The sequence below is a fragment of the Sinohyriopsis cumingii genome, chromosome 15 (genome assembly GCF_028554795.1).
Source record: "Sinohyriopsis cumingii isolate HCF-2022 chromosome 15, ASM2855479v2, whole genome shotgun sequence".
NCBI classification, from domain to species: Eukaryota; Metazoa; Mollusca; class Bivalvia; order Unionida; family Unionidae; genus Sinohyriopsis; species Sinohyriopsis cumingii.
Window position 1 is genome coordinate 93277935 of NC_142975.1, and position 72089 is coordinate 93350023.

The 72089-nt window shown below is 35.5% G+C and overlaps 2 protein-coding genes across 2 annotated transcripts in view; one reads left to right on the plus strand and one right to left on the minus strand.

The window, feature by feature from the left end:
• Window positions 1-18778: 18778 nt before the first annotated feature.
• LOC149782325 (cytochrome P450 2C23-like) lies at window positions 18779-42391 on the minus strand. Its single transcript, XM_089935113.1, has 4 exons — window positions 41877-42391; window positions 25272-25790; window positions 19382-19822; window positions 18779-18983 (listed from the first exon to the last, which is right to left on the minus strand). The coding sequence occupies exons 1-4, from the start codon at window positions 42232-42234 to the stop codon at window positions 18787-18789; spliced, it is 1515 nt and encodes a 504-aa protein (XP_089791239.1). The 5' UTR covers window positions 42235-42391; the 3' UTR covers window positions 18779-18786.
• Window positions 42392-71064: 28673 nt separating this feature from the next.
• Window positions 71065-72089, plus strand: part of LOC149782326 (cytochrome P450 2U1-like) — a 16490-nt gene continuing 15465 nt past the window's right edge. Inside the window, exon 1 of the mRNA XM_089933710.1 lies at window positions 71065-71600. The gene's annotated coding sequence lies outside the window, so the exon portion shown is untranslated. The remainder of the gene's footprint in view (window positions 71601-72089) is intronic.

Consider the following 72089-nt stretch of genomic DNA (forward strand, 5'->3'; position numbering starts at 1 on the left):
TTAAATTGTAAGCAACGATACAAACCCGTGTGATTTTTCAATGAATCAGTATTCATATGCAAATTTAACCACAATATGTGCAATACTTCTGTCGTGTACTTGTCGTTTCTAAATGTCAAAATGGCAAAGAATATAGTCATCGTGTTGGATGAGTTTTACCTCCATGCAGTTGTCCCGGAAATTTTTACTAGACATATTAAAAGTGGCAAAGACTTAAAACCATTACGTGATTCGTAATTCAGTATTGTCAAAATAATAAAAATCAGTGTTAGTTGGATTCTTTTAAAACAAATGAAAATAATAATTAAAAAAAAAACTCCAAATTTTTAATGCTGTTCAATTTACATTCCCTTAAATTGTGTTTTCTACAATAAATTTATGTGTGCATTGTATTAAAAGCCATTACAAACTAAGTACTACTTCAAAACATCTTGTTTTGAGTAAATTTAAAGAGAATATTCATAATACTACATTTTCCGTAAAAATGTCAACCAAAAGCAAATGAATTTCCAGTAAATGCGATTGATTAAGCGTGCCATAATCATGATGTCGCGTATAAAAATAAAGATATGTATCAACGTCCTATCAAGCTGATTCACATGGTGAACTCTATATAAAAAATAAACATATTCGAGAATCACTCGCAAACTTGTTGCTAAGATCAGCTATGAGTGGTAAGTTAGCCGTGGTCGCAGGTACATAATTATCCAATAGTTAATAATATTATTATAGTCCAATCTGAAATTGGAAGGGCACAACAAACATTAGCAAACTCTCCGGTGCAGCAGTTGTCACACGTTCAGTTGCCGCAGATTGGCTGCCTTGATAGGCAATATGGCAAATGTATTTGCAACGTACCAAAACTATCGAGTACGAAAGGTTTGATGTCAGCACGTCGAACGAAGATCTTGACGCACATATCTTGATTTTGCCAAAATGCCGTCATTGGCACATCACGTAAACTGCACACATACAAGTACGCCTTAACATTCTTTGATATTGCAAGTAGATACACATATGAGGATGCGGTATGGACTAAATAGCAACGTAAGTCTCAGCTGCGTTAGAACGATCTTATTTTCGTGGGGGGCTGCAATTACCACAGCTGTTACTGGTTAACCCTGGCAAAGAATTTATCTGTGTAGTAAGATTGCTGAGGCAACACCATAACGTTAAGATCAGACGTGGACACATCGTGGTACATCGTGATAAGGTAATCGTTGAATGATTTAATTTAACACTTTCTGAGCCATTGTCAGGACATCAGTACACACAAGAATTTCTGACCATGGACAGATCTAATGAATGGGCTATCATATTACATCACGTGATAAGCGCGCTCAACAGTGAAGTCACTCGTGAAATTGCTATGAAACCCATCGGATGTGATCGTGAAAAAACACATCCTGATTATAAGAATCTGTTGAACTTGAGGGTGATGCGAGCTACTGATCTCGTATGGACTAACCAGACATGAAATTTCCAAGATGGCAAAATCAACTGGCAGGCCTTCAATTTACAGACTAGATTCAACAGCTCCTCAATGTGGATTTGTCGGTGGACGATTACAGGTAATTCCTGAATATATACAATTACCACCAGTTTGGATTCGCTCTAGGAAAGAAAGCTTGTTACTCGAGGAAGCTCGCTCCCCTAAGTCTGTTACATTCAAGACATTTCATTGCGAACTTTTCGCGTATGGCCGAGACAATTATCAATTACACGTTAGGTACACAATCATACTTCATTAGAAAATGTTTCCACAACATTATTCTGTTACAGCAGGCACAGTGATCATTTTGTCGTTGTTTCCGAGTCATGATAAATTAAACATTAAAATGAAACTGACTCTTTTTGTATTCTCGGGCATAACCAGTTAGTTGTTTGTTTAACGTGGATAGACGCACCAGTCGTTGGCGGAGCGAATAGCGTCTCTACAATCACTCGACGATTGCTGTGACAGATCCCGCTCAATAAACTCTGCGGAAACTTGAACACTTTCAATGAGAGCTAGCTTTCCTTGTGTATCCGTTCCTGGAATCGTGACTAAACTATTTTGTCTACGTGTATCCGCTGAACCTTAACACAGTAGAACCGGCACAGTTGGAAATCGTTCCCGTTAAAGCTCAAATAGTCTACGTTGAGAGGAATAGTTCAGGTGAATAGTCTATTGGCGACTCAACAACGTCAATTTGAAATCCGTTAAACATCGATAACATGTTTATTGACAAATATGCAATTATTGAAGACCTCAAGTAAATGAACTGCAGATTATCACAATCGTAGTAATTAACGACCGTGCCAGTATTTGTACCGTCGTGTAAAAACGCATTTATTGACATCAATACACCACGCGACGTATCTACAGTTCTGCTTGGTCCATAATTAGTCCTGCACAAAGGCGTTTATTATCAGATATATATATGGCCGGTGTTCGATGAGGCAGAGCTGGGTAAAAACCTTGCGTGAACTGTGGCGTGTGCATTAAGGGAAAACATTATTATGTGTATCTTGTGGAGGCAGAAAATATCGAATGCTGAAAAGTTATATTGAAATAGCAAACGCCTCATATGAAAATAAAAGAAACAACGCCAAAGAATATCCCGACAGATACATTAAAAAATGCTATTAAAGAAAATTTCATTAGATAATGGGACAAGGTGAAAACAATTATTGATCTAGATGGATTTAAGAAGCATATTTACTCTAGATTGAGCGAATAGAGCTGGTGTTATCAGGAATTATCGACTAAAGAACCTGTTGGGTATGTAATTGATGGTGGTTACATGCGAGTTTGTGTCGAAAAAATATCTCCCACATATTTGTTTCTGACTGCTTCCACGTTGTGATAGGTGACCGTCTTGTTACTGACCATTTTAGTTCCCATAAGCAGGATAATATTTTTTTTTTAAGCTTGAGAGCCAAAACCCTTAGGGAGAACAGCGAACGAGGAAAAGCAAGGACACGCCAAACAAAAAAGAACAACAACACAACCGGTTAAAGTTATTATTATTGATACAGGAAAAGGAAAAGAAATAAATCAATCACAGCTGCTGGAAAGTATCTTGATAGTAAGTCGGATTCTGTATAGAACATAGAGCATTGTGCATATAACTCGGCTGTTTAATAAATAAAAATAAATAATTCAGTATACAGTAATTTTATTACACTACAAATACATATCCGATAAAGCTCTACGTTCTGCTTGCAATTCAGGAATTCACATGACGTATTATTGAGCTTAAAGGAGCGCGTTTTATTTTATACATGTACACGCCTAAATATATACTGGTGAATGACGCGATGGGAGATGTGACACTATGCAGCTGATAGCTGAACCATTGAAACAATCCTGTCAACGAGTAATGTGTTTAAAATCATTTATACAATCAGCCATTAACATCACCTATTTACATTCTTATAAGCTGTACAGGCGAATGGATAAGATTATAATTGCCACTGTAGTACGCGCAACAGACGACAAGGTCTACACATACTAACTGTTAAGCGGATGACATGTGAACATGTATGTTTCAAATGCACGGATATTGATAGACCATTGTTTGAGAATAGCGCAATGCATACAATGCACAATCGCCCAGCAAGTTTCTATTCAAGCCATAAAAACGGAACAGAGTGTATGATAAGCAAGCAATGTACACGTGACAGTAATTTCCAAATTAGGTCAGACTGAACAGTAACCAGTGCCAGTAATTTTCCATTGAAGCCAAAATAGACCAGAGTGAGCGAACATCACGCAATCTACACTTGACAGTATTTTTGCTATTGAGTTCAAAATGAACAGTAACTAGTACCAGTAGTTTTCTATTCAGCTTATAATGGTGGTAATGCATACAGTAATATTGATCGGTACGTATCCTTTTGCTATTATTTTAGGCTTGGATTTCAAAATTGTACCTTGATAGGTGGTCCCCTCAAGATCGACGCCACCTTTTTGGGGGTCGTTTGCTTCTTCTCTGCTAATATTTAGAATACGCGAACTTCACAGATTAGTTCGTTTTAATGTGACTACCACGAGTATTTAATAGAACTGTCTTTCGCACAATTTTCTGAATGTGACTACTATGGGAGTACTTGATAGAAAACTCTTTAACGGCAGTGTTTCATTAATGTGATTACTAGATGAGTATTTCAAAGTATAGTCGTTACTGGCAGTTCTTTTATAGTGACTAAAATATGTGTATTTTGTAGAATAGTCTTTGCTGGCAGTGTTTCTTTTTATTAACGTGAGTAGGAGTACATCATAGCATGAGCACGTTCGGCTCTGGATTGAGTCAGTCTTTTTCAAAAGCAATACAAAACATAGACAAGACAATCTAATAAAACAGACAACGGTTATGTTTGCAAAACATTAGATGACTCTTCCTACAGGAATTAAACCTTTAACTCTTTTATGTTTCAACTAGTTTGTTTTTATTGTTGCCTTGCTGCCAAAAATAAATCAGAGGAAAATATAAGCTGCGACCAATCCTTATTCATAAAGAAAATTAAATGGATCCCGCAAAAAAGTTCAATTGCAAATCTAGAAGCCTTTCTCAACTCAGTTGATAACGACACTTCTAGACACACAATGCATACTTAGATATACTCTAATTTGAAAAAGAAGAGACAGATGCCCTAAACTCGCATGAAACAAAGAACATACATCATAGTTAATCCTGCAGATAAGGGTTCCGCTGTGGTCGTTATGAATAGGGAAGATTACATCAGTGAAGCAATTAGCAAACTAAGTTACAGTAAGTTCTTCCAAACACTAGACCATGATCCATCACTGGAATATGCAAAAAGTCACTACAATTGTTTTTATGAGTCGTACCAAATCGGGCACATAGACCAGCAAACGAGAAACTGCTTAAGCCCAGAAAACCCAAGGAAAGGTAGATCTTATCTTCTTCCTAAAATCAGTAAACAAGCAAACCCGGGCATACCAATAATCTCTGGTAACGGCATCCCACAGAAAGGATATCAGAATATATTCGATCATTTATTAGACCACATGTCCACAAATTATCGTCATATCTTCAGGTAGATTTCGTCATAAAAAGCAAAGCAAGCGAACCATTACTGCCAGATACTTTGTTAGAACTGTGGACAATCCACCCAAACACGTCCAAGTCCAACTCCGGGAGCTTGTCCTAAAACTCAATAACTTTGATTTTAATGAAGAAAACTACCACCAAAATCAATGGGATCAAAATGAATTCAAAAATGTCCTCTTCGAATAGCTAATACTTTTTATGGGAAAACTGGAGGGTAAACTTTTACCATAGATTGAACTTTCACCATACCAGTTAATATGCTATATCGATGATATTGGAACGAAGTGGAGACATAGAAGAGAAAGTCTGGATGATTAAATATCAAAGACAAACAACTTCCATCCCTCAATACAATTTACGGCGGAAACCTCCAACTCAAGCCACGTTTTCCTGGACACAAAACAACCAGATTGGTAGACAACAAACTCCATATGGACATATACTTGAAACCAACCGGCAAAGAACATTATCTCTTCCCATGCACCTGTCATCCGAGACACTGCATTAGGAACATCCCATATACCCAGACACTAGGGATACGCAGCATTCGCTCCGATGATGAAACATTCCTAAAAAGGACTGAATTGCTATCTACACATTTAATTTAATGAGGCTACGAAAAAGACTCGATTACGGGGCAACCCAAAGGGCTAAGCAAACAAACCTAGATGACCTTCTAAAATATGGAAACAAGGAAAAGGCTGATAGTACACCATTTATTCTATCTAACATCCAGACAACTCCAAAGTAGATACAACCATCGGGAAACACTGGCCCACCGTAGAATCGTCGGATGTACTAAAGTTAATGTTAGGACTGGCAGGCCTGGTGTTAGGATAATGTGACTGGGCGGGATATTATGCTTCATCCCACTTAATGGTCGAAAGGCATGCGCTATTTTTCGAGTCATTATTACAAGCTGACCTATTTACGAGAGAGTGTTGTTAGGTTATGTAGCAGACAGTATTGTCCTCAGAGTCAGTTAATTTGTTCCTTCCATCTTATGTTGAATATTAATGAAACTAGATCTTGTGAATTGAACACTGCTGCGATATTTGTAACTTAAAATAATTATTAAAAAACTCGCCAAACTAAATCACTGAGTATCTCTGACCTAATTGAGTGATCTTTCTTAGTTATAAATTAACGGTTGAGTAGCAGAGTGGATATATACAGCTCCTTTTGGATGCACACTTTCCATGTTTCTTGGATTACTGATTGTAAGATTTTTCTCTATCCTATTCTTGAGACAGTCTAATCGTGACAAAGTACACTCTGCACCACTCCTACTTTGTCTGCCCGTATCCGTCAGGTGAGTAATATAACAGAGCCGAAGAGTGACCCACATTTACGATTATCCTTTAGAACGCTACGTACGATATGTGGCGACATCTACAACTTGTACATATGACACTGACACACCATTATCTTCTGTGGTTAACAGGCTGTAGGTGAGATCTTCATCAAACGTGGGTTAGAATGCTCAGACAGACCACCTATACTTATTTGGGCAATTACTGTTAATGGCTTAAAAGGTCACCCTTCCTTTTGTGTCCATGTCTCTCTCTTGGTTGTCTTCTTCTATTGAATGTGATAGTCAGTGTTCAATAATGGTGCATTTTACTTTCGTGTGGTGTTGAACCTGCGGCAGTTGTATCTAAGAGCTAACCACGTTAGACATGTGTTTCATATCTATCGTCTTTGTGTGCTTACATTATTAAAATAAACAAGTTCGTATTCATGTTCTGCACACGTTATATTCATTGTGTACTTGCTATTACCGCTAAAATTATAATCTTAAATATTTATCAAACTGTAGTCTTAAGAATATTTGGTTCATGGTAAATAATTAACATCAACATCTATTAGGTGCATATAAAATAACTCATTTGCACGATAGAGTAAGTGTGGCGACAGACAGTCCAGGAATTTCCTCAACCTGTCTACGCAACAACACTCACCTTGTGAATCCTCTCCGCCAATACACCTGTGTAGTTTATCGTATTCACTGTCCTGTACAGAGTAACCTGATCCAGAGTTTCAAATGTTTTCCATTGTTTTTCTGAACAAGGCATTGCTGTTGCGTTTTAAAAATGTTCCTTTGAAATTCTTCAGTTACCTCCGTAAGTGGATAAAAGAGAAGTATCCTCTTATTGAAGTAATGATGTGGTGGTGTATGTAAAAATATCACTCAATGGCCAGAATTTTAACCGCCAAATTATACTGAAGGAATTCATGGAATCTTCAGACTGTGAAATAAACGTGCCGAATGAACTTGCTTGTTTTACGCTTTTATAACAAATTTTCATACCGACATAAAAAGTTTCCTGATGATGATGCATTTGGCGGCTATTCATAACTAAATCACGTAAATCAGACATGAATACATTTTTCGTGAAAAGAACGAAATTGTATTTAAATTTTCCAATTTCGATGGGTATCTTGTGTACTAGCCTTGTACAACCAGCACATAAGAATGATATAAACTTGGAAATGTATGTTAAATAGTGGATACATTTAAAGTACACTGGCTTAACGCGTAAGAAAAAGAACTGATGCGCTTGCACGCAACTACAGAGTGATTCTCAGAGAAAATGTAGTCACTTTGCACATCATATTGTGTTAATGTGATTATAATAACAATACATAGTCAATATTAATGGAAGGAAGCAGTAAAGACAGATAAAGACACAGGTGAAAGTATGAACTAGACGAAAATACCGATGGAGAGAGATAGATGATGATGATGATGATGATGATGAAATTTGGTTCATAACATACATCGATCTATCATAATAATACGACTAAACACTCAGATAACGATTACAATGGTTCTTTTCATACCATAGGAGGGTAAGGTGAAACGGGTTTATATTATTTAAAGTTGAGCATGAAATATGACGCCAAATTTATATTTTTTATATTGTGTAGGAACGAAATCCATCATTTTTATAGCGACGGATATTGAAAGTGGATTCATGAAAAGATGCCGGAACAAATTAAAAATAACAGACTAAGTAAGTTTCGGATGAGCATTAACATTGCATACGACAAAATGTTTGATATGAGATTAAACGTTCACTTTATTTCAAGAGAAATGTGACATAATACGTCAACGGAGGTAAAATATGATGATTTAAGCGATACAAGTGTGATCTGGGATCAACGTTAGCAATACCTCCGGGATTAAATGTGACATTTGAAAAATGTACAAATTCTTTCGATTGGATAAAAGGACGTTTACTTGTTTTGAAAGACAAATTTTAAAAAAATCAGAATTCGTGAGAATATGAACAGGGAGGAATAAGGTAACTAGAAACTGAATTAAGAGAATTGTTGGAAGAGATGCATATCTAAAATATGTCCCTAATACTAATGAAAACACCCTTTAAGTAAGGTCACCTAGCCCAAACGTCTGGAGAAAAACATTTCAGAAACATAAACGACAGACATAGAAGAGGACATGACGAAGCTACTGCTTAAATATAGAAACTTTAACATTATAAATAAAGCAAAATGATGAACAGATAAACAGGACTTAAAGAATAAGTTCGACAAGATGCGAATATTAACGAGGTGGTAAAATAGAATTCATCTCCAGAGGAGAGATTGCAAGTATTCAAGGAAAAGGGTGTAACAATAGCAGCAATTACTACAACGATACTTATGCTTGCATGAACTTTTCGCTGTTTAACTCTAATGTTTATGGAGGTCGTTTTCTCTTCCCTTCGCTCTCGTGATCAAGAAATTTTGACATACGAGTTCAACCTCCGTCAGTTTCTGATACAGTTTTCTTATATCATATATAGGAGTTGGTAATCATTGATAAATGAAAATTTGTTGAAATATTGTATATAGCCATCTATCTATTGTGATATCGCCATTTATTGTAAGTGAATTGTACATTCTGCTTATTTTCTATATTAGTTATCTCCTTTCCATCTGACAATTACACAGCATTTTCCTTTTCATAATCGTCAAAATAGTTTAAACTGTATAAACATCATGATGTTTGTTGTGCAGAGATAGCACCTGATCGGTAGAGATTCCCACAACATTTCTCCCTTTTCGTCTCCCAGATTGAAGAAACACGATCTCACAGGATTTAAAGTCTGAAGTAGGTTTAAACCTCGGTAAATTTAAGTGGATATCTCTTTGCACATAGCGTAATTTTAAATGCAAACTCTTCACACGTTTTGAATTTAGGAGTCCTTCAAGTAACATTTGTCAAACAACCGAATAGATTGATGAGTGTTATTGTATAGATGAATGAGGTTTAAGTAAGCACCCGCCCATTTTCTGTTCTCCTTTTGAGTCAAGCGGTTCCACGATCTAGCATTTACGTGCTGCTAAACTTTTACATAATAGACGATTATTTTGTCCGAGTACCTGAAAGAGTACACATAATTCTCTATTTCCAGCCAATGTTGAACCTTCCTGTGGTAGGACTACTTTGCATGAAACTGTTTTTAAATCTTTCTTTCTTTGAAGACTTTTAAAAAGGTTTCGTGCATGTTATATCCTGTTTTTCTCTTTGCGACCGCCATCTTTTGAAAACAAAACATAGTTCACTGTCAATATGTGTTTTGTAATTATTGTTATATTCTTCACATGTTTGCGTGTCTACAATGTCCTTTTGCCACTGGTTATCCATGTCAGTATTTTATGCCCTTCTGAACTGACATCTATTGTGTCGAGTGCTTGTGTAACATGTAGACAGATTGTGCAGATATAAATTATATTTTGGTGTCATAAACATGCCATCAAGCCATCAGACAGTGGCAGTAACATCCTTACGAAATTGGAAGTTATTCATTTTGGGGTTTACAGTTTTACCAATGTTCTTACTGTTTTTGTCTTAAAATTGAATTCCGTTTTAACTAATTTGGTTTTGGTGATATGTAACGTTTCCTGCATAAGCCATTGCACTGTCAACTTTCCCCACCCCAAAAATTAGTATCGTTTACTGCATCTTGTTATAATTTCGTTTTAGAGCAGTCCAAAACAGTTTTCCAAACATTAAGAGTAATTAACTACCAGAAGCGTATTTCTCTCGCAGGCAGACCGTGAGTCTGGATGGTGAGAAAGGTATTTATAAAGTCACATGTGAATAGTTATGGTAAGTGCTATTAAATAAAAGTGCATATTTCCAACTCAGGTCCAATTTTAGAGTAGAGTGGTTTCAATATGATCGTTTTAATATCAATGGGTAAAAGAAACGCTGATGACTTTGTTGAGAATATTGTAATGTAAACACAGCTATTTTTGTTGATATCTGCAGATATGAGGACATAAAAGAAATTCGTCCAGGAAGCACTGAAGATTTTGTAATGATTCCAGCAAAATACAGACAAATGTTCTCTAATGTTTAGCGCATTAGTATAAGAGATGAAGAGTTGCTTCTATGAGAGAGAGAGAGAGACAGAGACAAAGAGACAGAGTTGACATAAATCATCGGCATTCATTGGCCCTCTCCCACATTGCTTTCTTTCTTTATTTGTATGGCGGATTCTGTCGTGAAACGTCTTACAGTTTGAATGGCGAATGCAACGTCACACTTCACACCTCCTCTCTCTCCTCTAAACGATGTAACAAAAGCTAAATAGTGTAGCTTTTACCACATGGTTATATATATGAAACAAATGATTAGATTAGCGGAACAATTGTTCAGCTCTATGTAGTCGCAGTTGTAGAAACATCCGCCATGGGACCATACCAGAATGACTCTTCGTTATCACATGTGTTGATACATGGCCGTATTGAACGGGTAGGAAACTCTTTTCCACAATTCTATCTGGGCAGTCGATTTAAAAATATGGCAGATAAAACGTTAGGTGCAATAGAAAAATGAAACAGTCCCAGTAAGCGCGGTAACAAAATTTTCTCAAGATCGCAGACAATCGTTGAAGAGAATAATGAGCAAGTATTTGACAGCTTTTTTGGTCCAGCCAGAATCGCATACTGTGATATTGAACGTATTGACATGTACAAAAAATGAAACTGCATATACTATATGTAAAGTGGACCGCCTTTTTGATAAATAGAATATGAAATATATAATTAGTGTATTAGTTCTAACGTATATTTATAGCCAGTTTTTAACAAACAAACAAAACACGAGAAAAAAGCTGCACAGTAATCCAAAGTCTTTATCATAACAAATCAGTAAGACTCATTTCTTTGATTCATTTTACATAGACATCAATAATATTGTTAGAGAAAAAGAAATATTAAATTTGTGTGCAGTCGATGGCTCAGTAAATAATATGTTTATTTACTGACTGAATTTGACGCAAACTTTACCTAATAAACCTAATGTGTTTCTTCTCAACATGTCTTATTGATGAATTTCCAAAAGCTGTATACCTGTAAAATGTATATTTTTCAAAGGTTGTAAACAAAGAACAACTTTGCCGCGAATAGAGGATTATTGGGGTAAGCGTAAGACCGTACCTATGTGGAATTTGAAATGTGTTGATCAAAGTCCTCATAAATTTCAGGAAGGACAGTTGTCATGTCAGATTGTTTTCAAAATGGTTCATTCTCGAAGTATTGAGTATGGTATCAGATTCTACGCTATTCTAAGACTGCTGGTCCTCTCAATGAACATTTAATGAACATTTAGTGTGTATCACATACACTTGGAATGCTTACAATGAAAAATAATAAAGGAAACTTGGTCTACATAAAACGATAATACATGTTATTCGTACGTGAATTTAAAGATAACATACAATCCCAATATTACTATTGGTACGTATCTGTGGTGTTGAGATAAGTAATCGAAAAGAGCGAAAACGAGCACGTTTGGTGCAATTCAACAAATACTTTATTTCCCTATAACACAAAATGAAAATGTAAAATTAACTTACGGTATCGCAATTTAAATCCTAAATAATTTAAGAATTACTAATACATATCATAATGAATAAAGTTCTGAATAACCTTTACAGGCGTTCAAAATATCTCCAACGCTGAAGATATTCATGTGACAGTAATGGCCGGTAGTATCGTATGTACTTATGTACCGATGCTCTGTATTGTTATGATGTTCCAACAACTTTTCAAAATCTCAGTAATATGTTCAATTGTTTCCTTGTTTCAATTCACTATTACAACCAGTTAATGTCTTTTTTCAAGCATATAATAAGGCACTTTGTATTTCCAGAGTAGACTGCCCAACATCGAATATTTTTCAATGGACATCAGTCAGTGCATCTACCAATTCCTGTACTAAACGTTTGTCTAAACGATATAATTTTAAATAATTTGCATTGATGAAATCTGCCAAAAATTATGACATTTGACCACAAATTCTATCTTGATTAAAAGATGTAATAAAATATTTTGTTTTCTATTTTTATGACCTTTAGAGAGTAATATTTTGTTATGCTCTTTAAAGGTGTTAAATATTTTGTTTTTGGATGCTTTGACTTACAAATAAGCCATTAATATTATAAAGTACATCCTTATATTGGGATTATACTGAACTCATTCAAAGACATTCTGGATTATACCGTGATACATCACGGATGTCGGCATATCAGCCCATTCAAGGGTATTGGTACATCAAAAATATTCTAATTCATTTGGAATGTTCTATAATTTTGGGCTTGTTTTAGAAATATTGGATTATTTACGATTTAATTCACGATCATGTGAGTTCCTTTTAAATTTCCACTTTGTAATTTAGAGAATTTTTACATTTCGCTTAGAAGAAAATTGGTGGTTTGGCTTCTTTCTTTTACTTAGTTTAAGGCTATATAGTCGTAACATATACAACTTCATTGCATTAAACAGATGTGATGTCTGATAAAGTACATTACATTTAGGTCGTTATTTTTGAATGTAGGCGGTGTAATATTGATCTTTTCTACAACACTTCCTAAGAGATAAATACTGTGTTGCAACACCATATAAAATCAAGCATGATGCACCTGCCAGCAATGCACCAATTATTACCAGTTCCAATAATGAAAGTTGTAGATTAAACGTTGATTTCATGTATTAGGTGTCTCATTTTGAAACTTCATACATGTATGTTTTAGCATATTTTGTATCACACAACTTATCGGAGCAGGGAGACAGAGAGTGACATAAGTTCAAGGTGTTCTAGATATTCTATAATTGAAATGAAAATACATTGTTCGTTCTGTATCCTATGTACGGTATATATCAGTTGTAAATTAAGACTGTAATCATTAAGAATCTTTGTTTAAGTCTTATATTATGATCTGTATAGATAATGATTTTTTCGAACAACATTTATATTATTTTAAACATGCATCTGAACAGGATTCCATCAATTAAGGTAAAGTCAAAATGAACATTATAGGATAAAATACTCACCCCCACTTTCCCATATTATTGAATATTGCTATCAGTTTATACATGCATTTATATATCAGTTATATATTTATTACTTTACATCCACCTTCATTTTGATCTATCTATCTATCTATCTATCTATCTATTAACGTCGGTTTAACGGTTTACTTATCCTGAGAACTTGATATTTTAAAGTGTACGTGCAATACGTGTAAGAAAACAATGCTTTGGTGGGCAATTATGTGCAGTCTGATACATTACTTAGATTTTGAGTAGATATATGTACCGATTGTGGATATAGGGGAAATTACGTTGCACATAGGTTTATATAGTAGTGCTTCTCGAGAGACAAACTGGAATTATGATGATAGATGGGTCCATATGTTCAAACTGGAGCGACGCTATAGGAAGAAGGGAAGCTCAAAGCTAAATTGTGGCATAGATTTAACATTTGGGTAAAAGGGAACATTGTTTAACGTGGTTGATCTCATTTCATCAGGATGTTCGGTGGTATCCTATGTTAAAATTGGTTGTTTGTTTAATATAACGGGTACATATTAACATTATTATATGCGGTTAACCTCAAGCTGAGAACGAGATATCCTGTATTTAATTTGCCCCACAGGCTTAATATGTTAATGGCATTATATCGACAGAGGTGTCTTAAATGACAACGTGGCATTGTTTGAGGTGTGTTAAAATTGTATTAAAATGGCGAAGTAAGTAAGGCTCGAGAGGTTATTTGAACACACGGGAATAGTCAAAGTTTAAACAACCATATCAACACACAACACGTCTACAATTGAACACATGCTCTATGACTGCAATCTATCTGTCTATGTATCTATCTATCTATTAACGTCTGCTCAACCGTTTACTTATCTGAGAACTTGATATTTTAAAGTGTACGTACAATACCTGTAAGAAAACTTTGTTTTCGCGGGCAATGATGTGCAATCTGACAGATCACATAGGTTTTTGAGTAGTTACATGTGCCGATTGTGAATATAGGGGAACTTACATTGCCCATAGGTTTATATGAGAGTAATTCGTGTGAGACAAGCTGGAATTCAGCTGCTAGATGGCTCTATATGTTCAAATTGGAGTAGCGCTATAGGAACAAGAGAAACCCTAAGCTAAATGTTGACATAGATTTAACATTTGGGTAAATGGGAACGTTTTCTTAAGTGGCTGATCTCATTTCATGAGGATGTTCGCGGGTATCTTATGTTAAAATTGTTAATTTGTTTAGTATTGCGGGTATATATTAACATTATTAGATGTGGTTAACCTCAACTTGAAAACAGGATATCTTGTATTAAATTTTCACCATAGGCTTAGTATGTGAATGGCATTATATCGACAAACGTGTTTTAAAGGACAACGTGGCATTGTTTCCGGTATGTTAAGTTTGTGTTAAAGTGGCGAAGAAAGTAAGGCTCGACAGCTTATTTGAACAAACGGGAATGGTCAAACTTTAAACAACCATTTCAACACACAACACGTCTACAATTGAACACCTGCTTTATGACTGTAATCCAGACGTGAACATCTACCATCCAAGAAAATGATATAACAGAAGGGGGTGAAATAGACACATTATTACAACCATAGAAATATGCTAATCCCTAACAGAAAAACACACGATCAAACGCGAGGATATAAAATATTTAAATACACATTACTATACTTTCCACAAAACACACTATAACACAAAAAAAGAGGTGTTAAAGGAAGTATTTGTTTGTCACAAACATAGACATAAATAAACAAATACAGCCATAAAACATACACAAAACATATAGTTGTTTTGGCAACTAAGATTAATATCGCTCTTTTCTAGATATTTTGGTTACATCAGAAACGGCTGTTGGGTCTTTGTTAACCAGTGAAGTTAACATAAGTAGTATCGCATGACTGGTTTTCTTTTTCTCAAACTTGGCTCCACCGTGCTTCCGTCGAATAAGACCCCGATACATGTATTATTGAATCCACGCATATTCTTTTGTTCTATAATACTGTCTATGTGATCCTGATAATTGTCCACTATGCATTCGCATACACAGGGTAGTTTGGATTAAACAACATACCAGAAACGATGCCTTACTGGTACAAAAGACCATGGATCGTTTGAGTTGTCTTGAGGCATTGCGGAAACATGGAGAATGCGCGTTTACTAATATCCAAATACTAAAATGAATGGTATTCAAATCGCAAGAGAGCGTACGCGTGACATTTTGGCTGAGTAAAAGTTCACGAGACAAGTGCATTTGACGTCTTTAACTGAACACAAGAGAATGAGACCTTCACATGCAACAATTTATAAACTTTCCATCACTCTCGCAGCCACTGAGATGCAAGCAGCAGGTACGTCTACTACCATCACTACCAGGGCAGGCACAGCATATGCGTATGAGTTAAACATTATCCTTAAAAGGACTCGGACATCTAAAGCTGGTGATAACTAGTCGATTTTGTTTCAAAACAAACAACTGTCCTTTCTAGGGCCACTCATAAACTACTCAGTGACTGCCTAATCAAGTAAAACATCAACCCATTGCCTCAAGATTTAATGGTGTGCGTGTATGTGTGTGTGTTGAAGAATCGTAATAATAGTTAAAAGGGTTAATAAAAAGATACGGAGACATTCTTTTGAAGCTCAATTAATCTCAATGAAAGTTTTAAAAGACATCACAGAAGTTCAGTTGTCTTGACGTCATGCCTATTTTGACAGGTATGGCTTTTTAATCTTTGTCCGGAGACCTCTCACCCTATCGCTACTCTTCGATGTTATCTTTTTATACGGACATTCGGAGGACTAATGCTTTTTCTACTGACATTGATAACAGGTTTCTTTCCCTTTACATCTATCTTCTTATCTCGTTACTTTGCAGGACTCTGAACAGAAGGTTGATTTGTGACTCTTCGTTCTCCTTCTTCAGAGTCTGAAACCTGAGTGAATTGTATAATCTTCAGGTGAGAAGATCTCTCTATATATACAATGAGCAAGAGTGTGTACAACTTAGTCAAATTAAATACTGGAATTAAACTGAAACTAATATACAATACCAGCGTGAAATCAGAAGAAGAGGTCAAGAGACTAACATAATGACCCTTCTTATGCTAACAAAAATGTTAGTCCAAGTACATTCCAGTGATTTGGAAGATGATACGAGTGAGCAGGAACCAACACCATCACCTTCTGTCACAAGAACAAGATAATTCATAACCGGAAACAAAGAAACTCATTCAGTGGATCTAATGATTATGTTCACACTCATTAAACGCAAAATGTGAGTTCCAAACGTTTAGCTCATTTGAACCAACAAGTGTGTACTTGGCAATTTAATAGAGTATTCGTTATGTTCATGTGTATATAGTGTTTGATGCATTTCATGAAGCAATTCATTTAATTCGTTTGTTAGTTGTTTGTTCCGCTGATAATTTTCAATCTTAACGCTTTTATTAAATATAATTCCCCGATTTATCTCTCTTTTGAATTATTTGAGTTCTCTACTAGCATACGGAGTATCCTTAGATTGGCTGTATCAGTGTATCTGCTTCTTGGTTTGTTCCAATCTTCACCATTGTTCTCTCTCTCTACGCAATGTCTTGAGTTTTGTCATACATTGTTCGTGCTTAAAAGATAGCAAGAATTGTTGAAGAGTTTCTTAAATTTAATTTCAATTTTTTTAAATATCTCAAACATTAAGGTTGTTTTTGTCAAGATCATGAGCAAGATTTACAATCTGATATATTTTTTTAATGGATTTCTTTATACACAACATCGTGACCTTCAAATGCAGAAACCATCACTGCTCTCAGACAATTGTCTTTTATTAAAGAGCAAAGAAATCACAGCAATATAAAGAAGGTTGATTAAACGGAACAAGGATTTTTTCGTAGGGACAATGACACTGCTTGATTTTGCACGACAACAAAAGTCACACGTATCTAGCAAATGAAGAATACTAATTAAAATTCAACATTTTAATTGCGAATGGAAAGTACAAAGAGATAAACGTCAGAAATATGACTCAGTAGAAGTCATAATAGACCGAAGAAAAAAAAATTGGAAAAAATATTAAATTTCTCAAAATGCTAGCACTGCTAAAATTTGTTAAGTCATTGTCGGATGTTTTACTGAGCAGTGTAACATTTGTGATTAGCATATTGCTTCAGATCCACAACTTATACAGTTTAGAAACTTAACTTAAAGAATACTAAATCGAAGTGACCTTCATACTACAATGAAATACATTATTTTAAACTAGGCACATCACAATCTGCAATGAGTGCTAGGTTGATGACATTTAAAAAAATGTCATTAGAAGAGAACCGAACAAAGTGATAGGCAAAGACATGTCGAAGATTCCGCACAAACGGTTTGAAAAATATTTGACAAAATATACTGGTAACTTTCTTCTTTGTGCGTTTGTGTCTTTAGTAAAAATCTAGTTGCAATAATTCACTATAGAGCAGTAGCCGCTTACAATGTCATAAATATGTTCATAGAACCTAGATTAGACACAAGTAAAGATCTCATCACCGATGAAATAACAGTCTTTAATGATGAACATGTTTCCCTCCTACGTCGACATTTTGGATACTTTAGAGTTGGAAAACGTCAAGAAACATGGGTTTACCCTGGTCCAATGGGCGGAAAAACTGAAAACGTAGTAACAATGACAACTGGTATTGCCCGAGGTTAATTTTGCAGCATGAATGCTGTGAGTTTAAACGATGATTTGAGCAATGAATTTCTTCATAAAACTGACAAATAATTGAATGCAAGACAGGTTCACACATGGTTTTCTTTCTCGAGAATTGAATATTATCATTTTTAACCATTACCCATTTATTTGTCTAAATCAATTTCATTGTATGCATGTTATTAGCTTCAGAGAACAATAACAAAGTTTTCAGAGCATTGATCATATGGCCAATGCGGAATATGTTTTACATTTTCAAACTGTATGTGTTACTGGTGGAAATTCGATCAATGTCAAAATCGGACCTGATGTTTGGCATATACATTTTCATGCTTCTAATCCCACTGCTATACAATCTTGGCATCTAAAAGCGTCAGCTACATTTATCTGCCATGTTTATAGTTTGTCATGTTGTAGCCGTCTCAAGGCCCAAAACTATCTCAACTTCAGAATACGCAAACAACATTTAACATCTATCTGATGGACACATAGTCTGCAAAACTCGTCAACAGTTGTTCATGCTGTGACAATAGGTTCCCCATGTCAAATAAATTATGTCACAATAATGGAGGTACATAGAAAACGAGGAAATAATAAACTTAATAACTCTGTATAATGTTACAACGTGATATAGGAAATCCAGACCAAGTCGTTCATACTGAACCTATACAAGAAACTGTTCGTGATCATGCTTTGTCATGTCTCCGAATAGCGCGAATGTAGAAAGGTTTAGGTGCATGAGTGCCTCTAAAAGTCCCGTCCACATCTTTAATATCAAGTATCTGTCCTTCTGGTGGCATCAGCTCAAAACGCTGGACAATAGCACTGACGAAAAGAAGTAGTTCCATTCTTGCCAACGACTCTCCCATACAGTTTCTTCTCCCTAGAAATTGAGAAAGTTTTAAAAGGCTTATTGTTAAACCTGCATGCTGTTCAACGCTAATGTTAATATAACAGTGTAGAACCTGATCTGCTTGCCCAGCAAAGCGACTAAAGCATTTTGCAGCAAAATGTCCAACACATGCACGTAAAGAAACACAACAAACCAACGATTCCTGCAATACAATTGTGTCTTTTGAAAACAATTTTCTCAGACAATTTATTAAGTTCTTTATTTTATCTTGAATATTATTTAAGATATATAAAGGTTTATACCCAAGATTGATAAAGGTCGTTATTTTGACCATTTCAAAAGATCGATTTGTTATCGTTCTTCATGGTTCAATGATATGACACAAAATAGGATGATTCAGATCTTTAAAAATACCAATCAAGCCTTACCAGTGAAGAACGGAATAAATTCATCTGGTTTTAACAGAGTTCCCTTGTCACTGACGAACCTCTCAGGTCTGAAGTTCTCAGGGTCACCCCAAATATTAGGGTCCGACAAAACCAAGTGTATGTCTGGAAAAAGTTGCATTCCTTTGGGAATGTGGTAACCCCGATAGGAAACACCCGTCACAGGAGCATGCGAAGCGCTTACAATAAGAATGCTGCTCATTCGCAACACTTCCATTATGAAAGCCTCGGTGTAAACCAGTTTCTGCTTATCCTGCATTGATGGAAGCCTTTCAGTTCCAACGCTTGCTTTGATTTCCTCAAAGATCCGACTTTGGATATCGGGTCTTGTTGCCAGGTAGAATGAAGCCCATGTGACTGCGGTAGATGTCGTCTCCGTTCCCGCAATAAATAGATCCATTACTATAGCCGCTAAATATTCTTCTGAAAGACAAACATAAAAAGAAATTATGTTCCCTTTTACAGGTATGTTTATATGTCAGAAATTACTCATCTTTCGCCAAAGACACGTAGTCCTGAAAACATTGGAAAGGTCTGTTCGTTTGTAATATGTATCGACGATAAGTTGTTCATTTTGTATTTTCATCAATATACAGCTTATAAAAATCTGATAGTGTATGGATGAATTTTCACACATAAATCCTTGTCTATATCAATACGTTCAGAGATCGGCCTATTTATAAAGGAATCATTTCGCTGTTTCGAGATTAATCTGCACTGACAGGTGAGATATCCTGTAAGAGATGTTTATTGGTGTGGACCCCTCTGCGCCCTCCACCTATGGATAAGATGACAAGCTATGATGGATCGTTAGTCCGAAAGATTTAAAGAATTGTATGTCTGCATGTTTACCCAACAGAGTATGTCCTTGTGTGTCTTACTGAAATAACCAAAATAAATTTAGAACATTTTGAAATTATTTTTGTGATTAATGATCTAACTACTGTTCAGGACCATATGTTGTTTCGTAAGGTTTGTACTTCCATGGTGCTTTTCGATGCCTTGCTGCTTTACTTAGTGATCCTTACCAGGGGTTAATGTAATTCCTCTGTATGCTATATGCGTGATGCTATAATGTAGTGTAATTATATTCCTGTGAACATGTAAGGATTAACTTAAAAGAAAGGATCAAATTAGTATAATAGTGTTTTTTATTTGTTTATTAGGAGACCTATCTACAAAAATGTAATATTAAATCTTGCTAGAAGGGCCCAGGATCCAAATGTGGATTTGACATTTTGCAAGCTCAATAATGGCCTCGGCCATATCTGTTTCCAAAATAGAGGTCGATCCCTTCATCCCTATGCCTCTTATCCCTATCTAAATATTATATGTTGCTATAATAGACAACAAAAAAAAAAATGAAAAAAAAAAAAAAGAAAAGGAAAGGAAAATTAAAAACAAAAATGGAAATAACAACAAAACAAGAAACCAGAATAAAAGGGTGCTATGTTAGATTAGGGGTTTACCAGAGAAGCATGGCTTGTTTTCAATACACTGAGTTAATATAGGCTTAGGTTCCATACTCTTCAACGACGGGTCAGCGCCTGTTATAATAGGTAACTGAAGATCTCGACCCATAACGGTTCGAAACAAAGTCGGCCAAGTACAGAATCACCTAATGCAAATTAAATAATGAAATCTGCACATTAAATACTTGCTCCATTACCGAGTTGGCTCACAACAAACTCGGTCTTACCATTGATCTTGTATATCATTGTAACACTTATTGGTACTGAAAAATAAATAGCAAACAATGTTCATTTCGGACCAAAGTTTCAAGTCGCGATCGTTGAATTTACTCTTGTATGCCTTCGACACATGTGATTATGCAAATTTGATGGGTTTCATTAAGCGTGAGAACAATCGCCTTCTTTTGTAAATGTGCATTTTGAGTACAAACAAAACAAAATGAATCAGCATTTCATCTTCGCAAAAATCGATATACATCCTGTCCTCCTCCTCTCCCTTTCGCAAAAAATGAAATGACCATATCAATGCAGCCATGAGTACTGACTATTGTGTGGAGGGTTCAAGAGTAGTAAGTGCAAAGCAGTATACATATGCTTGTGGTTCCTATAACTCATTCCAACACAGCTTGTAATACAGATTATATCATTTTGGTACCAAAATTTCGGTCTCCATGACAGTTATACTAACTTTGTTTACTCAGTGATGTATTTTGGTCAGAACTGGAAATGTAAACACAGTTTTTTTTTACAGCTTACTTGATATTCAGCCTTTGATTGAGAATAATTCAAACCTTTAGTCTTTATTTTAACAATTAAAAGATAACTGGTATCAATTGGCCTAGGAAATATGTACGTTTAAACACTACATCATTATAACTTCTGTAAATCGTTCATTCAAAATGTTTGATTATATTCATGACGATTAGTACACTCTTTTCCTGCAATGCAAGTTTTGATAGGATTATCACCTGATTAAAGATCAATAAAGCGGAAAAAATAAATGTGGTAATATTCATAATTTCCATTTTAATGTTAAAAATAAAACGTTGTTAAACATTCTCACGGTTATATCAGTGCCTAATTCTTTGATATTGATCATTGAAATAAAAAGTAAAAATATCGCATGCTTCGATTGTTTTGTCAACTGTGTACTCTTGGAGTGAATTAATTTGAATATTAACTTTGTCATGTAGGCGCATGCACTTAGATTAAATTAAATAATACTTGTTGTTCAAGAATGAAACATATTTACATCTTTACCAAATCCAATCCAGATTGTTAAATACTTAACACCTTAAATATCATCAGAAAAACGTGGACACGAAAAATGTTCACCCTATTTATAGGTTACTGCATTTGAATGGGAATATATGAACGAGTTTTTGGAATGGAAATACTGCACGACCTTGTAAATACATTATATCCATCCAACTAAACGAGTTCAAATTTTCCCATACAAATGATTGATTGGATTTACTTCGCGTCCGCCCAGCATGGCATGTGCGACGGTAATGCAGTAACCTTTTTATTATAAGCTTAAGAAAAATTATTCTACCTAATGCCTAATTATATTAAGAAAATTCACTATACGAAACAATGTAACTGAATGTATGCCGCATTCCAAACTAAATACACAAGCGCATATTCATCATTGCACAACACCCACATTATTACTGCGCACATAACTCCGTCCAGATAAATTTGGACTTAGTCGCGCGCTCGACACAACTTTCGGAAGAAAATGGCGTGTCTAGTTAAAATTGAAATTTGGAGTCATATTGTGAATGAATGCGCAATGCAACAACTTTTCCATTTGAATGAAGAGATTTTGGTGGGTTTTTTTTTTTTTTTTTTTGATTCTACGAAATTTCCTGATTATGGACTGGTATTATATGTAAAATTCCACATTAAACACATGGGATTGAAGAAGCGAGTGAGAAGCGTGTTGACATCTGCGAATATGATTCTGTTTCGGTCAGTGAATGTTTGAAATCATAACGTGGAAAAAATATGAAGTCTTTCAACTGCAATTATCAAAACAACGCTGTGGAATCTAATGTTTACTTCATTTTGAGGGCAGTAAGGAGGATGTAAATGTACTTACATTCGAAATTACAGTATAATGTCAAAATTTGTAATCAAGATTGAGAACCTATGACATGGCTCGTGTAATTCAGATATACAGAACTATGAAAGTACATTTCGAGGAAATTCAGGATGTAAAACTGTAAGTATATTTTTTTTTGCCATTCTTATCACCAGCTAAGAAAGACAGAATATGACTTGTCACTTGTATGTTAATTGTAAAGACCCTTTCTTCCGTGTGTTGTATAATGTAGCTAGCCTAAATCCAAAACATTGTATCAACAAATTTATCGCGGAATGTGCCAAAGCAGCTGGTATGTGGCAGTGCACGAAACATCTGTTTTAGTTCATTCAGAAACAAATTTAAACCAACGTAAAGCGCCTCTTTCGCGAGTGTACATGATTTGTTTACAAATCAAAAGTGCATGCCTCTGCGTCCATTGTTTGTTTACAACAGAAAGTAGTTCCTTTAAGCATGTAAATGCTATATGTGTATTGGCGCGCGAGTTCAGTATCGGGTAATACTGAACGATTCTGACAATGTAAAGTTAACGGAGAAAATATGAGCATATAATAATGGCTTTTAGAACACCTCATTTTGGTTCAAAGAAAGAGAACGTCGACAACTTACGGCTGATATTTAATTTACAGAATACGGATTGTAAGTGCGACAATAATCAAATTCACGCATGTGAACACGTGTTTACAATCACAAGAAGATGAGGAGACACGTGTTACATTCTACTCAGTTAACAACAAGCATAGCGACAGGAAAAAGTCAGTTTCAAAATTTTCATTATACAGAATATAAATTAATTAATTCTGGGTCGATTTGGGTAGGCCGAGTTCGTTATTGGCCTAGAACGTGAATGCATCGAGCAGTCCCGAATTGTTATTATACAATGCCTCAGAATACGTATGAATATTCATTAAGGTATAATTTCTCATTGTTCGTTTGCTGGCTCTGGCTTAATGAATATTCATATGTATTCTGAAGCATTGTATTATAACAATTCGGGACTGCTATGTGCATTGAATAGTCGGCCCATTCACGTTCTAGTTCAATAACGAACACGGTAACCCGAATCGACCCAGTTTAATTAATTTATATTCTGTGTAATGAAAATTTTGAAACTGCCTTTGTCCTGTCGCTATGCTTGTTGTTAACTGAGTAGAATGTAACACGTGTCTCCTCATCTTCTTGTGATTGTAAACACGTGTTCACATGCGTGAATCTGATTACTGACGCACTTACCATCCGATTTATGTAAATTAAATATCAGCTGTAGGTAATCGACATCCTGTTTTCATTGACCCAAAATAAGGTGATATAAGAGTCCACAGGATGAACAGTTTTCGTCTTGGCATTTTTCTGACTTTATTTAAGGTGTCAAGAATTCAACAATCAGGATGGAATTAGTTTGGTAAAGTTGTAAATATTTTTCATTGTAGAACAGCAAGTATTATTTAATTTAATCTAAGTACATGCGACAAATTTAACACACATTAATTCACTCCAAGAGTACACAGTTGACAAAACAATCGAAACATTCGATATTTTTACTTCTTATTTCAGTGATCAATCGTAAATGAATTAGTCACTGACACAACCGTGAGAATGTTTAGCGACCTTAAATTTTTAACATTACAATGCAAATTATATTTATTACAGGGACCCCGTGACCCAGTGGTCTAAAGAGCTCCCATCACAGATCACTGCCGTCTCACCCCTGTCTGTGTGGGTTCGAGTCTCTGGCTCGGCCAATTTGGATATGTGTGAAAGCTTACCGGTAGCTTCTCGTTGGTCGGTGGTGCTTTCCGGGGTTTTCTCGGTTCTTCCTACACCATTAATACTGGCCACCATGTATAGCCTATCGTGTGCTGAAAAATGGCGTTAAACTCTACAACAACAGCAACAACAACAACAATAACAGCCCCCAATGCTGAATTCCTTCGGGCGCCCATGAACAAGCATGAAAGATAGAACAGGTACCATTAATGGATTTGACATCTGAGTGTTCTTCTTCATGCACTAGCATATATAATTAATCTTTTAATTATAATTCCTTCTCCGAAAGGGAAATGTTTCTCTTAATATGGACAACTAATAATGGATACCACCACCTTCGAATAAAGAACACCTACTTATAAAGGACGATGTTCTGGAAATAAAACTATTCTGGTACATAAATGGTATTGTTCCTACTAAGAAGTACACCTGGTCGTATAGGACAAAGGTTATTAGTTTATACTGTTATTTTATTTTTTAAATTGACAGTAACATTTTTGTGATTAAATATTAAATATTTCCTTACTTGTAAAAATATTCTTTTCTCCGTCGCTCTGTTTCTTCATTTGCGATATAAAAGCATCGATAAAATCATCGATATTTCCTTCATCGAATTTGGTCATGTGTTCCTCAATGAGTTCATTCACAAAGTCTTTGACCACTTGAATTTTTCGACTTAGGTTTTTGATCCCAAAAAAATCTCCTGGGACGAATCTTAATACGGGCATGAACATAACTGGAGATCCAGCTGAGACGTAATGTAGAAAGGAATTCAATCCATCCATAAGTGTTTTAAACCTAGGATTATCGTGGCTGAAATGGCCACCGAAAACGAGATGCGAAATCACATTTCCGACACTTGTCTGAATAGGGGCCATCATTTGGAACGGTTCTTGCTTGAATCCTTCTATTTCAGATAGAAAGAGCTTCACTTCCGTGTGAATTTTCTCTTCAAGCTTGGACTTTCCAAGTCCAAAATTTCTAAGTGTCACGAGAATGAATTTCCTTTGGTTCTTCCATACGTCTCCAGAAACTGCTATGATACCTGTAAAAAAATCAAGCAATAACTACTCTTTGAGCTTTTGATTGATAAACAAATGTTGTATATGTCTGTACAGAAGACAACCATATCTAACAAACCGAAATATTCCGTCTCCTCGGGTTTCCTTACGAAGGCTTGAAATTTAGAAAAAAAACAAATTTACTGTTTAAATTAACTGAAAATTATCTGAATAATTTTTTTAAGGTTATACAAGCTGGGTAGTAATCTCAATAGATTGAAGAACTACCACAATTACCCCAAATAACTCATTTTACCAATTTATAAAAACTATTTATAGGATATTCATAAGAAGTTATCAGATATGAATGAAATGTTTTAACAAACAAAGAAGCAACAATACAAAAGCCCAGAAAATAAACATATTCTGGTGAACTTAAGTACTTTGGATGTGAAATATTTTTTTTCCACACAAAGTACACAAGCGTCATATTTTTATGTACTACCTTGTTTTCCTAAGGATGTAAGAGAGTATTATCGATTTTATTTACTTATAATTTTACTTCTACATTTACATTTACTGTATATATTCTTTTATAGATTGGATCTAACCTCACACTGCTCAGACCCAGACCTGCGGTCAAATATTGCGACAACGGAGAGGGATCTGTGCACTTTTTAGAAGTGCAAGATCAAGAAGCAACATAGATTCTTATATACCTGTGCGTTATGTGATGGAAGTTCGGATCTAGGCTATTTGCAGTTTGTCCGATTTATATGCGAGCCAATACGATAATATATGCTGAGTACTTTTCAGTATCTCTTCATACGGAAGAGAGACAATAACGTGAACGGTCAGCATAAACATTGGGATTTATTTGCTTCATGATATTTCTGGAAAATGTAATACAAAAGTCACATAAATATTGTAAACATGTCCATAATATATCTTATATAATTACTGCTGTTTCGTAGAAGATCATTGGCCCATCATTTTCTTCATTATATACACATTTGATATTATTGCTAATCTGGTGATTGTTAATCATGTTCAATCCATTTTTCTATACCGCATACCCAAACCTGAAGTGTTTTACGAATTTCATTGACGTCTGTACATCGATATTTTTCAATTTACAGAATCGAACATGAAAAGCTCCTAGTTTGTTTTGAATTCCATTTATACGGTATACTGTACATGCTAAACATAGGGAAAGCACAAAGGATTTGCCACATAATAAGTCCAAAACCCACAAGCGTTTTGTTCAGAGTCCGGGTAAACTAATCCGATTGATATTGGATATGAATATGTCTTGGTCTAAAAGCCTGTACGTATATCTACATTATGTATTTTGTGTTCACTCCGTCGACTCGAAACAAAGCACGCATGCTGTTTCCTGTATTTTGGTCACATACAAAAACGTTCGTCACTTGAGAAATTACATTTTAACGCTATCCAAGTTAATGGCTTTGAATCCGATGCATGCTATAGTATTTAAAATCACTTCAGTACACTGTTTTGCAGGTTTATTAAATAAATATTGTGTTGAATCTTCGTTTGATATAAATACATTTGTGCTTTTTCTGAATGAAATTGATGATATTTGTCGGATAATGGATAGTCTTTCTTTCCAAAACTCAATCGTCGAATACTTTCTATCTTTCCTGTCAAATCTTCCAAAAGCTTTTTGAGCGTTGTTCTCAAATCATTCAACAGCTATAATTTGTTGCTCGCCAAGGCTCCCAAAAGGTATGTTTTTGTACTCATTATTTTTTCCAGTAATAAAATCCACTATATATATATATCAATATATATATATATATATATATATATATATATATATATATATATATATATATATATATATATATATATATATATATATATATATATATATAGATAGATAGATAGATAGATAGATAGATAGATAGATATATAATGTTGACTTGGTTACAAACTAAAATGGTACTTTAAGATTTCTTATAGGTTTAGCCAATGTTGCATTATAGGTTTATATGTTTAGAACTTATTGCATTATTGGTTTATATGTTTAGACGCTATTGCGTTTTATGTTTATATGTTTAGACACTGTTGCAGTATAGGTTTATATGTTTAGATACTGTTGTATTATAGGTTTATATGTTTAGACACTGTTACAGTATATGTTTATATGTGTAGACACTGTTGCTTTATAGGTTTATAAGTTTAAACACTGTTTCAGTATAGGTTTATATGTTTAGACAATATTGTATTATAGGTTTATATATTTATACACTATTGCATTATAGGTTTATATGTCTAGACACTATTGCATTATAAATTTATAGGCTTAGACAATGTTGCAGTATAGGTTTATATGTTTAGACACTGTTGCATTATTTATATCTGCATTAGTCTCCAGGCACTTTAAAAATGTTGATATTTACTCGTGAGCTAGGAATTCTGAAAAGGATAGATTGAAAAACGTAAGTTTTTTTTTTCACGTAAAAAGAAATAAGAAATTTATCTAACCTGTACGAAGAATCTACGGCCACAACATGAGTATGATTTTGTCTCTATTAATAATGTAAACGTACGTGGCCGTGTGGTCTAATTGTTAAGTCCAGGTTGCCGATCTTTAAATCAAACATGGGTCGCATATTACGCATATATTAAGTCTTATCCAAGTTTTATTGAAGAACTGAGCACCAATATCCACGACACGAAGAGGAAACTATATATATATATATATATATATATATATATATATATATATATATATATATATATATATATATATATATATATATATATATATATATATATATATATATATATACAATAAACTGGCAGCGAACAGTGCACAACTAGTATCTGACTAGCTCGTTGTCGTTGCATCTTATTGAATCCCTGTGACACGAGATCCCTTGCTGAATCCAGCGCACTGGAAAGGACTGTAGTTCGCGATATAAATAAATTGTATGTTTTATATATAGAGAGAGTGCATCACATTGGTCTTCTTCTCTTCCTCAACTTTCTTCTGACTTCTGGACCGTAAATGAGGACTCGCTTCAGACAACCGTGTCTCCATACATAAATAATTATTTTCCAAATGCTTATATCGGTGATCCGGATGATTGTCCATTATGATTTCGCTATACATGGGTAAGTAGGTGTGCAACAGCATCGACGATACGAGGGTAGATAATTCAACATTAGTTCACATGTTGTGACGAGAACAGGTGAAGGGAATGAAGTGAACTGTGGTTACTTATAGTGGAAGAGCGGATCGAAACAGATTGAGTTTTTAGACAAATCCTAACACGCACTGCAAAATAGAATTACAGGTCAGAGTCTGTATTCCAGTCCTAAGAGAGCTGACTGTGAGTTCACATTCTCTATATAGGTGCGCTAGCATCTGTGCGCAGTGAATCAATGCGACAGAGTTTTCAAACATGACGGTAATTAGGAAGACGATGAATTGGAGTGCACCGGCCGTGGAGACGAGAAGCGATGGTATAGCAGTGGCTACCAAAGTCAACACAGGCATACTTCCAGACCAGACCGATTTTAATTGGCATTTAGTGGATATTCTATCTTCTTCCCAAGAATTTGTTCCGATATTTGCACCTTCGACACCTTCTCCTTCCTTACCACACGTCAAAGATTTTAAACAGAGACAGAAAAAAGAATTTGAAAAATTGTACGGTAGCAGAAATAAGTAGAACAAACATTTCTACTTCAACATCAATAGCGAGAAGAAGAAGAAGCAGGAAGTGAACGGCAGGAATAAGAGGAATCAGTAGTGAAGAAAGAAAAACCTAAGAGAGAAGAAGAACAGTGAAAGCCAAACGTTGACGCTACTTTTATACAGTTTGGCAGCATCAAGGAGTCTGAAACAAATGTATCACACTTTCTTAATACGACCCAATAGAAAACGACCTTTCCGACCCAAACAGCCCAACCCTGATATATCCACCCTAGTGATTTATACAATATCACTGACTTGTTCAAAGTCCAGAAAAAGGCCTTGGCCGTGGCAAACGGATAAAGGAGTTACAGTTGATTACGTCCCATTCCTGAGTGTTTGTTTTAAAAAGTAGTCACCCAACGGTTCTTTTCAAGGCCACTCACTTCTCTTGAATAGACATGGTATTCATTTTGCCAAATTCATTTAGAACTCAAAATCCTTATTTTGCCTATGATAAATGTGTGTGAATGCGTGAGTGTAGTTCCTTATTTAAAAAAAGCCGAACAAACAGACAATAACGTTTTCTGTCTGGTGTATTCTGGTGCAAAATTTTCAATCCAATTCACAAAACAACACTTGAAAAAGTTCATAGACTTCTTCTGCATCTTTGTTCACTTTCTCCTATTTGAATTTCATCACTTTCATAGGTTTTTCGCCTCTTCTTCCTAACGTTCGTCTCGTCTTCTTTTCTTCTCTTTTGTTTGTTGTCTTGCTGGAGTTGTCATGGTTCTTCATTTTGGGAGGGTACCTCTTCCTTTTCTTGTTCAGAACTCCTCTCTTCCTCTTGCTCCTGTTGTTTCTTAAAACTTTCTGAAGACCAGTGTCCTTTATCTTGACAATGATAACAGGTATCTTGACTTTTGTCTCTTCTGACACCTGTATTGCTTTTTGACGATCTGGACATTATGTAGACCAATGCCCTCTCATTTTACAAATATTGCATGTATCTTGATTTTTATCTTGAAAGGAGGGGAAGGAAACCGTCGGATTGTCTGTAGAAACATTTCGTATGACACCTCTTAAAGCTCTGATCAGAAGTTCGATTTGTGTTGGCTCTTCCATCGCTCTGGTAGGATCGAGAGTGAAATGAGTACTGGTAAGGAAGACATGGACCCTTTATATATGAAAGACACTAGTCTGACATTGATATAGGGACTCAAAGCGTTTAAAATGTAGTCATATGACCTTCTGCAGTCAAGATGGAACGAGCGCATTTTTTCGTGGAGAAAGGAGAAGAAAGTTACAGGCAGAAACGTGATGTATCGCCTGGCGCAGTAGCTGAGGTCTTGGCTCAAATTCACGCCACGGATTTTTAAGATGACATGATTAAGCTCGAATCCAGACCCAGAGAGTCTACACCCAACCAAAGTCCACCACAGCCACCAGTAAAGCCTTTAAAGTACTAACACATTCGAGCGACGGAAAAGTGCTTGTATACGACATTTTGAACATCGGCCTACACGTATACGGTGAAGTTTAAAGTTTTAGTCCGACGTACCGCTGCAGAAAGCAGAAGAGGTCATCGGCGATATATGGGATTTTTTGTTAACCACACTGAAACAGCAACGTGAAGCTACCTTTTCGTCACGACAGTTTGCAGTTCCCCGTTTGGATCGAGTTTATCAGCCCAGCAGAATTAACTCCTTTCGAAGTCATGGACAAGATTCAACACGTGCAACAATCACCGATGCAAAAGCGATACTGTTAAAGACCCACGTGTCTCTTCCCAAAGGAACCGGACAACACAAATTGTTGTTATTGGTGGACGACCTTCTCTGCATCAAGACTAGTCTTGCTCAAATTAACAATATTCAACACCGGGTGTGTTTACTCTGTGGCATCGTGGTTGGACGAACGTATGCCGACCAGAACGACAAGGCATAATGTAAAAGATATGGGAGAACATTCGAGATCAAACCAAGCCAAACAACAAAGAGAAGCAGAAGAACTGTTACAGCAAGCAGGACAATCCAAAGACTCTCGGTTGCATTCCAGAAAGGCAAAAATAGCCAGAAGTCTTGGCTCCATTCTAAACCTTGAAAGTGCATCCTCAAGAAGTGCGGAGACCTCTGTTGTTTCGTAGCAAACATTTCGCGATGAACGTTTCGATGCCATTACCCGTATCACCGCATTCCTTGGATACAGCTATTATTATGAAAAATGTGACTATGGCTATAGCAACCGAGAGCAACACCAGCATTGCATATCGAAATGTTTAGGATATTTGGCCTCTCAATCCTGTCTGGACGAAGGAAATGAATGAGTGCTTTGTACTGCTTGTCAGCGCACTTTTATCAGCCCTGCCTGTTACAAACAACCTCTAAAGTCGCGCGGTTCACATAAGAAAATTGCTTGTCAACTGCTGAGATTGTGTCCTACTTGTGGACAAGGAATACGTATCAATAGTGCTACATTCAAACATACCATTCCAAGCAAGAGGAAGAAGATGACAACAAGAAGAAAGGGAATCTCCTCTTTTCGATTTCGAACGCATGCAAGAGACGGCATTCACTTCCTGATTTCTGTGTGGCTCATCCAAGGTGCGAGAAGTGCATACAAGAGCCTCTCTCTTTTCATTTCATTCAAAGTAGCATGATTCCTGGAGGACGTGAAAAAATATTTAAAGGAACAAACACGCTATCCGATTTCGCCCGGTGGATCTTAGACCCCATCGACAAGATGCGGAGCCAATAGGACATCCAACATTATGGAGATTGTCATCACCATGCCACGGTAATGACCCACAATTTATCGGGCTATGATGGATAATTTCTTTTGAGACACTATACGGAATAAAGTACCGAAAGTCATAAAGTGACTTTGGATGGAGCCAAAAAAACGTTTGGAGTGACATAAATGGCCAAGGGATATTTCAGCACGTTTTCAATACCGAAGCCAATCAACACACTGTTATACCCCATTTACCCGAGGTTCACTACTACGACCCCGACAACATGCGCAGCGAACAACGAGAAGCTTTCTATGCTTGGTACTATATTCAGGCATCGAACCCCATCTGTTTTCTGGAAGAATTGTGACAGTAATGTTATTCCGACGTAGAAATGTTTCGGTGTTGCTGTGGGAAGTTTCTAAAACTGTTCATTGAACACGGAGGGATCGATCCTTTCAAGGAAGCCAGCACCATTGCAAAGTCGAGAGATGGTCACAATACAAGTGAAACGCAATGAAGAATTGCATCCGTTACATCACCAAAGTTTAAACCACTGGTACGTGAATACTCTACGAGGACTGATTCAGATGAACGTGTGCCAGCGATCAGACATTCTTAAACTGTACGTGGCAAGAAGGATTGGTTTGTTGTGGCTCATTTTTTTTACTACAAGGTAGTCATACTGAACGAATTCCAGAAGAAGAGTTAGATGATTACCAAAATCTTTTACACGATATAAGCTTAGTTCAACAGGGAAATTTTGAGCAGAGTGTGATGTGCAAGTTAGTGTCTAAACCATTTAGATTTGACACCAGAGTACAATCATCTCTCCGTAGAAAGTACACATATTGCCTCCAACCAAAGGAGGTATAAAAATGGCCTACCATGCCACATCTTTATCAGTGGTGATGCAACATATTCCGTTAAGGAAATCAATCAGAGTATTCAAACGGTTGAGGATTACCAACATTTATTACGAGAGCTGTGTCCATTGAATTGGGGCGACGTGTGGTGTATCTCTTAGTCACTTGCCTTCTGTGATTTCATTTAACACCTGATTCATCGTTGGCTTGGTACGTTCTCTACTGTACCAAACATAAAACATGATGGTGTTTCCTTTAAATGTCCTCGAGAAACTCGTTTTGTTACAAGCTTGGTGCTTTCATTTACAAACTTCACCACCTCTGAAGAAATGTTTCTTCGTGAAATTTTAGTCCCTCCGGATGCTTACGGAGATGTGTGTATAGTTTATGACTCAATCTCACTGAAAGAAATGTACGTGACTGGAAAAGTTGAGGTTTAGAGGATTGGACAAAATAAGTGGTTTACACTGGACGATATATGTGTTAGACATTCAAAGAAAAATGTGAACTTAAAGTGTCCAGTAAAAAAGTAACTTTTTAACATGTGTCAGTGATAGTGTCAGAAGAAGAAGAACCCGACACCGAGGACAACCACTCCCTTCAGGACAGGACGGTCTTTGACATTCCCGAAAGACCTTTCTGGGAGGACCCTGTGTGACTCTCCACAATGTAGAGACTGTAAGAACATTACACACTGACCCATACGTTGGTCATCAAAAGCATGTGATTTGTATATATTCCACTGTGCTCGCCTTGATATGAATTTTGTCGTTGTACTTCATCCTTTGGCTTTTATGTATTTTTGTCTTTCGTGTTGTTCCATTTTAAACATGTTGTGAAAAAACGTGTCCTCAAAAAGTATAAAAACTCTTGCCTTGTTTGTCTTCGTGTCACAAGTGACATTCCCTGCAGAATGGATACCTCTGCTGTCTCCCCCCCCCCACCCTCTTCCTCCACTTTCAGAGTCATCGACGAACACTTATGTCGTGCCAGTTGGGAGGCCTTGTATCTTCGCCATCCCTTAATATATTAATTGCCGGACATAGTGGTTCAGGTAAAACCGAATTCGTCAAACGTTTCATCGAATATAAACATCATTTGATCGATCGTCCAACTCAGCGAATCGTGTGGTGTTACAAAGAGTGCTAATCGGCGTAGAGTCTCATGCGAGAAAGTCAAGCCGGTTCCGTCGTGTTTGTGGAGGGCATTCCTGGCGAAGACGACGAGATTGTGTCTGACACCAGTCAAACACATATGGTCATCTTCGACGACATGATAGGACAAGACGGAGAATAGATCAAACTTTGGTTTACGCACAAAGGGAATCATCGTAATGCCAGTGTCACTAACATCACACAAAATGTGTTTCAACAAAGTAAAGCCCATCGAACCATCAATCTCAATGCTTATTATGCGGTTTTGATTAAAAAAGCCTTAGAGATAAACAGCGAGTGCAAATCTTATCCAAACAGTTAGGAACGCCTTGGCTGACTCGTGCGTATGACGATGCCACTCAAACCAAACACGCCCATTTCACCCGTGGATTTAAAACCCACCACCCCGAGATCTGGGACAAAATAGTCCGTTCCCCAATTGGGAAATCACGGTGAAACTCCATTGTCGAAAACGATTTATCAGTTACGTATCAAGTGTACCGAGGAGTCGCTCAACACCGAGGAGATGGTTTAGTGGATATGATAAAATCGGCCTTTCGTTCAGAGGTCTCCGTTTTGAAACCGATGGTGACACTAGGATTGCACGCCTTGAAAGAAACCGAATTGACACACGTCAAAGAAGTTTTCAAAAGTTTCATCATCGATAAACAGAAACCCCCAAAAAAGCTTACTTGAAAGCAGGAAAGCTTAAAACGGGCAAAGACATTTTGGGTCAACGAAAACTCCAATAAATGGCATGGACAGTGCAGAGTCAGGCAGTTCTGCTACCCTGATGCCACAGCAAGGACAAGACAGAAAGAGACGACGTAGACACCCTTTTAGGGGCCTTCACACCCTCAGAGCTAAAAAAAAGCTAAGAAAAGAAGAACTGTCAGAGACTTTGATTACAAAATACAAATCACTGGGAGAAATAAAGAAAGGAAGAAAATGATGCACCGAGAGTATTGCGTCTGTTCCATGTCGGAACTGGATATGTCTGCCATGCCTCCTTAAATGGAACATTCGCGGAAAATCTTTTTGAGTGTCAGCACTACAATGAGTCCAAGAATGAAGTCAGTCGAGATGACAGAAAACCTTGTGTGCGTAACCTTTCGAACCTGACTATAGTGACTATAAGAAGAAATACTTGAGATCGTACTTAACCTTTGTACGAAGCCACGGGACAGTTAGGGACCAACACCAGTAACGGTATTACGTATGAGGATTATGCAGAAGGTTACACTTTGTGATCCTTTGATTTTACTTCAGACCAAGGCAGCGACGAGGGACGTTTTTATCCTATAAAGAAGCAGTGTTGCATCAGTTATATAAAGACTTGCTTGATCATTTCTCTCCTCCTTTGCTGGTTCCCGAGATCCGTCACATCGATCCTCTCTTGTCTTAGAGAGACGAAGCGAAGAAACGGTTACTTGTCATAGATTTTCAAGCGAACGGTTCAGATTCAATTGATGACTTATAAGTGCCTGTATATAAAATCAACAAGACCAAAATGGATACCTGGGAATATTATTATATCTTGAACCTCAGTTCGGACATTGCTTCTTGGAATCCTGTCATGTGTGCTAAAGATGAACTGCCTCATCGCAAGCCTCAAGACCATGAAGATTATGTCATCAACATTGATGACAATAATCTCCTAGGAACCCACTGGACAGACGTATACGTTCCCCGTGATGGTTGTGTGGAGTATTTCGATCCGTATGGATTGCCACCTTTCGAAGACGACATCATAGACTTTATGATAAGAAATGCCCAGACGACACGAATCAATAATGTAAAATTACAAGGCAGAGATTTCATAGTGTGTGTACAATATTGTGTGTATTTTCTTCATCAGCGCAGTCTTGTATATTCATTAGAACATTTAGTGACTTATTTTGATCGTCACTCTTCTAGAAACGATGACAAAGTAGATCGTTGGATTTGTGACCATGATGGCTATCTTTTGTCTTTATTTAGCGTACATCGTTGATCCAATGCATTCCATTCGTGGAAATCTCACTTCACTTCACAACATTGTCAACCTTGCACAAAATAATTTGTTTGCTTTATTGTTGATTGCTAACTGAAGGTCATTTGAATAAAAATGTTGTGTTTAAAAACAAACTGTGTATGTCTTTTGATATTTTAAAAATATACATGGTCTTTGACTTCTCTCTATCCCTCATCCTGAAATCAACAATCATAGCGTTCCGACCAAACAAAACATAATAGAATTGTAGGGATTATTTCTATGGTGTCCTCGCTAGAGCGATAAAACGCGAAGCAGTCTCTAATCTAACTATCCATTGTTGACTCATCCTCCTATGAATATGTGTATAACACTAGCCAAGCGGAACGAAGCTTACGTGAATTTACATCGTGTCAGGCAAAGCCTGATACCCAAACCTGAAGAGAGAGAATGTCAGAATCTTGAAAGTGACCGACGACCTGATTGGAGAGCTCTTCAGAGAAGAAATCAAGAAAGAAAATGAAGAATGGACGGAGAAGTACAGACTTCATAAGCAAAGAGAACAGAGAGAACAGCAGCAGCAACACCAGTAACCAGACAGAGGATTTGGCGACTGCCGTGTAGACGAGAAAGAGTTCTGCTTTTCTTTCCGAAGAATCCGGCCCTATCCTGCGAAAAAGCTTGCCGCCAGAACGTGGAAGCAATCTTATACGACAAACGATTGACATAACTTCAGGTTGACAACAAACAGCTCTTTTCAGGGCTACCTAATACTCTAGAAAAGAGATACTAGTTGAATTTCCAATTGTAGTTAAAAAATAGAACTGTGTCAACAGGCACTTCATTTTTTTTTGTTATATCTTAAAATAATAGAAGTGTGCCTATAAGCAATTCATTTCTTTGTTTTATGTAAAAACAGAAGTGTGTCGATAAGCAGCTCGTTTACGTAGCTTGTCAAAATATAGTCTGTCAGGTTTTGTTTGCAGTTAGTATTTGTAATTAAAAAAGTGAGTGAGTGTTTCTTTAAGGTCCGCACATTCCCTGTTATTGTGGGTTTGTAAGTTTTGCTAACAGGGGATGTTCTCCTTCACGTCCGCGCTTCACAAATATAACGCGAAAACATTCGTCACTCTGGCATCCCGTCATTGATTCGTGAACTACAAAGAATGAGTAACATAATTGCAAAATTGCTTGAACTCCAAGTGCAACTAGAATATGCCAGGCGCTTCTTGGATGTGCTTGCCATGGAGGCAATCAAGGAAATTGCAAGATTCGAGGAGGGAGGAAGAGGAGAGGAAAAAGAAAAGGATAAGGAAAATATAATACTTCCTCACCTCATGCTAAGGCCTCGGTATGAGGTCAAGCTTGCGGTGAGGACGCCTCCACAACCTGTACGACGGCAGCTACAGCCACATCCACAACTTCCATAGCAGTCACAACAACCACTACAACTAGTACCAGCACCGCTGCCACTACATGCACTGTGTGGCAAAGGATCAGGAGGAAAGTCTTCACTATTCCACAAAGTGACAACTAGGATGAGGAGGCCACTCATCCCCTTTCTGCGCTTCCAACTTCTCAAATCAACTGGATCAACAATAAGAGCCGTCGATGCGTCTGTGGTGTTCGGCCTGCGAGGTGTGACCATTAACCACGTGCATATGGAGTTCAAAACAACAGCCTTTCTCAGGGCTACACAATAACTCTAGAAAAGAGACAATTCAAGATGCCAATTTGTGTGAATGTGATTAAGTGTGACTATAAACACTCACTACTTCTCTGATGTGATTATGTGTCTGTGTGTGTATGTGTGTTTGTTTGCATGCGTTCGCGAACGTTTGTGTGGAAAGTAGACATTTTTTTCCCAGTTCCTTTCTGTCGATAGCATATTTTGGTGTTTGTGGATGGTATATAGTATATTTTTTCTTCTTCATATGTGTGGATAGTATTTGTGCGATTGTTTTTTGTTCTTCTTCTACACGTGTGCGGATAGAAGATTTTAGGGTTTGTGGATAGTTTATACTAGTCCTTTCTTTTTACCGTGTGTGGATTGTATATGTGGGATTGTCTTTTTCTTCTTCTTTCGGTGTGTGGAAAGTAGATTTCGGCTTTGTATGAACTCACGTACGTTTGCATGGATAGTGGATAATATGTGATGTGAGTGTAAAGGGTGTTTTCCCTTACGACCTTGCTTGAGAAATATGAAGTCAAGCGCTCGTAATTTGCTCCATTCAACATTGAATACTCAAAGAAAATGGAAAGTAATAATTTGGACAAAATGATCAAGCTGCAAGAAATGGTTGGTTATATTGGGATGTTGGCGGAAATGATGGTGAGATTGGAGGATGGTTATGGTTATTCTCACCACCGTCTTAAATTGGAGATAAACAATATAGGGAAGGCAAAGGAAAAATTAGAAGAAATGAGATAGAAGGAAAAAATAAGAAAATGAGGATGATGATGACATAACACTAATGAGTGAGAGGATTGAAAGAATAGAAAAGGTAGAGGAAAATAAAAAGAGGAAAAAGAGGAGGAGGAAAGCGAAAAGCAGAAAGAGGAAAAGAGTCAGAAGAAGAAAACAAAGAGTGCAGGGCAGAAAATAAGAAGCTGGTGGAGTAATAGAAGGAATTTGAAGAAGAAAAGTAAAGTTATTTTCTGGGCCACTAATTTGCCTCGTAAAGACTGGCTTTTTTGCCTATTTTTTTTTAAAAAGTGTTATACATGTGTTTACCTAAAACACCACTTATTCAGGTCATCCACTTGCCACTTTGTTGCCAATAGCTAGTAGCGTGACGTCACCCACCTGTTCGTTTTCCTCCTTGTCCCTACAAATGCCCGATACTTGTTTTTGTTCCTCTTTAGATCCAACCATGTTAAAATTCCACATGTTCAACTTCCATTGTCCCTATACATCCTGTCCCTATATCGCCCCAGGGTATATTTTAATCGTAAGTCACATTCTCCCTATAAATCTTGGGGGGATTTTAATAATAAGTCGACTTGTCCCTATATAGCCCCCGTTAACTACTGATGTCACAATGAAAGCTAATCATACTGATAAACAAATTCGTTAAACCATCGATTGTGACGATCACACTCGACGCGCTCTTTTGCTGACCCAAGTTTAGTTTATGGCTACAGTTCTAAAGGTCCATAGTGATAGATAATTTTCGTCTGGAACATTCGTGGTGAAATTTCATGTGCAGAACAATTAATAATCTGGATCGAATAGATTTTGTTTACATAAAATTATTGTTAAATTTTAAAATAACTATTTATATTTAATTTAAAATGAGTAAATGTTCATACATGACCCATGTGACTTGTATTACAGGCATAATCAATAATTAATGCCAATAATATTATCGTATCGATTAGATACCTTTTAATTCGTACTCAACGATTTGAATCTAGTTTCGTGGGTAAACGGCACCCACCTATTTGCCTCCATGCACCAGTCCATATTCCATCACGTCTACGCATACATCAAAACGCAATGATGCAACCGTGCTATCAGACACACTCTCATGGCATCCTAGTAATACAGTCGACTCCACTTAACTGCACATCGGTTAACTGCACGATCCAGAGAACTGCACATAGTCACGCCGGTCCCGTTTTTTCCCAATGCTTTTCAATGGGAACAAACTTCGGATAACTGCACTTCGCTTAAATACACACTCGGGATAATAGCACGATACATTTTCTGCCCGTGGCACATTATTCAATACAATTTTACTCCAGTTAACTGCACAATGTATAGTCAAGATCAGTTATTGCCAATCCACTGCAGTAGAGCTTCAAAGAAGTCGACAATTAAGCCGGTAAATGCGACTTCGTAAATAATTGACATGTAAAGGACGCCATAGGTGGTAGATATGGTAGATACGTGTATATCCCCGCCCACCAAGGAGCAATAGCGTGGGGAACAATCATAGTACAGCATGGGAAACATTGCTCTAAACCGTGATTTCAACTATAGACAATCATCGGATGTTCAACCTTGAATTTATGAGCGTTTATTTTACAGTCTAAAATGACTAGTCGCAAGTGTAAATCCCTGACGTTAGTTCAAAGGTTTGAGTTCATAAAATGCGTTGAGAACAACAGAAGTCATGCCTCTGTTGCATTTGAGTTCGGTTTTGGTCACAGTGTGATTTCGCGAATCCACAAGAACAAGGAGAAGGTCATTGAAGACTGACAAAGTAACAGCAATCCTTCTCAGAAGCGCAAACGAGGTGGCAAGTCCGAAGATGTTGAAGAAGCGCTGTTACAATGGTTTGCTCAAGCTCGCAGTCGACAAATTCCGATAAGTGGACGACTGTTTCTTGAAAAAGCTAATCAATTGGCTAATTATTCGGGTTTGCATGATTTCTAAGCTACAAATGGATGGTTGAAAAGATGTAAAATGCACAACGGAATTCAATTTAAACGACAACACGGTGAAAAACAGGATGCAGACGTCTTTGGAGCTGTAAGATGGGTAATTGAAGTTCTACGAGAAATCGTTAAAGACTACCAACCAAAAGACATCTTCAATGCCGATGAAACTGGGTTGTACTGGCGTGCGTTACCTGATGAGACTTTTGTCTTTCAAAGGAGCATAAGCACCGGGATGTAAGATTGCCAAAGATCGTTTGACAATTTTGTTTGCATGCAATATGGATGGTAGCGAAAAATTAAATGCCTTGGTGATTGGCAAAAGCAAATCCCCTCTATGTTTTAAGAATTTGAAAAAGCTGTCCGTACAGTACATATAATTCTCATGTATCTACACAATCATACCGGAACAATACGAAATAAATCGAGGTATATAAGATTTAATTACATTGAATTACAAATATATATATTGAACTAGTCCCTAAATTACCTTACATTCCAAGCAAAATATTCTTAATATTTCACTGGATAGAAATAATTTCATTACCGCGCTGATCACAAGAGAATCGTGAAAATCGAAGTTATTCTTAGATGCTGACTTGGTAAAAAATGTAAAAATGCCCATTTCCCGATACAGACGAATCCAGTCGAACTCATGTAAGGCACGAATTATTATTTTTTCTTAAAGTGCTATTTTACTTTGAATTGTGAATGAGAGTTATTTATTTATATTTCCTGTAGCACCAAGTGATTTATATACAGTTCAAATCCAAACAAAGCGCGAATTGTTTGTTCTTGATGTGCAATTTAACTTAGATTTTCTGTGTGAATAATCACAAGACGCGGAAAACACAAACGGCAAACCGCGGACATAACTCGTGATCCCTAAGAAAATGCTATTTCAGTATGTTATAAAGAATAAACTTTCCTTGACACTCGTGAAAATCCCGAGGTTTCACCCACTCGATGAAATGTGTTATTCTGTCCTTACAAGCAAGCATTCTCTCTCCCACTCTTTCTCTGTCTGTCTGTCTATCTATCTGTCTCTGTCTGTCTGTCTGTCTCTCTCTCTCTCTCGCACACACACACACACACACACACATATATATATATATATATATATATATATATATATATATATATATATATATATATATATATATATATATATGTATATATATATATATATATATATAGAGAGAGAGAGAGAGAGAGAGGGAGAGGGAGAGACAGACAGAGAGAGACAGAGAGAGAGACAGAGAGAGACGTGTTAGTGTATGTATCTAGCTGTCAATGAATCAAACAATATATCTATCTATCTATCTATCTATCTATCGAGAGAGAGAGAGAGAGAGACCTTTTCCGCCATTAAGAATTATTATCGGAAGTATGGCAGCTGGTCTGTCCGAAAATTCTACCCCACGTTTGATGAAGAGCTCTCTTATGGCGTCATAACCACAGACGACAATCGTTGGAATGGGTCCCAAGTACAATTTGTAGATGTCACCATATCTCTTTTGTAGCCTTCTTAGACATATTCTTAAATCGGGGTCGGCAGTCAGCTCCATCACATTACCCACCAGAGGTATCCAGGCGGGCCCTGGGGGCATTTTGCCATGATAGCGATTTCTAAAGAATAAGATTGCGAGAAAACTAACAACAAGGAATCCAATTGATGTGGAAAGTATATCAAGTCCAAAGAGCCTTGAAGACATTGTACTGATACTCCAATGTTAATTTACAACCAAGACAATTCGAAAAGATCCGAGTTACACAATGAATTAAATAGGTGAGGTTTGTATTATTTAAGCTGCAAATATCTTCACAATCTTAAATTCACAACATATATCTCTAATGACATTCACCATTACATCGAACTGAACAACTTGACTAACTCGAAGTTACAAATCGTCTGCTGCGTACCGTAGCAACACTGACTTGTATACGAAATGGTAATGTACAGTCAGCAATTCTGGTCAGTCCATGACATTGATTGCACCCATGTGCGCATGCCTGTCGAACAAAAAGTGAGACGCATTGTTGTTGGAATGTTTATATTTTAGATTAGTTGTTAACGCCAGTTTTTAGTAAAACAAATTTAGAAACAGCATTAATAAACCGTGCATTCATAATGATATTATTCATTTTTAACCAACAATTTAGTTTAGGAAGGTAGTGTGGTTAATATTGCTGTTCTTTGCTTTTCTCTAAATATCGAAGATACTTTTATAAACAAAAATAACCGCAACGTTTTGTAACATTTATATAATAATAATAATACTAATAATAATAACTTTATTTGAAGAGGGTAACACAATTAGCTGAAGTACAAATCTATCATATAAAGGAATGTATTTATTCTAACAGCATCTCTCTAGCCATTGGGATATTGGGTTTGGAAGAAAGAAATAGTGTGGGCATATTTAATATCAGCTGGAATACCATTCCAGAGCAAAGTTCCTGAGTATTGGAAACTGTTTTTGAATAATCTCTTATTTGGTTTGAAAAATTTATCGCAGATGTGGAGTATTACCATTTAGCCTATAATGGAATAGCGATTGTAAATATTCAGGAGCACTTTAATGTGGCTTTTCTCAACCGGAGTCGGTCTTTTATATAATATTAAATATTCTTTTATTATTGTAATATTTTAATTTATATCATATTAAATATTCTACTTCATCTACTTTGTTACATTTATTAATAATTGCCTGTCCTGTTCTAAGCGATGATTGAATACGAACATGCATATTGTACAATATTATATATATATATATATATATATATATATATATATATATATATATATATATATATATATATATATATATATATATATATATATATATATATGAATGAATGAATGAACGCCTCACATTCCAGATTGTGTCTGCTACAAAATGTAGCTGTATGTTTATTATGGCTATTCATAATCACTTTTGCATATTGATAAGTTGATTGTTTTCAGTTTTTAGTTTCTACCTTTCTTCACAATGATTAAATCAATAGAATAACACTTATGATTTAAACATGAACGATGGTATAAAGGATAAACGTATGTATATATATATATATATATATATATATATATATATATATATATATATATATATATATATATATATATATATATATATATGTGTGTGTGTGTGTGTGAGACAGAGAGTCAGTGTTTGGACATTTTCAAATTTAATTATTAATAATCGATTTTTAGAAGATTATAGTATGTTTATTCTTGTAGGATTTAACGCCATTTTTCAGCACACGTTCTATATATACATGGCGGCCAGTATTATGGTAGAGGAAGAACCCGGGAAAACCTCCGGGAAGAACAACCGACCCACGAGATGCTACTGGCTAGCTTTTTCACATACCCACATTGGCCGAGTCTGACACTCGAACCCACGCAGAGAAAGGTGAGATGGCAGTAATCCGTAATGGAGAGCGCGTTAGACCCCTTGGGGCCCCTATATTATGTTTAAGACACAACAACAATAAAATTTTAATACATTACAGTATTGTGTACATAACTGATAAATCTATCTTATAATATCGACATGGTTTGCAATGTTGTATCATTGATAAACACCGTAGAAAAATCCCAGTGAAAGTGCATAGATATCGTTCCGACAAACCATATTCTTGAATGTAACTAGGTGTAATTTTTATTTCAAGGTTTTAATCCAGCCTAAATTATTTTTCTCACTCACCCCACATTTCAGCATAGTTTGTCCGTTTGGCAACAATAGGAAAAGGGGAACAAAATGCAGAAATGATTGTAATGAAAATATGTACCACATTTAATTCATTTGGAAACGGGGATTATTACTACTTATTATATTTATTTCGCATACGTAAAGAATGATTAATGTATGAAGATTCATCATTGATCTAGAACCAACTGCAGACGCTCGCGAGAAAGTTTATATATGCGTATTATTACGCCATGGGCGGATCTCAATTTGATAAATCAATAGGATTGCTATATCAGATTGCTTTATACCAACATTTTAAATGTCCTGTTGTTTTTAATGTATGTGGTATACAAACATACATACATACATACATATATATATATATATATATATATATATATATATATATATATATATATATATATATATATATATATGCCTGTATTAAACTAAAATATGTTTGAATACGAACATGTATGCCGTACAATATTGCAATATATATATTGAAATTTCGTCGCCCAGTGGAATTCAGGCTCATCGCATCAGCGTTTGCCGCGATAGCAAATTCATGATGTATTGAAGGGTTCAAACCTAATCAACAACAAATCACAAGCTCATGTAATGACACCGCTGCTTATTTTATAAAACTCGAACTCAATTTATTTTTACAAGAGAACAACAAAGCCATATTTGGATATTGTTAAAAAATCCACTACATCTATTTGATAATATACGCTTTTTTAAAAAGATGCGGAAAGGAATGAGAAACAAAATCCATGGAATATGGCAAATAATAAACTTTGTGCATATGACTCGATGATGTATGTTCACACTTAAACAATGTTTCAAATTTCATCCATTATTATTATTATTATTATTATTATTATTATTATTGCAATTATCGTTGATTTTGGAATTGTTCGACTTCGTATTGTTGTTATTGTACACGTTTGCAGTTATTACAGTGTGTCCACGTTGTTAGTAATTTAACATGCACACCTGTAGATGGTTAGGTACAATGCAGATACGTAAATGATGAAATATAAGCTTCCTCTTCAAATTTATAGACTGCAGTTGTATTTTGCTCCATCTGTTTAAATGTGTAACAACCATGTTTTCTTCGTACAACAGTGAAGTTGCCAAATAAATAAAGCAAAACTGGATAGATCTTCTAATTGAACAAACATTTGAAGGTAACATAAACAGTAAACATTTTTGACGAGTCCAACTGACAGATGTTTAGTATGGTAGACAAACAAAGCTACAAATCAATACAAATACGACGAGCGGTCAGAAACACAGAGAAATAGACCGACATAGAGGAGAATCTCTTTTTGATTAGAATTAACAGTTGTCATCACGAATAGAGATACAGACGAAGAGATAGACTGGCAGACGGACTGATCTGAAGAAAGCGAACGGATGGATGAACAATTGATGAACGGATGGCTGAGGGAACAAAGGGAGAGACCAACTTATAGACCAATACAAGGATGGAAACATGTACAGACTGATGGGTGAAAATATAAACGGACTAGCTCATATATTGTCAAATATACGGTCGGACTGAGAACGTAAACGGACAAATCAACGTCCATACCAATGTGTGGAATTTTTGATAGAAATTTGAGTTCTCCAATGAATATTGGTAGCTCAGTGAACTTTTGAATAATGACATTGTAATCGTTCAACAAGTGTTATACTGATACAATGTGTTTTAAGTGAATAAACACTTGAATGGATGGAAGAGGTTGAAATTAATTCAGAGCCCTATCGGTCGTGTCGAATAGCGAAAACCTGATAATGCCAACAAATGTACTTATTGTGAAGTCTTTTTTTATGAATACATACATTGCGTCGGAAACACCAATTCTGCTAATTTATTATTTCCACCTTTACAAACTTTTACTCCCCTCTTTAATTTAAATGCTAATTCCACTTCCTTCTCGCTCTCCTCCACCCCTTTGAGACATATATCTTTTCCTTGTAAGGGCATGTCATCATAGTATAATGTTTACAAATCATTTCATACCCAGACTCGGTTATATCCTAAAACTTTGCTCCACACATCTCTCTAGATACGTTGCTGTCTATTATACTCAATACTGATACATAAACTCTATTTCACTGTATTTATATTCTCTTCGGGAATTGTACAATTTATTTAATGCATTATCACAACTTAAGAAATCAGCAAATTCACGTCATTTAAAAATAGTTTGCAATGTGTACCTACATGGATATCTAACATCCGCATACACGCACACATCCATCCATCCATCCATCTATCCATCCATACATCCATACATACATTTATTATATCTATATATAATATTCCACTAGCAGGAGAATGTAGTAAAGTGCATTCTTTCGATTTTCCTGGAAAATCCGCGTTTGTAAAAGAAGAAAAAAAAAAAAACAGAAATGTTTCAACCAGAATATTTATTTATTGACTTATTATTCTGTTTAGTGGAATTCCGCCTGTTAACATAAAGTCATTAAAATGACACTCCATGGTATGAATTAAACTTCGAAAGTTCCGCTGACGTAGCGTATAGATACAGCAGGCCATTCATGAGTTTTCTTGATACGTAAGAGAGAGAGAGAGAGAGAACGAGAGGTGGAAATATATGTTGTGCATTAATTTAGAAGCAATACAATTTATTTTCTGCAAGAGTGTGTCACGTTCAGTTTGTAAATACATGCTTTGTTTACTAGAGCATGCAGTGAACGGAAAATGTGTAATTGTCCCAAACGATAACATTGATTTCTACGGAAATCAGTGGACAGAGTTATATAAGCTTTGTGCTGTTATTCTCTCATATATAAATACTGTGTGATCTCTGTTTTTGTGGGGGTTGGGGTTCTGTCACTGTTTGAATGATTCTAGGTTACTACGGATCCAATAATCATCTACTTGCTTTTCTATTTATCATTCGGATTTAAGATACTTAGGCCTTGAGTTTCGCAACGCTAACTTTTTACATATTGCAAAACTTTAATTCTCGTGTGTGTTAGTTTACATACAATCGTGTGAAGGATATAGCTTATTACGAATGTATTCATAATGTATTGTTTATTATATTAATCACTTAGAGACGAAAACATATTTTCACAAATTAGTGATGTGATGTGATGTGATATAGATTTTTAACGTAGCTTTAAACGAAATGTCAGTCATATCACTACGATGTCTGCAATGTGTTAAACACCCAAGCGTATTAATTTGATCAATGATATATAAATATAAAAAAAAAAACATGATTCAGACTGTTAAGTATTCTGAATATAAACTTATTTCTTAAGGATACATTTTAAAATGAATTCAATGTTAATACACATGCATCGGGACAGTTTGCTTTTTCAGTGACTACATAAATTGTTTTGATATTCAGGTCAAATAACTCTTTCTTGATAAATAACAATAATAATTAATTTCTAAACATCAAAATGCTTCTCCAAAATTCGTGAATAGATGGATTACCTTTCTACTTCTTTTCCACGTTTAACAGAATTGAATAAACTATATTTCGATAGTCAGAACTCCTCTGGAGCCTCACATTAAAGTTGTATCAAAACTTCAATGTTCTAATTCTATTACTAATGTAAAAACTAATAAACTTTGAAATATAACAGTGGCAATTTTCGTATTAGCATGATTGATAAATTAGTTGTTACTTATGGAATAAGAGAGAAAGTTGATAAATCAAATTTGAGTGAGTAGCATCTCTTCCTTAAATGTCTTCAAGGAAGAATCTTTAAACTGTAATCTACTTTAATGTCTTTAGTTCGTCTATTAGCTCTCGGTCTGCGTCAAGGAATGACGTCGATTTTGTGTACAAATTTCATGGTTGGGATTTATATATGAAACTGCTTTGGATTTTGTTCACGTTTTGACTCTAAAGCTATCAAAAAAAGACACATATGCTGAAATAAGAAACAAGGAAAACCGAATAAAGTCAAATATTCATGAAATACCACGACAAAAAAACAGGATGCGTTTTATTTGAATATGTGGTCTATACTTCTGCTAAGAGATCATAGTGTAGCACTTGCTAAATTAGATCAATATGCTAATATACAAAATGTAAATGTCACAGTAATTGAATTAGGTCAATGTGCTAATATACAAAATGTAAATGTTACAGTAATTGAATTAGGTCAATGCGCATACCTTCATTTGCATGCACGCTTCACAGATTTCATATCACTTCAAGGTTAAACATTATAAGATGAATTGGATTATTAATGAAGGTATAACTTGCACATACATAAGGCACTTACTATGAGTCAACAAAACAATAGGTAACTTCAATTATAGAATCGATTTTTATTGCATATTTACTCAGCTCTTGTTATGCACAATGCACTAAATTCCTTTTAACTATCCTGGAATATCCACGTAAGAGGCGACTACTTGACCTGAATATCTTGAGCTAAACAACAACAGCAACAACAATACAACTTTGATAGCACTAATCGTAAGAAAAGCATTCGATATCCCGGAGAAAAAGAGACAATAAACATATCTAATACAATTTGGACATATTGATGCTAATCTTAGGCCACAAATAATAGGTATGAAGTAAATTTAGCCACAATGTTCTAGTTTGTGCCTTCACTATCCTCCAATGTCAGGGTGATCATGATATCGCTTTTTGTACATCTCAGGTTACCATTCACTTCTCACATGCATACACGAATGCCGTCAATGCGCAAGTGCAGTATCATGTTTCACTCCTCCCGGTGTCTTTGTTACGGTGAAGATTGCATAATAAATAGATAAATTTATACCTCAATGAACAAAACAAGGTCAGTCACGATAGATTAGTAGACATAATACGTGTATCTTATCAAACGTGCCAGGTTTGATCCCAGCTACGTGATTAGGTGGCATTTCATGCTTTTTAAGTAATCTTATCGTCTTCCTGTTATAGACGGATGTCTTGATGGTTTGTTGATAACGCCTAAAGATAATCGATCAGTATAAAAAATCGTCTCTTGATTTTTTAAAATAACATTTAATCGGCTGTTGCAATATAAAAGCATTAGCCCGAGATTATACAAATGTTAATCCACCGTTGGTGCAAATTACGCCGAGGAAACAGTACCACAAAATATGGCAAATTTTTAGAATGTTTACTAGTACAGTCTACCTACATTACACAAGCAAGCAATACAAAGATTTCCGTTTAAAATAGTATATTCTATTCACGTTGATAACAGTTTAGCGACATACAGTGGTGACATGCAAGCATATGCAAACGTATCTTGATATTGAGAGACATCGTTTCAAAATGCTCGTGTGCTTAGAGAGAACAACAAAATTCAGAAGATGACATACACGATGATTTCAAGGAAATATTCAAAGAAAAAGTCTTCATAAAGACATAGTTTGGTGAGGTAAAGTAGACCTATACAAGGAAATAAAAGTATTGGTTGAAAAACTAAACTATTGGGTACATTGCAAACTACTTACACAAAAAGCATTTATTGCATAATGAGTATAAAATACACCCTAAATGTTAAAATAAGCAAGTAATCCGGTGTGATACTGTTGTTTTCATGCTGGTAGACTGCAGCGGGGACAATATTTTGTGCATGTTGAACAAGCAAGATTCCTCTGTAGAACAAACAGGATGATGCGTACAAAGTCGAAAAGATTTTGAAGACCTTGAGAAAAAAAATCACAATGTATTCATCAAATCAAATAAATATGTTGATTCACTGAGCACTGTGCAGCCGGCAGAAAATATTATGTCGTTGAAATAATTGGTAGAATAACAATTTTATTTGTTAGTAAGATATTGAAACATATCAGTGCCAGTAAATTTATATCACCACAGGGACAAGAGTACCGTTATCACCAAAGTGATGATTTAATTTTTGAGAACTACAATATTCCCATTAGTGATTAGTTTTCTGCATACATCAAAATATGCTGTCAGTGGCTGCAGGTACACATCTACTTGCTATGAGTCACAGATAGTTTTCAGTGTACCTGTAATACTCATTGCCAAATGGAAAACATTTTTAAAGAAACAACCTCGTGATTAAATGTGGCAATACAATTTTTAAAGAAGAGGTGTTAACTTGCATCCCAATCTTCGCCACCTTCATCGAGTTTTCAGTTACTTTGACAGCAAAGAAATGGATGGAACATCTAGATGAAAATTGTGAATCACCTCAAGCAATATTGTCCATACGGGACAGGCCTGATAACAATCTTAGATCATTGTCGGATATTGTGACATCATTGATTGACATATTTCTTCCAACCATTTTACAAATTTAACTGCAAGAGGCATGCATTATATGAAACAGTGGTAGATGCCTCACTTAGTTATCTCCATCTAAAACAGGCTTGCCTTTTAGTATGGAGTGCAAGTTTGATACCTTTGAAATCTTTAGATTTCAGGCAAGCAACGGAACAAAAGAGCAAATAGAGGTTGAAACCTGTGCAAAGCCCGATTTTCGACAAGCCCTTTAGCCACACTGCTTACAATGGTTGCCATAACGCGAGCAACTGCTTATCATGCAGTTAAGTTCTACAGATTATATAGATTAGATAAGACTGTTGAAGATCTCCTCAGTGATGAACTAATGATCTTAATGATTAAACTTTGGTGATCTCCCATCTCTTTCATTTGTTAAAATTACAATAAAACGATCAAGAAAAAAAGTCATCTCTTTGAAGTTAAAGATGTATAGAACTGGTTGTGCTCATCACAAAGTGCACAAAAATGTGCTCATTCTTAAAGATTGAAATATATTACTTTGAACCTATTTCTCTCACGATGATACTGTTAACATTTTCGGTAAATTCGGACATCAATTTCCCAGACTTCCATTAATTTGTCGGTTCAATCTTAAATCATATTGCAGGCATATCAATATGCAAGCCCCTCTCAGCATCAATATGGTAAATAAATCTAAAACTTTGCATTGAATCAAGTTCAGTTTGTTCTGGAATTGGCCTTAAAAATAATAACTGTAAAGGTTTATAGAGCCTTTGATCGCTTAACAAATGAGATATGTGTGTAAAATCTCATCATGTTAAAAATTTTGCACGACGTGAACATCAGAAGGAAATCATTTAAGATATTTCATACAAAGTTGTTTGTGGTGCAAAAGTAAATCCCAGTCCAACGATTATGTGGCGACAGAATCGACGTACAAAAATAAATGACACGGAAGGAGGAAATTACTTGCTCTATATATAGTGATACACAAAACCTAACGTGCTAAACCCAATACAGGGACATACTCATATCATGATACAATACAGTAAAACGTTCTTGAACATGCGTCGTAACGTCGTCACGTCTTCCTTAAAGCCCGAACATAGTATGGTATAGGTACATGAGTAATAACGAATATCCCATCAGTAGCGAAAGGGGCTGTTTAGGGACAATAGAAAACCCTGTCAAAAAGGCCGTGGGCACGATTAAGGACATTGGAAATGTAACATGGGAAATACAGAACCGGCGATTTGGGGACAATAGGAAAAGGTATTACAGAACCCCTGGGCCTGTATAGGGACAATATTTATAGGGACATGGGAAAATCCAGTCAAAAAGGTATTGGGCCTGTATAGGGACAATGGGACTTATAATCAATATAGGGATATTAGGAATGGAACATAGATAACTCAGACAATATACATTATACAGATATAAACAACTGCACAACCGAGTAATTTAGATGAGTGCTTCAATATATTTCCTTGTGACAACTGATACACGAGGAAATGCAAAATTCATTATGGGCAAAACAGTTAATATTTCACAAGAATGAACTATATTTTCAAGTGGATATCTAGATAACTTTACTGAGGAAATATTCAAGGTCAGGCAAGCAATCACGGGTTATCATGTTTTAAACTGGGAGACTGAAAAAGGGACAATAGTGTGGGCATGTTTAACTAGCAAAAGCTACAACGTTTATAGCTAGGAAATATATCTGGTTCACTTTATTATCGACATTTAAGTTACGCTTGCCATTTTGTGTGGGGCGCAAGTTTGATAACTTTCAAATATTTAGATTTCAGCTAACCAGCGGAAGGCAATTGACAAATAAATGTCGAAACCTTTGCAAAGCCTGATGTTTCAACAAGGCCTTTAATGACACTACGTACAATAGTTGACGTCAAGAGAGTGATCGCTTATCATGCAATAACGTTGTTCAGAGAATCATGATTATAAAACACTGTTCAGGATCTCATCTATGATGAACAAATGATCTTGAATTATTCAACGCTTGTGATCAACCATCTCTTGAATTTGTTAAACTGGATGGTAAAATGACAAATTATAATTGAACTTAAAGAAATATATAAACCTCTGGACAAGAGCGCTGATGAAAAGAAGTAGCTCCATTCTTGCCAAGGACTCGCCTAAACAGTTTCTTTTCCCTGGAATTCGAAAAACAAGTAAATTAGTTGCTTGCTCAGAATATTACTGTTTTCTTCGAGTCCTAATAAAAAACAACACTGTTTGCAGCATTTGTCCAACACACACACACACAAACACACACACACACACACACACACACACACACACACACACTTTAAAAATAACATGGATTTTAAAGTGTTGGTATTAAACAGTTTAACATACCAATCATATTGGTATATCAAATTGTCATCCACCCATAGCGGAATATAAACAATCTTACAACTGTTTCATATTGAATCTACATTGATGATAAATTTATACTCATTCATCAGTAGTGACGTATGAAAATAACGATAAAAAGTATTAATAATCTCAGTTTTCTAAATGAATTTAATATGGTACACAATCTAATTGTAATTTCTGCTGTTTTCCGTTCCACCCTCCCTCTCATACATAGAGGACAAAATACGCAGAAATCTGGAGTGAGAGGGGAAAAAAGGGCTGAATGAAAACCTTGAAGCTGAACTTACACGTAGTAACATACAATAATATTGTTCGTCGTAACTGTAGATGTACACATTCCTTGGGATTTATCTACAGTATTTATATAAACGATGATATAAAGTTGCAATTGCTGCCGACAATATACAGTAAATGTTTTGGTTACAAGGCACACATACAGTAACGCATTTAATGCTTTGTTATTGTTCCTCCTGTTTTTGTTGTTTCTTAAACCTATTATAAACTAAATCTGAAACTGTTCTAAGACCCTCTCTCTCTCTCTCTCTCTCTCTCTCTCTCTCTCTCTCTCACACACACATCGTGGCAAGATACCCTCGAAAATTCATCAAAAAGAAGAGTTTAGAGGATTTTAGCTTGGATTTTAGCTTGTGTCATCGACGATGTTTCTATAATGATGGTCTAAGTTAAGTTAAACTGACCAAAGGAAGAGAGAGAGAGAGAGAGAGAGAGAGAGAGAGAGAGAACTCCACTAAGAGGGCAACTATGTGTAGTAATATGTATAGTATATATGCTGCATTAATGATATACCGCTCGCAGTATACATTTTTCATCATGGGGAAACTAGGCAAGCCTCGTTTTCTTTAATGAATAATTTATACATCTCGTGGTATATCATTGATACAGAAAGCATGTATAAATACACACCCATATATATATATATATATATATATATATATATATATATATATATATATATATATATATATATATATATATATATATATATATATATATATATATATATTCTCATGTTATACCATTATAAGTTTTGATTTGATAGAAAATTTTGGAACCATGTAATAAGAGTTGTTATTTCGATGATTAGCAAAGGACGTGTTGGGTATGTTTGCTCCCATTAAGACTAAAGTTATTATTAACATTATTATAATTCATTTGTGACATAGTTATTCATTTTCGTAACCAGTTATAGTTTAAATGAAGAAGAAAGGCAAAAGGAGATGATTCAGAAGTTTAAATGCAACATCTGAGTCAAACTTTACCCGTGAAAAACGGTATGAATTCATCTGGCTTCAATAGTGTTCCCTCCTCACTAATGAACCTCTCCGGTCTGAATTTATCAGGGTCTCCACAGATGTCAGGGTCCGATAGAACCGAGGTGATATCCGGGAAAATTTGCGTTTCTTTTGGAATGTGATAACCACGAATGCGAACATCAGTCACCGGTGCATGCGGTACGCTAATAATAACGATCTTGCACATTATCATGACTTCCATTATAAATGCCTCTGTATAAAACCAAGCTCTGCTTATCTTGGATAGATGGCAGTCTTTCCGTTCCAACATTCGATTTGATTTCTCCAAATATTCGACTTTGTATGTCAGGTCTTGTGGCCAAGTAGAATGATGCCCATGTTATCGTGGTTGATGTAGTCACCGTTCCACCCAAGAAACAGATCCATTATAATAGCCGTTAAGTATTCCCCTGAAAGGAAACATGCAACATTGGATTACGTTTTGAATGATTTTTATGTTTTTAAAATATCAATATAACTTTATGGTATCGGGAAGATTTTTTTTTTTGTTGTCAGTGTAAATATGAAAGATGTGATATTCACCTTTCAGTTACATTCACTAAAACTATCTCAAAGCTGCTATATTATAACGAATGTTGGAACGGGAAATTCCACCTTATTATGCTTCTTGGATACGTAAAACTGCACAAATATTATTTGACTTTTCGCTCAAATTAAGAAGAGGGGACTATGCAATAATTATTGAAAAATCATTTCTGTGTTTTGGAATTAACATGAACTGGAAGGTGACCTAACCTGACTATGAACACCGGGTGAATAGGTCACATGGCATGTGTGGGTTAAAACATGACGGCATAAATGTATCTGATGAACTAAATCCTGACAAAAGTGTTTCTGATTTTGAAACATTACAAGAACGTAAATATGAAGGGGGATACACATTACCATCATAATACAAATTTGTAAAGAAAATTCAAACGGGGATGTTTCAATCGTTGGCTATAGTAAATGAAAGTGCAGTGATGGAATTAATCCCTCTTTCTGTCTCTCGCAAGATAACAAATTAGATTAGAACTGTCTCGTGAATACGAGGTAAACAAGACAATCAATGCTTGCATAAGACAATTAAGAAGGATTATGTCAGAAACTCTCAGTGGTAATGAAAATGAAAGTTAGAGTTATTTGTGGAAATGAAAGTGAAAGTATATCATATTTTAGTCTTTCTCTCGCTGATTTAGTCGATTTGTCAGTAAAAAATATATCCACACGTTTGATAAAATCAGGGAGATAAAAAAGTGCCTGATCTCTATCACGCGTCTGTGTCATTTTTCAGGTTGTAATGTTCCCTTTTCCATGATAAAATCGTAGATTTTTAAGATTTCATATATAAATTCAGACTCAGAGTTTAATTTTGTAAGTCAAGCAAGTTGCCGGATTGGTTAGTTAGTTTGAAATATATTCTTGATAATAGCGGATTATGACATCGTAGATAGACCGGATTGATCGGATGTTGCACAATCAGATATCCGGTTGGTACTTGCGATGTAAAGGTATATAATATATATCCTTTCTGCGCTTGATTTGATATTTCTGTGTTTATCTGATATCTTCCATCAATTACGTCAGATATAAGATTGACCGCGATCTTTGAGGTTATATTTACAATTCCTGGTGAAATATGACGCATTTGTCCGTGTTGTCCATTGCTGTATCTGAGAATGTTATCGTGCTGTGATGTTATCTTTCTACATTATTCAAGTATTTTAGGAAAGTTTTGGTTGATAAGATCGCTGATTGATTTTTTTAGTTTGTCTGTTGCAAGTGAAGGTATCACAGATGTTGTTAATTGTTCTTCAATTATTTTATAGTGATCAAGAACTACCTTATCTGAAACGAATTTGGATCGTCCATATTCATGATACTCTTTAGCATTCATCACATTATCACAAATTCGCCAACTAATGTGCTCAATATCGTCTGTAACATGATTCAAATGCTGCATCGTTTCGATTTGTTGTTTTAATTCATCAGAATAATATTGAGTGATGCTAGCAAATAATTTTTTTTAAACTAACAAATACGCGTATAAATTCAGGCATAATTGCTTCTGAAAAATGATTAATGTATCTTTCGTTTGCAATTAATGTAAAATTCGTAGTCGTAAAAAAAAAACAATGCTTTTCTGTTGGTATTTTTGTGTCACCAAAAGTAATGAATAATTCCCTTTCCCAAATATCTTTTCTTTACTCTGGCTTCTTTATAAATTTATTTTCGTCTGTGATGAAATCAGACTGTTTTGGATTAGGTGTTGGTGGAAGTATCGGTGGAGCAACTTCAGCCCATCCTAACACTGATCCAATCGACGACTGATATATCAACGACGTAGTTCGGTGAATCGATCTCTATCGCGGACGATAGCGTTGGTTCGTGTACTGGTTATGGCTATTTTGGATTCTTTCCCCGTTACAGATTTAAGTGTACATTGAAATTCATCATTGATCTGTTCGATCTGACAACTGCCGGTTGGTATTCCAACAACTACCAAGTCAGGTGTTCCATTTGGTTTATTTTTATTTGCAAATACCAACGAATTTTTCGACCGCCGAACGATCTTGACCGGATATTGTGCCAACTGTATTATATTCGCAACTGCGCAAGGGCGATTTCTTTTACTGGAATGGCGGTTGGAAAATTAATACTGAATTCAGGGTTGGTTGAGCTTACTGATATTATCGTGGTTTTCAGCGGACTTGCATTTGCGGCTCTCTGCTGAAGTAGTTATGTCATTATTTAAGCTCCTATTTTTCAAATCATGGTTATCTAAATCAATTATTTCATTGTATGTCTTAACCTTGATATCAAATTCAGAATATGATATCGTGGTATCGTCAAGGATTGTTGATATTACAGACGACAATTTATAATACGCTGTTGTTGCCCTGTGTAATTTTACAGCATAATCGTGCAATGTTATGCTTGTGCACATGGGTATCTTTTTCGCTATAATATTAAAAACACCAGCAATAGATGCTGAGTATGAAACACATATTGTTGCTATTGCTACCGTTAATGGTGGCAGCGCTGACAACACTACGCCCGTGGACGCAACGAATGTAGTTACCGAATATACAACCCATCGATGGCAACTACAAGTCTTTGGTATTTTGTTACTTTCGTTGTATACTTGTCAGCGATGGTTTTTAGCGCTGTTTTCGTTGTCATCATGATCATCTCTGGAGTCAACCGAGATGAAGTTGTTGTTTTTCAGGACAAATACGGCGTTTTGAAAACGAATACTATCAAATGGAATGATATAGTTCCTAGAGTTATCGGTGCTACCACGGATTACATCCCTGTGTTTACAGACGGAGGTATAATCAGAGACTAAAATATATCGTTTACAACCATCAGAACCATCAGAGATGAAATTGCAAGAAGCGTTGCTAATCGTAAAAGTTTTCCTCCTCAATACGAGGTGGAGCGAATTAAGTTTTACTTTGATGATAAAATATCTCTTGGTGACGTTTCTTGATCTCTTCAACTTCGTTCTCAAATTGCGCGAATTTATCCTTGTATTTACTAGTGGTTCTTTGTATATTTTCAATTTCTCGAAATCCAAAAGGAATCAATTTTTTCTTCTGAAACATCGGCGGTGTTTAGATCTAATAATTTATCACGAACTTGATAACCGTAAGCGGCAATCAACCTAGAATTCTCCAGAAGTTGTCTATAACCCTTTTTGGTAAATTGAGCTGGTGGTTTTAACGGTGGTTTTGATTCTGGCGTAACAAGTTTCTTAACATCACTGACCTCCTTGCAGACTTTATCAATACTGTCAAATGTTTTTTGTTGTACTTCTTCACCAACCAGTAGAGGCTGAGCTGCAGCTATATCAGTCGGAAGTTCTCGTACAGTCTTTTTGTTTTCTTAGCCCTCGACGCTATTTTTTCAGTTTGCTCAGCGGTTTGTTTTATTGATGAAAGAAGACCTTCAATAGCCATTGCGACTCTTTCTTTAACTGTTGTGATAGGCTTAAATTATTGTTCTGTACCCGTTGATAATTCAACTTGCGATTCTTGACCCGATTGCAATTTTTGCGTAACAGCATCTCTCAACGGATGATATTTCTTATTTGCTTCTAGTAGCTCTCGAGCTAGTCTAGCTGTATAAGATTCTTGCGCTGGTGGTATTATTTGTTATAACTTTATTTTAATTGATAACAGCAACGAGAGTGCAGCCAGGACATCCCCAGTCACCCCCGCGATCCTTTCATTTGCGAATTTTTTTGCGATTTTCATGAAGGCTTATTTTTGCGATTCAAGAGTAAGTCAATTAGAGGCTGTTCGCCTCTCTGCTGCTAACCTAGTGGATCATCATCATTTAAATTATAGACTATGTCAACCTAGTGGAGTTCTTAATCCCCTTAATATACTAGATACAGATGGGAATTCATTCCACAAATATTTTCAATTGCCCTATGTTGCATAATGATACGTATTTTTGTAATTGAAAGAAATATTGATGTGCTGCAAGAACAAGTTGGATAGTTTTATTGATATACTGTAAAAGCTGCTAAAGACACCTGCGTAGAGATACTGTCTGAATATTCAGGACACTATGCTTCCTAAATCTCACACTTGCTCAATAAGGACAACATTTCTCTTAAACATGCACATTTTTTGATGAAAACGATGTTCTTCCTATAAAAGGAAATACTGCTTACAAAAGTGAATTTTTTACCTATATAATTAAATTTCCACATAAGTGAGAATGTCTTACAAAGGTTTCATTATCATAACAGATATAGTTTATTCTAACTAGGACACATCTAAATGAAGGACAATTTCTTCCAGAAAAGAATTCCTGATAATTAAATACAATGCTTCTCTTAAAAAGTACATTTTTTGTTTATAAAGAACATAGAGACCTCTAAAATGCAAGTTCACAGAGGACATGTTATTCCTAAAACAAGACTCTTTTTCATAAAGGAAACTGCTCCCCATATAACGAATCGTGCTTATAAAAAGATTGTTCATCATATAAAGAACACATTCTTATAAGGAATATAGCTTCACCTTCGATAACAACTCTCGTAAATGACGTTGTTACTAAAAAAAGAAGACTCATGCTAATAAAGGACACCGTTCATCCAAAAGTACAAAATTCTTAATAAGGACATTGTTCCTCATAAAAAGGGTCTCCTACACATAAAGGACTATTTTCCCCCTAGAATTATCATTTGCTTATAAAGGACAAAGTTTACCCTACTACATAACTTCTACGAATACACCACAATGTTCCTCTTACAAACAATGAACACCTGTTAGTAAACGATACTAATGAACATCTGAGTGTAAAAGGATACTCGTTGTGCTACAAACGTGCACTTGCTAATAAAGGATACTATTCCTGATAAAAAAATATTTAAAAAAACACCTGCTCATTTTGCGACAATCTTTACCGGTTCATTTTGTTGCTTTTTCATATTTCAATATTAAAAGAAGATAGGTGTGGGTTTAAGATTGAAATTTGTTTCCTTACTTGTAAAAATATTCTTCTTTTCTCCGTTGTTCTCCTTCTTCATTTCCAATATAAAAGCATCGATAAAATCCTCGATTTTGCCTTCACCGAATTTCTTCCAGTGTTCCTCAATGAGTTCTAACACATACTCTTTCACCACTTGCATTTTTCTAGTAATGTTTTTGATTCCAAAGAAATCTCCCGGAATGAATCTTAACATGGGCATGAATATAACCGGAGATCGAACGGAGGCGTAATGTACAAAGGAATTAAAGCCATCCATTAGTGTTCTAAACCTAGGATCGTCGTGGCTAAAGTGTCCACCGAAGACGGGGTGTGAAGTTACATTTCCAACATTTGTCTGAATATGCGGCATCATTTGAAAAGGCTTTCGGTTGAGATTGTCAATTTCAGAGAGAAAAAGCTTCACTTCCACGTGAATTTTTTCTTCGAGTTTTGACTTTCCAAATCCAAATATCCGGAGAGTCATGAGAATAAATTTCCATAGGTTCCTCCACATGTCTCCCGAAACTGCTTCAATTATAAGTCGAGTACAATTGAACACAACAGATACCGTGATCAGTTCTATTTTTTTTTACAGATTACTTGTAACAAACTGCATAGACCGAAAACTGCCTGTACCAAATGCGAAGATCGGGATTGTAGCAAGTTGCAGTTGAAACCAACTTATAAGCAAGCATATCCGGTAAATAATTGTAGGGTAGTTTGCGACATTTGCGTTGCACGTCATTGAAAATAAACAACATTTAATCTGTAGTACGTTTAAGTGTGAGCCTCTTCTAACTTCCCGAACCTTTTAATCGTTCAATCTCATGTATGTGATCATAATTGGTACCGTATACGCTAGCTACAAATCTGGATCTATCCAATTTGCTAATATTAACTGTGGAACAAAGAAATACCCGCATGAGGTAAATGCTCTTCACAAACATACCGAAGAAGAGAGGAATAGCATGGAAAGTTTGCATAAGCATCGATAAATATTTGCTTTATAATATAAACTATATCACATGAATATTTCACAATGTTCTTGTTACATATGTTATCGCATGACTACTGTTTCATATCTGCTTGTACACGTATTCGTTTCCACATTACATATTCATTTAAATTTGTATTGTTTAATATGGTGTTTGATACACATTTTGAATCGATATTTTTACAAACATATCAAGAACAGATCTGCTAAATTATTTAACTGACAACCGTGCATCCATTATTATCGATGCAAAATATCGTACATGTATAAGTCCCTATTTGTTTTGAATTCATTTCGTTCTGTATCTTGTATAGCCCAGTTCGATAACATTGTTTACCTCCCTTAAAGAATAGCTGCAGAGTTATCAGTCTTGCAATAAACGTACATTAGTTAATTCCTGGGCGCATTGTAACAATAAATTTGAACAAAGGAAACGGCGATCAATCAAATTTAAACGTTACAAATACGTAACATAAACCCTCTGAAAAATACCATTCTTTACTTGTATCGTAAAACGTCGAGTGATTTAAAACATCTGATGCTTTTGAAATCGTCTTTCAGCAGGAATTAATTGCAAAATATTTAATTTGCCCTTACCTGAAGATTGATAATGGAGTCAGTTGCAATGAAAGATAATACCTTATTGCTTACAAACTAGATCACGTTCAAAAAATTTGGACTTCACGCTTAAAAACATGAATCTTTGAATAAGATTTAAAATGTATTTTAGTAGAAGTACTAGAACTGTATGTGCAGTATGTTTGCTTATATAAATATTTACCCTAGTTTTGTTACAAATGATGGAAAGTTTGCATAACTTGACAGGACGCAATTTTTAAATATGTGGGAGAAAGAGAGAAACAAATGCCATTTATAAATTTGCCAAGGCACTTATCCTTCCTTTTTGGTATTGAATAACTAAATCTTGAAAATACAAATTACCCAAAACAACAACAGCAATAACATAGCAAACTTGTAAAGAAATATGGGGATTTAATTTATGTAAGTACATCGAAGAAAACTAATATATATTAAGATTACAATAAAATTTAAATGAACCTGTTGGGGAAAACAAACTTTGGTTTTTGATATCTCGGCGACATCTATATAGATGAAAATGCGCACGGTCAATTAGATACAAACAAATGAGATAGCGACTTTAATATTTGCACTTTGAGAAGTTATGCAACTGAAGATATTAATTACACCGTTCCGTTTTCTTAACATAAAAATGTTTTCGAATGAATCTTGTACAGAGCTATAAACCACTAAAATGCTTGCCACATAGTTAAATTGTAAGCAACGATACAAACCCCTGTGATTTTCCAATCATTCAGTATTCATATGCAAATTTAACCAAAATATGTGCAATACTTTTGTCGTTTACTTGTGGTTTCTAATTATTTTTTTGTGCTGAGCATTAAACATGATGCGAAAAGCAAGTCAAAATGGTAAAGAGTATAGTCGCCATGTTGAATCAGTTTTCCTCCATGCAGTTGTCCCTTTTACTAGACATATTAAACGCGGGAAAGACTTAAAACCATTAGGTGATGCATAATTCCATATTGTCAAAACAAAAAAATGTCTGTGTTAGTTGGATACTTTAAAAAGAGAAGAAAAGAAGAATAAAAAGATTTTTTCTTCAGATTTTTTATGCTGTTCAATTTATGTTCCCTTAAATTGTGATTTCTAGAATAAATTTGTGTGTGCATTGTATTAAAAACCATTACGAATTAAGTACTACTTCAAAACATTTTTTTGAGTAAATTTAGAGAGGGATATTCATAATACTACATTTTACGTATAAATTAAATCAAAGTTATGTGCACATCTTTTCTAACTGTTCATTATTATTTCCACAATAACCTGACATAAAGTTCATACTAGTATTGCCATTTTTTTGTGTAGGCATCCATGTCTATAAAATGTAAACAATCTGACAAGTTTAGTCTTGGAGTTTTGTACTCGGGAGATTGATAAGTATTACCCATGGTTGCTGAAGTGAAAGCATGCAACTCATATTGCCCCCTCCCCTTTAAGTAGTGATGTATGCCACGTGTCCGTCTATCCACAGAGCACATAAAAGAAACGGCACCCACAGAGCACGTAAAAGAAATGTCCATCTATTCAATAAGTATCCTAGCCATTGTTGGAAATTGCTCCCCGGAAGTGCCGGTTTATACTTTTCTTATCGTCCGCAATGGAGAGATCGTCAAGGGACGTAATTTCAAGATGCACTTACCGAACTGGGCTATATATCATTTACAGATTCTATTTTGGAAAGCTCAGCCGTGCTTATTTGAAATACGAAATCACTCATGTGATTTGTTCTGAAACAGGGAAGAAAATGACTCGATTGATATTCAAAATGAACGTAAAGCTATTAACGGCCTCGACGTATCTCTACACAAAACAAAGCAGTATGCAGTCTTGTATTTTACATAATAACACATCTTTAAGTGAGAAATGAAAACATACCATTATGCAAAGTTAAGGTTCACATTCCGATGATTGTGAATGTACTTACAATCATATCATAACACTATTTTGCGGTTCTGTTGAATATCATTGGAGGTATTTTGTGTATATTTTACATATTCATTTGTACTCATTTTAGAATGAAATTAATATAAACACACCCTTAGAATAACATCAATCGTTTGCTTTAAAAAGGATCTAAATGCGTCATTAGGGTTCTATTTGTTGCTGTCAAATCATCCAATAGTCTTTAATTCGCTGTCCGACAAGGCTCTCATTTTTTTTTTCCATTTAGTAATCATAAATATTGTACTATTTACATGTAATGTGAAACGTCGTCATTTTAAACCGATATATATATATATATATATATATATATATATATATATATATATATATATATATATATATATATATTGCAGTTGAACGAGAGAGAGAGAGAGAGAGAGAGAGAGAGAGAGAGAGAGAGAGCTTTTCTGCCATTAAGAATCAATATCGCAAGACTGGTTGCTGGTCTGTCCGAAAATTGTTCCCCACGTTTGATGAAGAACTCCCGTATGGCGTCAAATCCACAGACGACAATCGTTGGACTGGGTCCCAAATACAATTTGTAGCCGTCTTAGGGATATTCTTAAATCTGGGTCACTCTGCATATCCCTTACATTACCACCCAGAGGGATCCAGGCGGGCCCAGGGTGCATTTTGCCATTAAGGTGATGTCGAAAGAACAGAAATGCGAGAAAACTAACAACCAGTAATCCAAGAAAGGTGGAAAGCATACCAATCCCAAAGAGATCGGTATACATCTTGTAGGCTACTCCAAGATAATTCTTTGAAAGGAAAATTCGACAGACTATTTTTAGCCACGTATTTAAGTTCAAATATCAGCGCAGTCTTCAAGTAACAACATATTGTTTCAATGACTTACAAAATTACAAAACTGGATTCATTAGACACTCGAGGGTACAATATCGTCTGCTCCATTACGTAGGAATACACTGGCTTTATAAAGGTCAGTTATTGTTATTCACTCTCTCAAGGGCGTAATGACATTGGCCAAAAAGCGGAACGTAGTGCTGCTGGAGGGGTTCTGCTGGAGGGTTAATATATTAATTTAGAATGTCGGTCGTGAGTACCAAGAAACTTTCTACAGCATTAACATAAAGAGCGTTATGTATTTAGTTTTCGTAAGGTTCTTGTTGCTTACTAGTTCAAATAGACTTGAGTCTTTAACAAAAATAGGATAGGGTCATGTCGTATGAATGCATATGATAAACTACAACAAACCATGCTTACATTTAGCGTGGTGACACACCATTATTTAAAATAGATCATGGATGTATTTTCCCCAAATCTGCCCTTTCTCAGATTTTACTAATTTTCAAACATATTTACAATACGGTTACTTCATGGCACCTCCGTTATAATAATTCTATAAATTTGACTTCTTTACGAGTGTTTGATAGAATGGTCTTTGCTGCGTTTTAAATGCAAATTATCACGACATACAACGGAACACACTAAAAGATGACGTGTCTGACTGTTCATGTCTGTCTTTCTGTCTGTCTCTGTCTCTCTCTGTCTCTCTCTCTGTATATATATATATATATATATATATATATATATATATATATATATATATATATATATATATATATATATATATATATATATATATATATATATGTATATATATATATATATATATATATATATATTAATTGTCCTGTTAGTGTGTTGCAGTGTGTACGTTAACGTGTAAGTGGAAGAAGTCCGTGTTGTTTTTCCACGATTCTCTTTACCAAAACATATGTGTGTTATTAGTTATTTTAGACATTACTTCAATATAGTTAACAATTTTGTTTAAAAAAAATCGGTATCACGCGTAAAACGTTTTCTTTTGTATCATTAAGAATTGTTTTCTTGGTGAAATTATACAACTAATGATAATGGTCAGTTCTAGTAAAGAGTAGTAGTAAGTATTTCTAGATTTACCTTAGTTAAATATATAGAAGTTACCATTATATAAATAAAACTAATTTTAACATTCTTCACCTTTATTTCAAAACTGTAAATGTCCCAACATTCATATCAGAAATTGTGATATCACATAATTTAATTCATCTTCATTCCATCGGTATCTACCTGCATGATTCAAACATATATCTGAATAATAATAATAACAATAATAATAATAATGATAATATATATATATATATATATATATATATATATATATATATATATATATATATATATATATATATATATATATATATATATATATATATATATATATATATATATATATATATGAATGTGTGGTATACAGCTTTGACGAATGGTGAAAACACGAGTTACAATATATCGCATTTGGTAATTTAAGATGATCTTGCTCTAGAAACGAAATTTTGAATATTAAACCCATCCATCAGCACAATACCCTCCCCATCCCTCTTTCGCAAATTCACGACATTTACATTCATGGTCTGATCATATTCTTGCTTTAAGAAAGCGTTATGATTGGTCTGACGTAATCTGTCACAGTAGATTGCATTTTGATAGTTTCTAAACTATCTGAACATATTTGAAAACTAAGCACGTCCGATTCAGCTATGCATCACAGCGGGTCAATTGTTGTCAAGGAAGTTTGGAGAAAAAGTTTCAGAGATACGAGTACAAGTCTTGTCAGATTTATTCATCAAATATTAATATGAATGTCTGAAGTGTATGTCAGTTTTTATTCCTTCGCTCTATTTCACAAAGGCTCAAATTTTCTTTCTTAGCTTTGCATGATTGGAAATCTAATATTTTCACATGTGAAACTATAGGCATATAGGTTTACATATAAAAATATAGGAATGAAAAACATGAAAATTAATTCGATTACATGTTTTTATATTTCACTTTTGTAAATGCGTCTCTAATAGTATCATAGACTGATTAGAAAGTGTCCGTATTTCACTGAAGTATATGATATGGAGTATGTTTGGTCACATTACTCGACCATGTATCATGATTAGTTTTCTTCGGAGTGCTAAAACTTCCCCTTAACATACATACACATAAAATTGTCTCGCTATAGCACCCTCTTTCTCTCTGTCACACACACACACACACACACATTTTCACTCATGTGCCACGCAGATAATATTAGTGCATAGGACAATTTGCCTTCATCTCAATTGCACTGTTTATTTTATATTATGTAGGTCTACATTTTTAACTGATATTTCCTATTTGCACCGAATATGGATACCAACTCAGTGCACATTCATTCACTTAGGAATAGTGGACTTCTGATGATGCTAGCGTATACATGTTAGTGTTTTAAAGTCGGTTTACGAACATTTAAAAAACACGGCATTATGGTTCTAATGATGCACTATTTCCAACTTTACAATCTATGTTCTGAGTTCTATATTCTGAAATCTTGTACAAAACCGAACCAAATTATAGTCGCGTTCCGGTACAAGTAAGTATACGTATTGTAATTTTTGCATTATGTTCATTATGTTGTAGTATTTAATTTCAACAGTCGATTGTTTGTCATTGGGAAAGAAAAGTACTAGCCATGTGCATCGGGCCAGAGCCGGATTTAGAGAAAATTAGTAATAAGTTATTCAACTCTGACAATATGAACAGGTGTGAATTGTGGAGGAGTGTGAGGGGAGGGGGATCGGAAGATGATCATCGCCTCGGGCACCGTTTATTCTGGGGCCTATGTAAATTAGGATATTGACCCATATAAAACCTATGTAAGAGTGAAGCTACGACTGAGATTAATCACCTTCTACTCGTTGCAAAATGACATCGTTCTTTTAAGTTTGACCTAATGAGAGGTCATTTTTCTATGATTACTTCTTAGTATTACCATGTGAATAGATTTCCAATTGAATATCAAATGTAAGCAATCCATTAAATGTGTTCAGACTCCTTTAGCATACGTACTTACAAAAATGTCCATGTATACATCGGTCGGCATAATTGATTGCGAAACGGGAAACGAAAACTTCATATCAAATGTAAAATGTATGGAGGTGTAATAGCATCATAAATACTAGAATTTGGAAATCTTTCGCTGCGTGTGAAATCAGAAACTGGGTTGACGTTTACGAAGCGAATTGACAGAGACACTCACAATTATCACAGGTCAGACATTATCAAAATCAAGGTGGGCAATGTAGGTAAAATATCAAATGCATGATCCAGTCTATTTTCTTTCTTGACAACTGACATATTTGGGTCTCCATAAACAATTGTTTTTAGATAAAACCACTATTTCAAAATACTACATACTATCTGCAAAGGGATACCCGCCTAATTTTACCGAAGAAAGATTGAATATCAGGTGATGATGTTGTCCTCAAACTCCGAGACTGAAAGGGAAATATTAACGTGGGCTTGTTTTACGAGCTGGAGCTATCCGTATGCAATAAGAAATAATGTGTGTGCAAAGCAGAACATACTTTGAAGTTGATGAGAAAGTAAACACTATGCTTGGTTGGCAGCAGAAGCAATTTTTCAGTTACAATGAACGGCGGGACTGTCATAATATAATCCAAAATTCCTTTGACTGAATTCACTCAAAATTCCAGAGTTATTATTAATGAGCACTTTGTAATTCCAGTGAATGATTCAATTAATTAAAACCACCCAAAACAAAATATGAACACAACAATGTGATTCATTTCACCCGGGATGTTAAGGTAGGTATGAGTAAAGTAATCAATATTGATATAAAAATAACTCAGATAAAATACTAGAACCCGGTTGTAGCTCAGTTTTAATTTTAAATCTTTGAAAGTTTATACATTTCCAAGTGATAAAAATAACTTCATAGACTCAGCTTAAAATAATCGTATTTACTTCCAATAACAATGACATTTAAATCTATACAAAAAAGATTGGCATGGCTTATTTTGTTTGCAAAATGTATGTCACTAGTCAGGTAGCTATGAACTTGATTATCGACTAAGGTCCATTGCAAAATGTAGATATACATAACATATAACCATGGAGAAAATCAACAAACAATACAAATTAAATATGCATAACAATGTCGCCTGGTCAATAAGACATACTTATTCCGAAAGTGACATAAGCCTCAATCGAGTTCTGGATTCGGGAAGTAATTGGAATTGTATTCCCAACATTAATGTGATCGAAAAACGATTTTAATGACAAAATAATGTTCCTCTCAAACAAATAGGTCCATTCATAAAGGAGAACTTGCCTTCCAGAAAAGCTTACCTGTTCATATGGGAGAATATTCCACCTATAAAAGACAACGCTCGTAAAAGACGATTTTCTGTTGAAAACCCTACACCTTCTTATAAAAGATAAAATGATCCTTACAAGCACAATAACCCATAAAAACAAGGGTTTTTCTGAAAAGGATCCATCATCATAAATGAAAATATTCCTGATAAAAGTAACCATGCACATAGTTCTCCTTTGTAATTATTGGTCCATATACATCCGTTTAAAGAACATTGCTTTTAAGTTGATTTTGGTAGTTTGCATAGTTTGGTAGTGACAATATAATGGTTAGATGTGAAAGGTTAAAATATTTCCTTACTTGTAAAAATACTTCTCTTTCCTCTGTCATTCGCATTCTTCATTTCTGATCTTACAGCAGAACAATTAAGCAATCACAAAATCCACCATATTTCCATCATCTAACATCGTCACCTGTTCCTTATTTCGTTCATTCACATAATATTTCACACTTGTATTTTTCGAGTAATGTTTCTGACTTCAAAGAAAGCTGCTGAAATGAATCTTAATATGGGCCAGAATATCTCGAGAGATCCAGCTATGACGAACAACAAAAAGGAGCTGAAGCCATCCCTTATTGTTTTAGACCTGCTGGAGTGGCCACCAAAAACGAGATGTGAAGTAACATTTTCAACACTTGTTTCTAACGAGACCATCATTTGAAAAGGCCATTGGTTTAATTTTCCTATTTCGGACAGAAATAACCTCACACTCGTGGAAATCATATCCTCGAGTGTTGACTTCCCGAATTCGAAATTCCGAAGAGTCACAACAATAAATTTGACTCCTCCTCGTATCTCCCGAAACTGCATTGATACCTGTCAAAAATCAAGAAATAACTGTTATTGTTATTTGTTTTAGAATGGAATAAATAGATGCTTCAGTTTCTTTTATATAGACGACAGCCATGATGAATGCGATGAAATATTTTGTCTTTCCAGTTACACTTACGACGTTTTAAGATAACAGTGACCCTTCGGTTTACTGTTCAAATTAACTGAACTTAATTTTTTTATAAGGATATACATTCGATAGTCTTTAAAGACCAGTTACATTGTTTTCTACATACTTAGATCCAAATGAGGTGACTGTCAAAATATAAAGGCCGAGTTGTCATCTCGATCAGATTTAAGTGCTGTAGGTATTCGATATGTTCATTATCCTATAAGACTATGTTCTTATGTATTTATTCATCTATTTATATCCATATGTAACGGCATTTAAATGTATAATTGTTTGGTCCAACACTTGCATGTCATCAAGTTGCAGCACTGAAATCGTGATTTGAAATTTTAACGTAGCTTTAACAGTTTATCAGTCATATCGCTACGATGTATGCATTGTGGCAGTTTATAGTGATGACCAGTAATGGGGCATCATTCTGCAGACATGTAACATGATGTCCCACCCAGTCACATTACCGTAAGGAAAATGTGACTGGGTGGGACATCATGCTACATGTATGTTTGCTTAACTAGGCCGATCAATCCTGACACTAACCTCTTAATGCTGAGCGCCTCGCGATGCATCTGTTAGTAGCGTTTTTAGAAGTCTCTGGTATGACTCGCCTGGGGTTCTAACCCACGACCTGTCGCACCTGAGGCGGACGCTCTAACCTTTATTCCACCGGAGCGGTCGCATCTTTGATCTAGTTTTGATACTTTTTTCAAATCCTTATTCAAACATGCCATACCCTAACAGAGATTTCTCGCTATGCCTAACGAAACATCGTTTTAATTCCATTTGTACCGTATATTGTAGGTTCTAACTGCGACCATTTACGCCTAGTACGCCACTAAATAATTATGTGTGATTTCTTTTTCCATTCTTGTATGAAAGCAGAATCTCTCTCACATATTAAAGCTACTATAATAAAATATTGTATATTTTGTGTTAAACACCTGAATTTTCCCAGCATTCTTTGCTCGGAATTATTTAACCCCTATCAATACACTAGTCTTAATTGGCATTGTGCACAACTTAAGATGAACAGTCTGCACTAGGTCTACATACTCCAGCTTAGTCAACAGGTATGTTTCACGCGATGAAATGGATAAACACGATTACATAATTATTTTGCTGTGACTAATTAACTGGGACAAAAAAAACTTAATGCGTCTACTACAACCAACGACGTAATCAATACACGACGATCACGGTGTCGTGTCCATGATGGACACATTGCAAAAATGATAAAGGTACACCGTAGGAACGTGGATTTTTTTTATACATAAAAACAAGATGCATCCTCCCTATCCCTCTTTATACATAAGTGTGCAACCACGTCTAGCATGATATCTTGTAGTTTGTAACTTAATCACATACTATCCATACAACAACACTCTGTCCTACAGTTTGATATAGTATTGCGCATTTAAACGAGTCAATAGTAAGATAGACACGAAAACAAAATACATTTTGTAGCAAATAAATACCAAACATGTTCTAATTATTAAACTTCTTTCGAACTTTTTTGTACCATAGATTGTCAAGAAAACTGACTTAAGATGTCCCCTACACAACAGCACTTCGTCCCACTTTTTGATCGATAAGGCCTGCGCAATTCTGTGATGAACTGACCTACAATTTGGTCTATAAATTGCAACGTTATTTACGAGACAGTGTTGTAAGGCTGTTACAGACATTATTGTTCCTCCAAGTGAATCCATGTGTTCCTTCGATTATAATGGTGAACATTATTCAAATTACATATTGTGTATTGAACACTGCTGAGAGATTTTTAACTTAGATAATTATTTAAAACTCGTCTATCTAACTCGGCGAGTAGCTCTATCCACTAGTCTACCTTAGTTATACAATAACGTAGGAGTAGCCTTCGAGATGTATACAACTCTATTCGGACTTACACTTTCCACAATTCTTGGATGACTGATTGTTAGTTTGTTCGTGATCCTATTCTTGAGACAGCGCAACAGTGGCAAAGAGGTCCCTGGACCCGCATGGATCCCTCTGGTGGGTAATGGATGGGAGCTGAAAAGTGACCCCGATATAAGAATATCACTAAGAAGGCTACAAAAGAAATATGGCGACATCTACAAATTGTACCTAGGACCTAGTCCAACGATTATCCTCTGTGGTTATGAGGCGATAAGAGAGATTTTCATCAAACGTGGGGTAGAATTTTCAGACAGACCATCTGCCCATCAGGGTGGCTTATTCTTAATGGAGGAAAAGGTCACCCTTCTTTTTGTCTACGTCTCTTTTTATCTTTTTCTCTCGCCTTCTGTACATTTTTTATTCGCCTTCTTTTCTTCCATTTGGTTGTCAATATTCAATAACATTATCATAAAACTGCAGTAGCAGGATTTTAACTTTGTTTAGTCTGGAATCCACCACAGCTGCTGTATTTCACGTCCGTGTGGTTTTCAACCTACGGAAGTTGGATCTTAGAGCTAACAACCTTTGACCTATGTTTTAGATATGTCGTTTGTGTCGGCATACAGTGTTAGAAGAATTACGTTCACACTCATGTTATTTTCATTGCTCATTTGCTTTTACTGCAAAATTATAAAATTACAAATTTGACAAACTATTGTCTTAAGGATCTTTGGTTTATGGTAGATAATTAACGTGTGAAAGTGCATGGAACTCAGAAACATATCATGGAACGGTGCCTGTACGCATGGTGATTCTGCAGAGTTGCTATCTGATCTAAGTATAAAT

Bases quoted from the DNA above. Each gene is read 5' to 3' on its own strand.
- LOC149782325 (XM_089935113.1), bottom strand. From the start codon at position 42,234: ATGTCTTCAAGGCTCTTTGGACTTGATATACTTTCCACATCAATTGGA. The intron at 19,823-25,271 runs GTAAGGAAATAT...TTTGTCTTTCAG, and splicing joins AGAAAAGAATATTTTTACAA to AAGAATATTTAGCGGCTATA. The intron at 18,984-19,381 runs GTAAGGCTTGAT...CTCAATTTCTAG, and splicing joins ATTTATTCCGTTCTTCACTG to GGAGAAGAAACTGTATGGGA.